This window comes from Triticum dicoccoides, chromosome 7A (genome assembly GCF_002162155.2).
Source record: "Triticum dicoccoides isolate Atlit2015 ecotype Zavitan chromosome 7A, WEW_v2.0, whole genome shotgun sequence".
Classification (NCBI taxonomy): Eukaryota; Viridiplantae; Streptophyta; class Magnoliopsida; order Poales; family Poaceae; genus Triticum; species Triticum dicoccoides.
In genome coordinates, this window is record NC_041392.1 from 483,087,951 (window position 1) to 483,155,629 (window position 67,679).

The 67,679-nt window shown below is 47.0% G+C and overlaps 4 protein-coding genes across 5 annotated transcripts; 3 read left to right on the forward strand and 1 right to left on the reverse strand.

Moving 5' to 3' along the window:
- Positions 1-27,241: 27,241 nt before the first annotated feature.
- On the forward strand, positions 27,242-30,820 carry LOC119328051 (BTB/POZ domain-containing protein At1g21780-like). Its single transcript, XM_037601097.1, has 4 exons — positions 27,242-27,459; positions 27,620-27,765; positions 29,553-29,668; positions 29,883-30,820. Exons 1-4 carry the CDS (start codon positions 27,320-27,322, stop codon positions 30,489-30,491), a joined length of 1,011 nt encoding a protein of 336 aa, XP_037456994.1. The 5' UTR covers positions 27,242-27,319; the 3' UTR covers positions 30,492-30,820.
- A 754-nt stretch (positions 30,821-31,574) lies between these two features.
- Positions 31,575-36,159, forward strand: LOC119328048 (PI-PLC X domain-containing protein At5g67130-like). Its single transcript, XM_037601095.1, has 7 exons — positions 31,575-31,867; positions 32,010-32,147; positions 34,540-34,638; positions 34,731-35,031; positions 35,133-35,356; positions 35,442-35,528; positions 35,726-36,159. Exons 1-7 carry the CDS (start codon positions 31,667-31,669, stop codon positions 35,903-35,905), a joined length of 1,230 nt encoding a protein of 409 aa, XP_037456992.1. The 5' UTR covers positions 31,575-31,666; the 3' UTR covers positions 35,906-36,159.
- Positions 36,160-37,547: 1,388 nt separating this feature from the next.
- Positions 37,548-41,673, forward strand: LOC119328050 (protein S-acyltransferase 8-like). Its single transcript, XM_037601096.1, has 5 exons — positions 37,548-37,973; positions 38,650-38,835; positions 39,694-39,975; positions 40,100-40,330; positions 40,811-41,673. The coding sequence occupies exons 1-5, from the start codon at positions 37,929-37,931 to the stop codon at positions 41,285-41,287; spliced, it is 1,221 nt and encodes a 406-aa protein (XP_037456993.1). The 5' UTR covers positions 37,548-37,928; the 3' UTR covers positions 41,288-41,673.
- A 136-nt stretch (positions 41,674-41,809) lies between these two features.
- On the reverse strand, positions 41,810-45,131 carry LOC119328047 (tubby-like F-box protein 12). 2 transcript variants are annotated; one of them, XM_037601094.1, is made up of 5 exons: positions 44,830-45,131; positions 43,517-43,966; positions 43,080-43,167; positions 42,824-42,956; positions 41,810-42,745 (listed from the first exon to the last, which is right to left on the reverse strand). In XM_037601094.1, exons 2-5 carry the CDS (start codon positions 43,883-43,885, stop codon positions 41,965-41,967), a joined length of 1,371 nt encoding a protein of 456 aa, XP_037456991.1. In that variant the 5' UTR covers positions 43,886-43,966; positions 44,830-45,131; the 3' UTR covers positions 41,810-41,964. The 2 variants fall into 2 exon arrangements, with proteins under 2 accessions (XP_037456991.1, XP_037456990.1); XM_037601093.1 differs by having other exon boundaries at positions 44,668-45,131.
- Between the last annotated feature and the right edge of the window lie 22,548 nt (positions 45,132-67,679).

Consider the following 67,679-nt stretch of genomic DNA (forward strand, 5'->3'; position numbering starts at 1 on the left):
GGGTCTACCAAATATAATGGGACAAAAGCTATCTCGTGGGGAACCAAGAACAAGAAAATCAGCAGGATATTTAGTTTTCCCACACAAGACTTCAACATCTCTAACAATTCCAATTGGTGAAATAGTATCTCTATTGGCAAGTTTAATTGTGACATCAATATCTTCTAACTCAGCAGGTGCAATATCATGCATAATTTCTCTGTATAAGTCAATGGGTATTGCACTAGCACTAGCACCCATATCACATAAGCCATGATAACAATGATCTCCTATTTTAACAGAAATAACAGGCAGGCCTACAACAGGTCTATGTTTATCTTTAGCACAAGGTTTGGCAATTCTAGCAGTCTCATCACAGAAATAAATAACATGCCCATCAATATTATCAGCCAAGAGATCCTTAACAATAGCAATATTAGGTTCAACTTTAACTTGCTCAGGAGGTGTATAAGTTCTAATATTGCTTTTACGAACCATAGTTGAAGCTTTAGCATGATCTTTTATCCTAACAGGAAAATGTGGTTTCTCAACATAAGCAGTAGGAACAATAGGATCATTATAAGTGACAGTCTTTTCTTCAACTTTAATAGGTGCAGCTACTTTTACTTCTATGGGAGGATGATATTTAAACCACTTCTCCCTAGGGAGATCAACATGAGTAGCAAAAGATTCACACAAAGAAGCTACTATTTCAGAGTCAAGTCCATATTTAGTGCTAAATTTACGAAAAACATCGGTATCCATAAAAGATTTAACACAATCAAACCTAGGTGTCATACCTGACTCCTTACCTTTGTCGAGGTCCCAATCTTCAGAGTTGCGTCTAATTCTTTCCAATAAATCCCATTTGAATTCAATAGTCTTCATCATAAAAGAGCCAGCACAAGAAGTATCGAGCATGGTGCGATCGCTATCAGAAAGCCGAGCATAAAATTCTGAATAAGTATTTCTCTTGAGAGCTCATGATTGGGGCATGAATATAATATTGATTTAAGCCACCCCCAAGCTTGAGCGATGCTTTCTCCTTCGCGAGGCCAAAAATTATATATATAATTACGATCACGATGAACAAGATGCATAGGATAAAACTTCTGATGAAATTCCAATTTCAATCTTTTGTAGTTCCATGATCCCATATCATCACATAGCCTATACCATGTCAATGCATCTCCCTTCAAAGATAAAGGGAATACCTTCTTCTTAATAACATCATCGGGCACACCTGCAAGCTTAAATAATCCACAAACTTCATCTACATATATTAGGTGCTCATCAGGATGCATTGTTCCGTCTCCTGCAAAAGGATTAGCTAGCAGTTTTTCTATCATACCCGAAGGATCTCAAAGTAGAAATTTTCATTTTCATTTTCAGTAGGTTCAGTAGGTTGAGGAGCAACTCTTTGCTCTACTGGTCGGGGTGAAGATACCCTGAACAAGCTCCTCAAAGGATTACTTTCCATAGTAACAAGTGACAGTAAATTTCAGCACACTGTATAATTTTTTCCTTACCAAATTCCACCTACCAAAGGCGCTTCACTCCCCGGCAACGGCGCCAGAAAAGAGTCTTGATGACCCACAAGTATAGGGGATCTATCATAGTCCTTTCGATAAGTAAGAGTGTCGAACCCAACGAGGAGCAGAAGGAAATGATAAGTGGTTTTCAGCAAGGTATTCTCTGCAAGCACTGAAATTATAGGTAACAAATAGTTTTGTGATAAGATAATTGGTAACGAGCAACAAGTAACAAAAGTAAATAAAGTGCAGCAAGGTGGCCCAATCCTTTTTGTAGCAAAGGACAAGCCTGGACAAACTCTTATATAGAGAAAAGCGCTCCTGAGGACACATGGGAATTATTGTCAAGCTAGGCTTCATCACGATCATATGATTCGTGTTTGGTACTTTGATAATTTGGTATGTGGGTGGACCGGTGCTTGGGTATTGTCCTTACTTGTACAAGCATCCCACTTATGATTAACCTCTATTGCAAGCATCCGCAACTACAACAAAAGTATTAAGGTAAACCTAACCATAGCATGAAACATATGGATCCAAATCAGCCCCTTACGAAGCAACGCATAGATTAGGGTTTAAGCTTCTGTCACTCTAGCAACCCATCATCTACTTATTACTTCCCAATGCCTTCCTCTAGGCCCAAATAATGGTGAAGTGTCATGTAGTCGACGTTCACATAACACCACTAGAGGAGAGACAACATACATCTCATCAAAATATCGAACGAATACCAAATTCACATGACTACTAATAGCAAGACTTCTCCCATGTCCTCAGGAACAAACGTAACTACTCACAAAGCATATTCATGTTCATAATCTTAATATGCATATAGGATCTGAACATATGATCTTCCACCAAATAAACCAACTAGCATCAATTACAAGGAGTAATCAACACTACTAGCACCCCACAGGTACCAATCCCAGACTTGGAGACAAGAATTGGATACAAGAGATGAACTAGGGTTTGAGAGGAGATGGTGTTGGTGAAGATGTTGATGGAGATTGGCCCCTCCCGATGAGAGGAGCGTTGGTGATGACGATGGCGATGATTTCCCCCTCCCGGAGGGAAGTTTCCCCGGCAAAACAGCTCCGCCGGAGCCCTAGATTGGTTCCGCCAAGGTTCCGCCTCGTGGCGGCGGAGTCTCGTCCGAAAAGATGGCTTGATTTTTTCCTCATCGAAAGAATCCATATAGCAAAAGATGGGCATCGGAGGGCCACCAGGGGACCCATGAGGTAGGGGGTGCCCAGGGGGGTAGGGCGCACCCCCCACCCTCGTGGGCAGGGTGTGGCCCCCCTCTGGAACTTCTTGCTCATTATTTATTATATATTCTGAAAATAACTTTCGTGAAGTTTCAGGACTTTTGGAGCTGTGCAGAATAGGTCTCTAATATTTGCTCCTTTTCCAGCCCAGAATCCCAGCTGCCGGCATTCTCCCTCTTTATGTAAACCTTGTAAAATAAGAGAGAATAGGCATAAGTATTGTGACATAATGTGTAATAACAGCCCATAATGCAATAAATATCGATATAAAAGCATGATGCAAAATGGTCGTATCAGATGCCACGTGTCGGTCACCCTTGACGAAAGCACTTCTGTGACGCGCGATTTATCGTCATGGAAGTGGACACTTCCGTGATGATAATTTTGGTAATATCATGGAACACTTGTACGACAGCACAGGTATGACTATCTTGATTCTGTCATAAATTTGTCATGGATGTAAATGCATGACAGAAAACGTGACCTACTGTGACAAACACGTATCATCACGGAAGTATATTTTTTGTAGTGTGAATGGCCTTTCTTGAAGGAGATTATGTTGAGACTGGGTTTTCATCAAAACTGGGTGAACTTTATCATGCAATGCGTCTCAACTGTTGAATATAGAGTGAGAATTAATGCGGAGGAAAGTGAGAAATTTAAGCCTACAAGGGGACTAAGGCAAGGAGACCCGTTGTCACCGTATCTTTTCATGTTGTGTACAGAGGGACTGAATGCCCTTCTTACATATGCAGAAGAGAATATAAATATTACAGGAGTTAAAGTCTGTATAGATGCACCGCCAATTGCTAATCTCCTATTTGCGGATGATTATTTGATTCTTACGAAAGCAACCCAACAGAATGCGAAAGCTCTAAAATCAACGCTAGATTTATACTCGGTGGCATCGGGACAATTGGGAAGTGTCAAAAAATCAAGCATTTTCTTTAGCCCTAACACGAAGGTGGAGATTAGAGAACAATTGTGTATAATGCTAAATATAATGACGGAGGCACTGAACGACAAATATTTGGGCTTGCCAGCAAATGTTGGGGTAGATAAAACAGATTGCTTTCAATTTTTAAGTGAACAAATTGTTAAGAAGATTAGTGGTTGGAAGGAAAAAATACTATTTGCAGGGGGAAGGAGATCCTGCTCAAGGTTGTGATCCAAGCCATACCTACCTATGCAATGTCAGTCTTTAAAATTCCTAAAAAAATTGCGAAGGAATCATTGAAGCGATAGCGCATTTCTGGTGGGGAGACAAGGAGAACCAGAGGAGGATGCATTGGATGGCCTGGTGGAAAATGTGCATACCAAAAAACCAAGGAGGAATGGGATTCCATGATATCCATTGTTTCAATTTGGCGTTTCTCGCCAAACAGGCATGGCATCTTCTTGATAATCTTGATTCATTGTGTGCTACTATTCTAAGGGCCAAGTACTATTGTCAGTGTCAAAACCGGCGGATCTCGGGTAGGGGGTCCCGAACTGTGCGTCTAAGGCGGATGGTAACAGGAGGCACGGGACACGATGTTTTACCCAGGTTCGAGCCCTCTTGATGGAGGTAAAACCCTACGTCCTACTTGATTAATATTGATGATATGGGTAGTACAGGAGTTGATCTACCACGAGATCGGAGAGGCTAAACCCTAGAAGCTAGCCTATGGTCTGATTGTCTGTTATTCTACGGACTAAAACCCTCCAGTTTATATAGACACTGGAGAGGGTTAGGGTTACACAAGGTCGGTTACAAAGGAGGAGATATACATATCCGTATTGCCTAGCTTGCCTTCCACGCCAAGTAGAGTCCTATCCGGACACGAGACGAAGTCTTCAATCTTGTATCTTCATAGTCCAACAGTCCGGCCAAAGGATATAGTCCGGTTGTCCGGAGACCCCCTAATCCCGGACTCCCTCAGTAGCCCCTAAACCAGGCTTCAATGACGATGAGTCCAGCACGCAGTGTTGTCTTCGGCATTGCAAGGCGGGTTCCTCCTCCGGACACAGCACAGAAGAGTTTGAACACCAGGATAGTGTCCGACCCTGCAAAATAAATTCCACATACCACCGTAGAGAGAATAATATTTCCACAAATCTTAATCTGCTGACACGCTTTGGCAACATGACATCAGGCCATGGCTCGGTGTTTATTTGAACCGTTTTTCTTCAACCAGCTCCACACATAATGCGAGGCGGTTTCTTGACATGTCTTGTCAAAGCAGATATCGTGTTCCCCTAATTACGGGATTCTCATCAATCCGGTCGTGGGTAACCCAACCGCGCCTAGGACTCCTAGATTTTAGGCAAGTCCCAAACGACCACTAGGAGGACGCTTGATATTCACCCTCTTTATAAAGGGACAAGGCTTTTACTTTTTTCCCTCCCGTGCTCAATCGAATCCTTCCCCCGCCTCGAGTTCTAACACCCAAAGCACAGGTCAGGTGCTTCGGACCTTCAATCATGTCCGGATCTAGCCTTCAAGGTCGGTGGATGCCCTCCTCCGTTACGGAAGAGGATATCAAGAAGTTGAGGGAGGCCAGATACCTGACCGCCGAGGTTTCGCATCGGCTGCCTGCCCGAGGGCAGGTCGTCCCTACTCCCGAACCCAACGAGAACGTTGTGTTCATCTCCCACTTCCTCCGAGGCCTAGGCCTCACCCTGGATCCCTTTGTTAAGGGTTTGATGTTCTATTATGGGCTAGATTTCCATGATCTAGCCCCGGACTCCTTTCTCCACATCTCAGCATTTATTGTCGTATGTGAGGCCTTCCTCCGCATTACCCCTCACTTCGGCCTACGGTTCAAGACCTTTGACGTGAAGCCGAATATGGTCGAGGGGCAGCACGTAGCGTGCGGAGGCGCATTAATAAGTAAAATTGCTGGAGCTCCATGGCCAAAGGGTTCCTTTCCAGAGGTGTCCGGATTATGGCAGCGGGAGTGGTTTTACATCACAGCTCCCAGAAGTGCCAAGTGGGTGGCCGCCCCTGCTTTCCGCTCGGGCCCTCCACCACAACTGATGTCATGGATTAGCAGAGGGCTGAGTTGGGGTCCAGCCAAGGACGTGCCTATACTGCAAAGCCGCATTCAAGATCTCTTCGATGGAGATTTCAGTCAGGTTACGGTGGTGCAAGTCATGCTGGTTCGTCGAGCCCAGCCTTGCAAACGCTGGCCCCTCCACATGTGGGAGTTCAACCCAGAAGGTCCACGCACTATTTAGAATTTCCTCGGCCTGACGCACAAGGAGATGTACAAATCATTCTTCGGACCCCAAATAGAGTGTCCGGATACTACCGAGGACGTGGGCCTGGGCAGCAACCATACCGCCGACCAAGTAAGTAATCCTCTAGCCGAACACACTATCTTTCATTTACCATGACGTCATTCTGAGAAATCGCTCTTTGACCAGGACTGGCTAACAAAGGTGAAGATGATTCGGTGTTCGACCCCCCTTCCTGAGGGTTTGGAGAATCCGGTACTGGAAAAGATGCTCGAGCTAGCACCTTGCCCGGAGCCCTCAAAGGAAGATAAAGGGGGGAATAATGAGGTCGAAAGTAGGCCCCCATCGCTACCAATTCCAACCGAGGGAATGAGCGCCTCCGTGAAGGAGGATAACCAAGGGGAAGAATCTGACCTTCTCTCGCTTCGGGGAAGGAAGAGGACTGCCTCTGAAGACCCGGAAACCAAGGCTTCCAAACGGGAGAAGAAGTCTCCACCAGAGGGTCCTGCCTCGGAGGGTGCTTTTGCCGCACAAAGTCCGCGCAGGAACAGCCCTCTAACGAGCCGTAAGTGATCAAAAAATACTTAATAGTAAAGATATTCTACCTTACTTCCGAGGAAAATAACCGAAGCGTTTATCTCGCAGTTCGGATCTTAGCCCTTCTCAACGGAGCTCGTCTTCAGGGGACCTTCTCCGGAGATGATGGAGAGCAAAATGCCTCCCTCGGACTCCCCCGCTCAAGAAGCGGGCGACCTTGAAGTGTCATCACGGAGGGCCTCTCCGGATCCGGTGAGGCCGGAAAATGATCCTATAGTCACCCGAAGTCCCCAGCATCCAGCTCTTGAAGAGAGCAAACAAAAGAGTCCGGCGCCGTCTGGTATGCAGTCGGACGCACTGAGGGATCTGCTAAGGCGGGCGACCATCTCAGAAGAACACCGTACATTGATGGGTACGGTGATGGAAAGGATTTCATCCGCCGAAAGCGGGTTGCATGACGCATTTATGAGTCTACTGACGGGCTTTGAGGTACGTAAAATGATGTACATTTGTGATGGTACCGCACATTTTTAGGTGTGCCCTGTGTAGATAGTAGCCCCTGAGACTTTGGTTGTCACCGAGAACGGCGGCAAACAGAGGATCGTAGTCCCAGGTAATAACCATACCGCTTTATGTGTAGGTGATGGAAGCTCCGGTGGCTGGCCGGACTAATGAGTTTGCCGAACTAAAGCGGCAACTGGATGTGGCAGATGCCGACATCGAGCTTGTTAACAAGCGGTTTGACGAGGCACATGGTAAGCGATGTTTTTCCGGTCAATGTCACATAGTAAGAGCAGCATGATGCCAGTATCTTTAATATGTTGTGACTGTAGATGGAGCTGCCGCCGTGGAGACCCTTCAGGCGGAACTTGCCCGAGCCAACGAACAAACAAGGATTAGTAATGCGGTCGCTTTAAAGGCGGCCGAAGAGTTAAGAGCCAAGAAGGCCGCGCATTGCGAGAGCAAAGAAAAGATGGCCAAGATGGTTGTAAAGCTAAAAGACACTGCCGACCGTTGCCGGTTCCTTGAAGAAGAAAACCGAGCAAAGGTGACGGACCTCAAAAAGGCCACGATGGTGGCCAAAGACACCCGCTCTGCCATGAGGGCAAAGAAGGAAGAGTTGCGTGAAGCTGGTGATATTGTGGCTGGGAAGCCTTTTTTGCTGCGGAGGAAGTTCGGAGATCCGCGGTATGCCCCTCTAGATCGGCTGTGGAGTTCGGCAGACGCATATCTGGATTTGACGGCGAGTGCTGTCGATGCGGCCGAATACTTCCGAGATCAAACAGACCGTGGAGTGGACACGCTATTCTGGTCGCAGTTTAACATTCCAGAGCATCCTCTTCCACTAACTGATCAACTTGCCGAATGGGCCGAACTCAATAGATTGTCCGGACTCGCCATGAGGTCCGTCGTAGATCATCTGTGGCCGGAAAAGCCGAAGCCGAACAACTATTTCAGCTTAGTACATCAGTTCCTTGGTGCGGTGTCGTGCATCAATGCGATGAAGAGGTCGGCGTGCATAGAAGGCTCGCGGATGGCCCTTGCCCGTGTCAAAGCATACTGGGCGGAGATGGATGCCACCACTGTTGCGGCGCAGGGTTCGGCCATAGGCCGAGTGGCTGTCGAGCACTATTTTGAAGAAGTTCTTGAGGGTGCTCGTTTGATAGAGGCCCAGTGCTCGAAGAATATTATGTTTGAGTGACATGTATTCCCATTGTAAAAAACAATTTTTATCAAATTTATTAAGGTTGTATTTATACTTTTGCCTGAAAGTAATATGATGCCTCATGTGCGGCCGTTTATGTATATATGTATATAACCTGAAAGATTGCAGCCATCGGCTTCAGCCCCCACGCATATAATGCGGGGGTGTTCGCAGAAGACGCATGAGGGAGTCCTGGATTAGGGGGTGTTCGGATAGCCGGACTATACCTTCAGCCGGACTCCTGGACTATGAAGATACAAGATTGAAGACTTCATCCCGTGTTCGGGAGGGACTTTCCTTGGCGTGGAAGGCAAGCTTGGCGATACAGATATGTAGATCTTCTACCATTGTAACCGACTCTATGTAACCCTAACCCTATCCAGTGTCGATATAAACCGAGGGTCTTAGTCCGTAGGACAACGTACACATCAACAATCATACCATAGGCTAGCTTCTAGGGTTTAGCCTCTTCGATCTCATGGTAGATCTACTCTTGTACTACCCATATCATCAATATTAATCAAGCAGGACGTAGGGTTTTACCTCCATCGAGAGGGCCCGAACCTGGGTAAAACTTCGTGTCCCTTGCCTCCTGTTACCATCCGGCCTAGACGCACAGTTCGGGACCCCCTACCCGAGATCTGCCGGTTTTGACACCGACATTGGTGCTTTCATTGAGAGTTCCTTTGTGTCGTCGCCGTCAGGCTCGATGGCTCCTACGATCATCGATAGCGATGCAGTCCAGGGTGAGACCTTCCTCCCTGGACAGATCTTCGTCTTTGGCGGCTTCGCACTGCGGGCCAATTCGCTTGGCCGTCTAGAGCAGATCGAAAGCTACGCCCCTGGTTGTCAGGTCAGATTTGGAAGTTTAAACTACCCGGCTGACATCCGTGGGGACTTGATCTTCGACGGATTCGAGCCACTGCCGAGCGCGCCGCACTATCGCGACGAGCATGATCTAGCTCTGCCGCCGAACAGTGCCCTGGAGGCCGCACCCGCATCAGCTCCGACCCTTAATTCGGAGCCAACTGCGCCGATCGAGGATGGGTGGTTGGACGCTGCCTCGGGGGCTGCGATCCCAACGGCGATTGAGCCAAACACCAGCCCCGTACTCTGCGAGACTCGTGAATCCAAGGAGCCGGACTCCTCTCCGGACCCCGAACCCTCCGCGCCCCTACCGATCGAATCCGATTGGGCGCCGACCATGGAGTTCACTGCCGCGGACATCTTTCAGCACTCGCCTTTCGGCGATATCCTGAAGTCACTGAAGTCTCTCTCTTTATCAAGAGAGCCCTGGCCGGACTACGGTCAGCAAGGTTGGGGTACGGACGATGAAGAAATTCAAAGCCCACCCACCACCCACTTTGTAGCCACTGTCGACAACTTAACCGACATGCTCGACTTCGACTCCGAAGACATCGACGGTATGGACGCCGATGAAGGAGATGATGAAGAACCAGCGCCTACTAGGCCCTGGAAAGCCACCTCGTCATATGACATATACATGGTGGACACCCCAAAAGAGGGAGATGGCGATGGAACAGCGGAGGATGACCCCTCCAAGAAACAGCCTAAGCGCCGGCGTCAGCGGTGCCGCTCAAAATCCCGCCAAAACAAATACGGTGATTCCAGCACGGGAGATAATAATACTCCGGAAAGTGCCGAAGAAAACCCCCTCCAGCAAGACTTAGCACAGGAGGATGGAGAAACCAGCCCTCATGAGAGAGCGGCGGACAGAGAGATCGAGGACGATAATTATATGCCTCCCTCCGAAGACGAGGCAAGCCTCGACAATGACGAATTCGTCGTGCCAGAGGATCCCGTCGAGCAAGAGCGTTTTCAACGCAGGCTTATGGCCATGGCAAGAAGCCTCAAGAAAAAACAGCAACAGCTTAGAGCTGATCAAGATTTGCTAGTCGACAGATGGACTGAAGTCCTTGCGGCCGAAGAGCATAAACTCGAATGCCCCTTCAAGAGCTACCCAAAGCGTAGGTTGCTACCCTGATTAGAGGAGGAAGCACTTGATGCGGCCGACCGGTCACCTCGTGGACGCGACAGAGAGGCCTCTCGGCCCTCCACTCAAGCCGCACCCCGTACCAAGGCACAGGAATATGTGCCGGACTTACGAGACATGTTGGAGGACAAGGCAAGGCAAACAAGATCGATCTACAGATTGCGTGGGTGCCCCATGGATCGAGACGGTAACCGTCACGCCGGCCACAAATTCGGCAGGGCCAACACAGTAGACAAAGCTCATCGGAGCTATGTCATGATATAGCCCAGTACAGAGGCGCCGCACACCCACTATGCTTTACAGACGAAATAATGGATCATCAAATCCCCGAGGGTTTCAAACCCGTAAACATCGAATCATATGATGGCACAATAGATCCTACGGTATGGATCGAGGATTATCTCCTTCATATCCACATGGCCCGCAGCGATGATTTCCACGCCATCAAATACCTCCCACTCAAGCTTAAAGGACCAGCTCGGCATTGGCTTAACAGCTTGCCAACAGGATCAATCAGTTGTTGGGAGGACCTGGAAGCCGCATTCCTCGATAATTTCCAGGGCACTTATGTGTGACCCCCAGACGCCGATGACCTAAGTCACGTAATTCAGCAGCCAGAGGAATCGGCCAGGCAATTCTGGACATGATTCCTAACAAAGAAAAATCAAATAGTCAACTGTTCGGATGCTGAGGCCCTAGCAGCCTTCAAGCACAATATCCGTGACGAGTGGCTGGCCCGGCACCTTGGACAGGAAAAGCCGAAATCTATGGCAGCACTCACGACACTCATGACACGCTTTTGCACGGGAGAAGACAGCTGGCTTGCTCGTAGCAACAATATGACCAAGAACCCTGGTAATTCGGACACCAGGGACAGTAGTGGCAGGTCGCGTCGCAACAAGCAGAAGCGCCGCATTAACGGCGACAATGCTGAGGATACGGCAGTTAATGCCGGATTCATAGGCTCTAAATCCGGTCAGCGGAAAAAGCCATTCAAAAGGAATCCTAGGGGCCCGTCCTGTTTGGACCGAATACTCGACCGCTTGTGCTAGATACATGGCACCCCCGAAAAGCCGGCCAATCACACCAACAGGGATTGTTGGGTGTTCAAGCAGGCAGGCAAGTTAAACGCCGAAAATGAAGACAAGGGGCTGCATAGCGATGATGACGAGGAGCCCCGGCCGCCAAACAACCATGGACAGAAGGGTTTTCCCCCACAAGTGCGGACGGTGAACATGATATACGCAACCCACGTCCCCAAAAGGGAGCGGAATCACGCGTTAAGGGACGTATACGCGGTAGATCCAGTCGCCCCAAAGTTCAACCCATGGTCCTCCTGCCTGATCACCTTTGATCGAAGGGACCATCCCACTAGCATCCGTCATGGCGGATTCGCCGCATTCGTCCTAGACCCAATTATTGACGGATTTCATCTCACTAGAGTCCTTATGGACGGCGGCAACAGCCTGAACCTGCTTTACCAGGATATAGTGCGGAAAATGGGCATAGATCCCTCGAGGATTAAGCCGACCAAAACGACCTTTAAAGGCGTAATACAAGGTGTAGAGGCCAACTGTACAGGCTCAGTCACACTTGAAGTGGTCTTCGGATCTCCGGATAATTTCCGAAGCGAGGAGTTAATCTTCGACATAGTCCCGTTTCGCAGTGGTTATCACGCACTGCTCGGGCGAACCGCATTCACTAAGTTCAATGCGGTACCGCACTATGCATACCTTAAGCTCAAGATGCCAGGCCCTCGAGGAGTAATTACGGTCAATGGAAACACCGAACGCTCCCTCCGAACGGAGGAGCACACGGCGGCCCTTGCAGCGGAAGTACAAAGCAGCCTCTCCAGGCAGTTCTCTAGTCCGGCCACTAAACGATCGGACACCGTCAAGCGCGCCCGGAGTAACCTACAATAAGACCGCCTGGCACGATCCGAGCAGGCATAGCAATGCGGCCCCAACCCCAACCCTCGCAAAAAGGCGACGCCAGTACTTCGCGTCCATAACTACGCTCTAGAGATACCATGGGTACAGGGGGAGGGGCACCATCACGGCACGCCCAAAAATACGGCTTAAACCGTACCAGGGGCTCCCGATTTTTTTTAATTTTCTCTTACTTTCAGGACTCCATCCTTTGGAAGGCCTGTTCGGCAGTTCAATTGCCGCACAAACGATGCAAGAACCAGGGAAGCAGACAAGCCACGCCGCAGTACGGAACTCCCAGGTGGTCTCTATCACGAGCAGTATACCTGTTCCGCATACTATTCCGCAGCTTGCCCCTGGAACGGACATGTTAACTAGTCCAACCTTCCACTTATCGCATTATTTGTATCGTTCTGCTTTGATCACAGCCCCTTTTTAATAAACAATGCATAGCTTTCGTCTATTTTTGCATTACCTTTTTTCTTTTTATATATGTTCCTTAAACGACATGTTGCACCCGTACACATTGGTACGGCCAAAATACGCCAGGGGCTTTAGTACCCCTCAATATGGTGTGAGAAGTCCGAACACTTTAACAAGTGCGGCACCCCGAACTTATAGCATTATATGCATCGGCTCTGAATCATGTCTTGGGTCAATAGTTGGGTTTGCCCGGCTCCTATGTTTTGGTGCCTTACATTCTGCTATATCGGCTAAGGTAGCACTAGGAGAACCACTGCGATTGTGCCCCAGTTGAGCTGGGTTGAGCACCTCAGTGGAGAAAGCTAAAACTGACTGTCATGATGAAGCGAGAGTTGGTCGCTGTTCGAGAGGTTTTTCAAGTCCCTAAAGACTTATGCCGCTTAGGGCGAGGAGCCGGCTCTGTCCGGCCAAGGCGTGGATAGCGCCCCGAACTCGGTCTTCCAAATACCAGGGGCTTCACCGAAATTTAAAATTATAGAATTCTATGGCTAAGTGAGAGTGTTCACGCATTATAGTCCGATTGCCTTGTTCGTTGGGCTGAGCGCCTCCCTTGAAGGACCCAAACATGGGAAAAAGAGCGCTCAGGTTTATCCCCGAACACCCCAGCACTAGCGGCACGGGGGCAGAAGCCGACGACTCGCCATCTCTCAGAATTGATAAACAGCCGCACAGAAGGTAATATTTTAAATTCCAACAGCATTGCTTAGCGCATATAGACAAGTTTTCAGCGCACAGGACAAAACGAGCAAGTTTCACTCAAAAATTACATCCCTAGAACATTCATCCGCCACAAGGCAGGCACCCTTCAGAACATCCTTATAGTAATTCTCGGGCTTGCGATGCTCTTTCCCCAGCGGTGGACCGTCCTTCACCAGCTTCTCAGCATCCAGCTTGCCCCAGTGCACCTTAGCACGGGCAAGGGCCCTACGGGCACCTTCACTATGGACAAGGGCCCTACGGGCACGGGCAACATTATGGCGCTTGATGACTTCGAGCCTTGGACAGGCCTCCACCAACCGCCGCACCAGCCCGAAATAGCTCCCAGACAGAGCCCCTCTAGGCCACAGCCGAACAATGAGGCCCTTCATGGCCTGTTCGGCCGCCTTGTGGAGCTCGACCAGTTGCTTCAGCTGGTCGCTCAGGGGCACGGGGTGTCCGGCCTCAGCATACTGAGACCAGAACACCTTCTCTGCCGAGCTGCCCTCCTCAGCTCGATAGAATGCGGCGGCATCGGACACACTCCGAGGAAGATCTACGAACGCTCCTGGAGAGCTCCGGATTTGGGTAAGTAACAAGTAACTCACGTTTATGTGTTTGCTTTGCATAAAGAATGCCTTACCCGCCGCTATCTTCTTCACCTCATCCAACTCCTGGAGGGTCTTCTGGGATTCGGCCTTGGCAGACTTGGCATTTTCAATAGACACCGCGAGCTCGGACGCTCGCGTCTTTGAGTCAAGCTCCAAACTCTCATGTTTTTCCATGAGAGCCTGGAGCTCTTGTCGCACCTTGCCAACCTCGGCCTCATACTTCTCCCGCTCGGTGCGCTCCGAGGCCGCCCTCTTCTCGGCCTCGACCAACGCTTGCTTAAGGGTCGCCACTTCAAACGTGGCCCCTAAAATAGCCACGATAATCCTGTCATTCTTTGCAATTGCACCTTTTTATATATATTTAAAAACAAGGTATTTCTTGCCTTCATTGTCCTCGAGCTGCTTCTTGGCACGCCCGAGCTCTTGCTCGGACCGCTCGAGGTTCTGCTTTAGCGTGTCCACTTCCGCAGTCAGTGCGGCGGACGCAAGCAGGGAAGTCTGCATATGCATATTGACTCATTTTTTGTTAGACTCCTGCGAATTCTATTTGATCCTCTATTCGGCTTTTCTTCCCGAACGCCAAACAGAGCATCAGGGGCTACTGTCTATGCGATACTATTATTTACACATTCTTTACTTACCTCAAAGCCTGTCAAAAGGCTAGCACAAGCTTCAGTCAGTCCGCTCTTGGCGGACTGAACCTTCTGGACCACCGCACTCATAATAGTACGGTGCTCCTCGTCGATGGAGGCGCCTTGGAGCGCCTCCAACATATTGTCCGGCGCCTCTGGTTGGACAGGGGCCGCCGGCACGATGGACTTGCTCCTCTTGGAAGGAGGTCCCCCGCCGGACTCTGGAACCTTTGAAGGTTCCGGAGCGGTGTCCGGCCTAGAGCCGGACTTGGAGCCCTGGGGGGTTTCATCCCCTTTACTCCTGGAGTCCGGGAGGTCGCCTTGCGACGCCTCCAGGACCACCTCCTCCCGGCTTGGAACCTGTTGGGACAACACTTCGGTGTCGTCCATAGGGCGGGGGGAGGAAGCCGTCGGAAGCGAGTTCACATCCGACGAGTCCAGTGAGCCGCTCGACGACGCGTCAAGCCGGTCTTTGGGTGGGCTGCATAAACATATTCGACGTAAGGGAAAGCTGTGCAATAAACGAATACTATGAATTACTCTGGTATCCGGATACTTACGATTTTGCCAGGGGCTTGGCCCTGGGCTGCCACTCCTCTCCGCCGTCGGCATCGGTGGAATAGTCCGGAGGAAGGGTTTTCCCCTTCTTGGACCCTCCGGCCTCCCCAGAGAGGGCGGCCTTCCTTTTCTTCTCTCCTCTCGCTGGAGGGGGGAGAGTTCTCCTCTTCTTCCTCCTCGTCTTCACGGGAGGAATGCGCCTCGGAACCATCAGATGATGGATCCGACACCTCCTGGCGCCGGGCACTCTTTCGAGTCCCCGCGGCCTTTTTCACGACCTTCTTCTCCGGCACCACATAGGGTGCCGGAACCAGCAGCTTCGCCAAGTGAGCGTCCGCTGGGCCTTCGGGCAAAGGAGTCGGACAGTTGATTTGTCCGGACGTCACCTACCAATCCTGTCAAAGGTAAGGGAGCTTAGATCCCGCATGGAGTCAAACTATGAAAAACTGATACCCTGTAAAAGGAAAAACAGCTTACCGCGAGAGCATGACGCTGTGCACTGAATCCGCGATCCTCGGTAGCGGATGCGGGAGCCTCGACGCCTTTGAAAAGCACCTTCCAGGCATCTTCGTATGTCGTGTCGAAGAGCCTGCTCAGAGTTTGGTGCCGCGCCGGGTCGAACTCCCACAGGTTGAAAGCCCGTTGTTGACACGGGAGGATCAGGCGGATGAGCATAACCTGGACTATGTTGACAAGTTTGAGCTTCTTGTCTGCCAGGGTTTGGATGCATGTTTGGAGTCCGGTCAGCTCTCCTTTTTTACCCCAAGACAGGCCCGTCTCCTTCCAGGAGGTGAGCCGCGTAGGGGGTCCGGATCGGAACTCGGGGGTGCGACCCATTCGGTGTCGCACGGCTCGGTGATGTAAAACCACCCCGATTGCCACCCCTTCAGGGTCTCCACAAAGGAGCCCTCGAGCCATAGGACGTTGGCCATCTTGCTCACTATGGCGCCTCCGCACTCCGCCTGGTTGCCGCGCACCACCTTCAGCTTGACGTTGAAAGTCTTGAGCCATAGGCCGAAATGGGGGCGGATGCGGAGGAAGGCCTCGCACACGACGATAAATGCCGAGATGTTGAGGACGAAGTTCGGGGCCAGATCATGGAAATCCAGGCCATAGTAGAACATGAGCCCCCGGACAAATGGGTGGAGAGGGAAGCCCAGTCCGCGGAGGAAATGGGGGAGGAACACCACCCTCTCATGGGGCCTAGGGGTGGGGATGAGCTGCCCCTTTTCGGGGAGCCGGTACGCGATGTTGTTAGACAGGTATCCGGCCTTCCTCGGCTTTTTGATATGTCCCTCCATGACGGAGGAGACCATCCACTTGCCTCCCGCTCCGGACATGGCTGGTGGAGGTTGAGGTGGGGAGTGCGGACTTGGGCGCTGGAGCTCGAGTGCGCAAGAATGGATATGCGAAGGAGGAAGAAGGCGTAGGTGAAAAGGTGGATCCTTATCCCCTTATATGGGTGGACACAACTACATGTCCCCACCAGCCTGGTAAAACTCACTTATCTCCAAGCGCCATAATCAATGGCGCGGTTGGGTTACCCACGCCCGTATTGATGAGAATCCCGGGATAAGGGGACACGATCTCTGCTTTAACAAGATGTGCCAAGGAAACCGCCTAGCATAACGCGCTGAGGTGGGATAATGAAACGACTCGGATAAAGGCTTGGCCGTGGTGTGTCACGCTACGGAATACGCCAGCAGATTAGATTGGTGTAAATATTATTCTCTCTATGGCAATATGTGGAAACTTATTTTGCAGAGCCGGACACTATATGTGTGTTCAAAATCTTCTACGAAGTACTTGGAGGAGGAACCCGCCTTGCAATACCGAAGACAATCTGCGCGCCGGACTCGTCGTCATTGAAGCCTGGTTCAGGGGCTACTGAGGGAGTCCTGGATTAGGGGGTGTTCGGATAGCCGGACTATACCTTCAGCCGGACTCCTGGACTATGAAGATACAAGATTGAAGACTTCGTCTCGTGTCCGGGAGGGACTTTCCTTGGCGTGGAAGGCAAGCTTGGCGATGTGGATATGTAGATCTCCTACCATTGTAACCGACTCTATGTAACCCTAACCCTATCCGGTGTCTATATAAACCGGAGGGTTTTAGTCCGTAGGACAACGTACACATCAACAATCATACCATAGGCTAGCTTCTAGGGTTTAGCCTCTTCGATCTCGTGGTAGATCTACTCTTGTACTACCCATATCATCAATATTAATCAAGCAGGATGTAGGGTTTTACCTCCATCGAGAGGGCCCGAACCTGGGTAAAACTTCGTGTCCCTTGCCTCCTATTATCATCCGGCCTAGACGCACAGTTCAGGACCCCCTACCCGAGATCCGCCGGTTTTGACACCGACAACGCGTGTTCACACTTAATTCAGCGTCTTGGTCCTAATAAGGAGGTGATAGCATAGCGAACGAGGCAACCGGACTATAATGCTTTAACACTTTCACTTAGCCATAGGAGTTTGACGGTGGGGCTACTATATAGCCCCTGGTGGCTCCGCACTCTCCCAAATTCGGGGTGCGTACATGCCTGGCCGGGAAATGGGCCTTCATTAAGGCGGAGGAATTCTAACATTCCGATGGGTCATCGAGTGGTTGACCAGTCTCACGCTATATCATGACAGTCAGTTTTTGGCTTTCTCTACTGAGGTGCTTGTCCGGATGAACCGGGGCACAATCGCAGTAGTTCTCCTGGTGCCGCCTTAGCCGATAGAGCGAAACATAAGGCATCAAAACACAGGAGCCGGGCAAACCCAACATTTGACCAAAGACATGATTCAGAGCTGATGCATATAAGGCCAAACTCACGACGCCGAACACTCCCTAAGGTATTCGGTCTTTTATGGTATAAACCTGGCCTAAACAGTGCCCTTTGTAAGAAGCCCCTGGTGTCCAGGTACGTGCATTATTCTGACGTGGCCACATGCCAAGACGTCAGCATCCTTCTCAATGGTACTGAGAATCTGAGGGATGTGTATCAACAAGAGACAGTAAGAAAGGTTTACGCAGGGTCTTAATCTAAAAATAATCCTTGGAACGGGTCCCTGCTGCACATCTGCGTCTGTGTCTCCGTTGTGCCGTATCCTGGACGGGTGTAGCACGATGGTCATCTGTAAAAGAGAGGAAATTAGGTGAAAAGTTGTCATGCGAAAAGGTAGGTTATATTAAAGAAACCATGTACAGTTCAAGATGAGTAAAAATTGCCACTTGTCTGCGCGTGTTGAGCCCCTTGTATTTGTAATAGGGGTGTGGCCATCAAACATGTATGAATTACATATAGCTGCGTCGGACTCGTCTAACCATGTTCGTAGTCTTGACGACCTATCGAATGCTTTAGCTGGTGAGGCCGTTTTAGTGTGCAGCTGCCAAGGCAGCCGTACTCTCTTCGGCGCGCAGGGATTGCTCAATATTTCCATTTACTGTAATGATGCCACGTGGACCGGGCATCTTAAGCGTGAGGGAAGCGTAATGCAGTATTGCATTAAAGCGAGCGAAAGCTTCGCGTCCAAGTAGTGCTTGATAGCCACTTTGGAACGGAGCAATGTGGAAGGTTAAATTTTCGCTACGGAAGTTATCGGGGAAGCCGAATATAACCTCTAGTAGCAGGGAGCCCGTGCAATGAGCCCCTGGGCCGGGCGTTACTCCTTTAAAGGTAGTATTGATGTGGCAAATTTTTGTTGGGTCTATCCCCATTTTGCGGATTGTATCATGATATATCAGGTTTAGACTGCTGCCACCATCCATCATGACTCGTGTGAAGTGGTATCCATCAATTATTGGATCTAATACCAAGGCAGCCCATCTTGCACGTCGGATACTTGCTGAGTAATCCCGATGGTCGAAAGTGATTGGTTGGGATGGCCAGTGGCAGGACTCCGCGGTGATAGGCCCTTGGGCATATTTCTCTGGGAGTGCCACTTTGTTTCTCCCCTTGATCACGTGTAACACGTGTACTGTTTTGACTTCTGGTGGAAATTTCTTTTGTTCCCCAGTGTCTTGCTTGAGAGGCTCATCCTCGTCTTCGCTTGGTGTATCCTCCCCCTTGTGTACGGCGTTGAGCTTGCCGGACTGCTTGAAGACCCAACATTATCTGTGGGTATGATTTGCAGGTTTATCGGGGGTGCTATGGATCTGACATATTTGGTCCAGAATTTTGTTTAGGCTGGACAGTTCATCTCTGGCGCCTTTAGAGGGCGGCTTTTGCTGACCCGGCCAAGAGCTTTTGAATCCGGCATTTACCGTCGTGCTCTTCGGGCTGTCTTCTTTATTCTGGCGCTTATTATTTTTGTTGCGTCATGATTTCCCCTTTCCATCTCTAACTTCGGATGTACTTGGGTCGCTGGTGCTGCATCAGGCTAGCCAGCTGTCCTCGCCCGCGCAAAAGCGGGTCATGAGGCTTGTTAATGCTACCATTGTTCTCGGCTTTTCTTGGCCGGGGTGTCTGGCAAGCCATTCGTCTCGGACGCTGTGTTTAAACGCTGCCAAGGCTTCAGCGTCCGGACAGTCGACTATTTGGTTCTTTTTAGTAAGAAACTTGTTCCAAAGCTTTCAGGCTGACTCTCCGGGCTGTTGAGTTATATGACTTAAATCGTCCGCATCCGGATGTCGGACATAAGTCCCTTGAAAATTTGCCCGAAAAGCGTCTTCGAGCTCTTCCCAGCTTCCAATGGAGCTTTCTGGGAGGCTTTTGAGCCAGTGCCGAGCTGGCCCTTTGAGCTTGAGGGGTAAGTACTTGATGGCATGGAGATCATCTCCTCGAGCCATATGGATATGGAGGATATAGTCCTCAATCCAGACCCCAGGGTCTGTTGTTCCGTCGTATGCCTCTATGTTTACGGGTTTGAATCCCTCTGGAAATTCATGGTCCAGCACCTCATCGGTGAAACATAGGGGGTGTGCGGCACCCCTGTATTTGGGTGTACCATGATGTTCGGATGTTTGTTGTGTTGCATTGTATGCTGGAGCGCACTTGCTGGTCCATAGATGGATCTGGTTGCACCATCCCTTTGATGCGAGCCCTCGCGTGGATCGCGTATTGGCTTATCTGTGGCGTTGTTTGCCGCTCTATGTTGGCCGTGAGGTCGTCTATCCGGCCAGATGGCCGTTTTAATTTTTGGTTGCGGGGGATCTAAGGCCTCCTCATCGAATTCAGGTAGCAACTTCTGCTTCGGATAGCTCTTGGTGGGGCGATTACCGCCGTACTTCGCTGCTGTGTTGAGTACTTTACTCCATCTGATTCTGAGTGTGTCTTGCGCAGCCTTGAGCCTTCGTTTCTGCTTTTTTAGGCTCCTTGCGGTGGCAACAAGCCTTTGACGGGCATTCTGTTGCTTCGGGTGTCCGTCCGGTGTGATGTCGTCCGGACTATTATCTTTGACAGAGTCGGGTTGTTCGGTTTGATTCTCCGTGTTGCCGTGGTCCGGCGATTGTTCACCCTGCTCTAAGGCTGGGTCTATATGATCGTTATTTCTGCCGAGGCGGGATATGGGGTGGCGCTTACGCCGCCGCTTTGACTGCTTCTCGAGGGGACAACCCTCTGTTGCGTCCTTCCGTTCCTCGTCGTCGTCTTCTTTTGGTGTGTCCACCATGTATACGTCATGTGATGAAGTGGGCGTCCAGTGCCCTGTGGGCAGTAGTTTCTGTTCGCCTCCTGCATCGTCGTCCATATCGTCGATGTCTTCGAAGTCGAAGTCGAGCATGTCGGTTAAGTCATCGACAGTGGCTACTAAGTGGGTGGTGGGTGGGCAGCGAATTTCTTCGTCATCCGCATCCCAATCCTGCCGGACATAGTTCGGCCAGGATCCTCCTGATAAGGAGAGAGACCTTAATGAGTTCAGTATGTTGCCAAAGGGCGAGTGCTGAAAAATATCCGCGGAGGTGAACTCCATGATCAGCGCCCAATCGGATTCGCTAGGAACGGGCGTAGGCGGTTCGGAGTCCGTGGCCGGAGAAGGATCCGGCAGTTTGACAATACGGCTCTCATGAAGGGTAAGGTCGATATCCGGCTCGATCGCCGCTGAGGGTAAGGCCTCCGTGGCAGGGTCTATCCACCCGTCCATGGACGGTGCAACTGGCTCCGAATTGAGGGTCGGAGCGGCTGCCGGTGCGATCTCTTGAACGTTGTCTGATGGTAGAGCTAAATCGTACTCATCGTGACCGCGTGACGCACAGGGCAGAGGCTCGAATCCGTCGAAGATCAAGTCTCCGTGAATATCATCCGTGTAGTTTAAGCTTTCAAACCTGACCTGGTGGCCAGGGGCGTAACTTTCGATTTGCTCCAGATGGCCAAGCGGGTTGGCCCGCAGTGCGAAGCCGCCGAATACAAAAATCTGTCCGGGGAGGAAAGTCTCACCCTGGACTCCATTGCTAACGATGATCGAAGGAGCCATCAAGCCTAACGGTGATGACACAGAGGAACTCTCAATGAAAGCACCAATGTCGGTGTCAAAACCGGCGGATCTCGGGTAGGGGGTCCCGCGTCTAAGGCGGATGGTAACAGGAGGCAGGGGACACGATGTTTTACCCAGGTTCGGGCCCTCTTGATGGAGGTAAAACCCTACGTCCTGCTTGATTAATATTGATGATATGGGTAGTACAGGAGTTGATCTACCACGAGATCGGAGAGGCTAAACCCTAGAAGCTAGCCTATGGTCTGATTGTCTGTTATTCTACGGACTAAAACCCTCCAGTTTATATAGACACCGGAGAGGGTTAGGGTTACACAAGGTCGGTTACAAAGGAGGAGATATGCATATCCGTGTTGCCTAGCTTGCCTTCCACGCCAAGTAGAGTCCTATCCGGACACGAGACGAAGTCTTCAATCTTGTATCTTCATAGTCCAACAGTCCGGCCAAAGGATATAGTCCGGCTGTCCGGAGACCCCCTAATCCCGGACTCCCTCAACTATCCTGACAGTGATCTGTTGAATTCCAAGCCAAAGAATGGTGCTTCCTTCACCTGGCAAAGCATTATGGAAGGCATAAACTCTTTGAAACGTGGCTATATTTGGCGAGTGGGGAATGGACAAAACATCAATATTTTGGAAGATGCCTGGATCCCAAATGGCGCCACCAGGAAGATTGTGACACCAGGGGAGGGGGGCAACTGTTATTGAAGGTGACTGACCTGATTGACCCTGTTTCGAATAATTGGGATGAAGACCTGATTAGACAAACTATGTGTTTTTTGGAAAAGGAGGCTTACCCCCAGCCTCTACATCCGAAGAATGCATGCGGCCATCTTTATTAAAAACAAAGTTCAAAACAAACATAGTCTTATCTCCATTATAGCTCGCAAGAGGAGCGAAAATAAAAAAGAGTTCTCAAAGCCACAACCGGCATGTGTAAAACAATAGAACACTAAACGCCTATTCTATTAAGAGACCGCCATCCAAACCGGTTGAATATATCCCGTGCTACCGTCTCCCATTGGATGCACCCAGTAACCAAAGGCTTCCTCGACTCCATAGGAGTGAGTAGGGACCACGTACGGATCCAAAGCAGTAGCTCTGAATATGACCTACAAGAATGTTAAGGAATATTGTCTGTTAAAGATCATATCATTTCTGCAGTTCCATGTAGCCCAAAGAAGCGCACATGTTCCAATCCGAATACGAGACGCAGTAAGCAAATCTATACCAGCTAGCCAGGTCCCAAACAGACCTTCAATGCTAGTTGGTGGATTAATGTTAAAGGCTACATGAATCGATCTCCAGAGTAATCTCGTGAGGGGGCATTCTATAAATAAGTGTTGTATTGTCTCATCATGCACACAAAAACAACATCGTGGACTACCCACCCACCTTCGCTTTATGAAGTTGTCCTTGGTAAGGATCACTTTCTTGTGTACAAACCACATAAAGATTTTAATACGCAAGGGGACCTTCACCTTCCAAATATGTAGGGATCTTGGGATTGGGCCAGAGTTAATGAGATCCATATAAAACGATTTAACCATGAACACACTGTTGCTTGTTAGTTTCCAAATAAAAGAACCAGGTTGGTCAGATAATTGAACATCCATTAACCGTCTAACCAAGTGTAGCCAGGAATTCCAACGTTCCCCGACTAGAGATCTCCTAAACTGTATATTTAAGGGTACCTCTTGTAAGATATTGGCCACGTAATCTTCTTGACGTTGAACAATATTATATAAGGTGGGGTATTGCAGTGCTAGAGGCCCGTCCCCTAGCCACGTATCTTCCCAAAATCTTGTTGCCAACCCATTGCCGACACAGAATTTGGCCCTTCGAAAGAACAAATCTTTCGTTCTCATGAGTCCCTTCCAGAAAGGAGAATCTGTAGGTCTTGCGGTAACTAGGGCTAATGTTTTTGAGTGTAAATATTTGTTTCGTAGTATCTCATCCCACATACCATCATGTTATACTAACAACTGATATAACCATTTACTCATTAAGCATTTATTCTTAATCTCTAGGTTTTCAATGCCAAGACCACCCTGGTCCTTGGGTCTGCAAATGATATCCCACCTAGCCAATCGGTATTTCTTCTTAATGTCATCTGACTACCAGAAGAATCTAGATCGATAGAAATCAAGTCTCTTCTGTATCCCCTTAGGTACTTCAAAGAAAGATAACAGGAACATCGGCATACTAGTTAATACTGAATTAATTAGAACTAACCGGCCTCCATACGACATTAGCTTGCCCTTCTAGCAGCTAAGTTTTTTTTTTCAAATCGATCTTCGATACATTTCCATTCTTTATTAGTCAGCTTTCGATGATGAATGGGAATGTCTAGATAACTAAAAGGCATAGATCCCAATTCACATCCGAACAATTGTTTATATGTCTCTTGTTCTTCTTTGGCTCTCCCAAAACAGAACAATTCGCTCTTATGGAAATTAATTTTTAATCCCGACAATTGTTCAAAAAGACATAGCACTAGTTTCATGTTTCTGGCCTTTGTGAGATCATGTTCCATGAAAAGGATAGTATCGTCGGCATACTGTAAGATGGAAACTCCCCCATCAACGAGATGCGGTACTAGTCCACCTACGTGACCTTTCTCTTTGGCCCTTCCAATGAGAATGTCTAACATATCTGCTACTGTATTGAATAGGAGCGGAGACATCGAATCACCTTGTCTCAAACCCTTATGAGTCTGAAAGTAGTGACCTATATCATCGTTAACCCTAACTCCGACACTACCTTTTTGGACTAGGGAATCCACCTGATTCCTCCACATGTCGTTGAAACCCTTCATGCGCATTGCCTGCTGAAGGAACGACCACTTGACTTTATCGTATGCCTTTTCAAAATCAACTTTGAAGATAACCCCATCTAGTTTCTTCGAGTGGATTTCATGGAGGGTTTCGTGTAAGACAACCACCCCTTCTAGGATATGTCGTCCTGGCATGAAAGCCGTCTGACTTGGTTGCACCACCAAGTGTGCAATCCATGTCAATCTATTTGTCCCCACTTTGGTGAAAATTTTGAAACTCACATTTAATAGGCATATCGGTTTGAACTGCTCAATGTGAACTGCTTCTGCTTTCTTCGGTAAGAGCGTAATCATACCAAAGTTAAGGTGGAAAAGCTCAAGCTGCCCATTAAAGAAATCTTGAAACATCGGCATAAGATCTTTCTTTATAATATGCCAACATTTCTTATAGAACTCCGCAGGGAACCCATCTAGTCTCGATGCTTTATTCGGTTTCATTTGGGCGATAGCATCGAAAACCTCATTTTCCGTAAACAGTGCAGATAAGATCTCATTCTCATCTGATCGTAGTTGAGGAATATCCTCTATAACCCACTCATCTAGGGTAACCGCGTTAGCTACTGGAGACCCAAAGAGTTGTTTATAGTAGTTGGAAATATATGCCTTGAGGTTCTCGTGCCCTACAATAGTTCCTTCATCCTGCTCAAGCTGGATTATCTTCTTCTTCCTATGTTTGCCATTTGCAATCATATGGAAAAATTGAGTGTTGTCACCCCCGTGGATGACTTTAAGCACTTTAGCACGCAAGGCCCATTTCATCTCTTCTTCTCTAAGAAGACTACGTAAGCTCTGTTCAGCTTCAGCTTTAGCAGCCTGCTCAGATGCATCAAGCAAGATCGATTCAGCTTTAAGATCTAAAGCCTCGATCAACTATATCAGTAGTTCTTTCTCTTGTTTGTAAAACCCACTTTCATTTCTGGCCCAACCCCTTAGAAATTGTCTGAGATGTCTGATCTTATTTTGCCATCTTTCTAAATGTGATCGCCCTTGAACGGCTTTCGCCCATTCTCTTGCTACAATGTCAAGAAAGTTTTCTTTTTCAAACCAACTTAGTTCGAAAGAGAAGTTATTTTTGTTCCCAATGTGTGTCACATCCCCTGAATCTAAAAGCAAGGGAGTGTGATCAGAAATCGCTCTCTACGTCGTGTGTACCGACATTAGTGGGTACTTCTGCTCCCATTCCACACCAGCGAGTACTCTGTCCAGCTTCTCGTATGTTGGAGTAGGCAACGAGTTGGCCCATGTGAATTGTCTACCCGTTAGTTCAATCTCCCTCAGATTGAGACTCTCAATTATCATGTTGAACATTAAGGACCAACGGCTATCGAAGTTGTCATTATTCTTCTCTTCTCTTCTTTGGATAATATTAAAATCTCCTCCGACTAGAATTGGGAGTCTTTCATCCCCGCAGATCCTCACCAGATCAGCTAGGAAGTCAGTCTTAAGCTCAGGTTGGTCTGCTCCATATACAACTACCAGAGACCAGCGAGAACCATCCACTTTTGACCTCCCCAAAATTTGACCACAAATTCCCCTTGAACCACATTAATCACCTCTAAAGTTTCAGACTTAACCCCCAACAAAATCCCACCGGATCTTTCTCTAGGAGGCAAAACATGCCAATCAAAATCAACTCCACCAGTCAAATTTTGGAGGAACTATGTGGCCTATCGATGTACATCAGATTCTTTCAATTCCACTTTCCCAACATGATACGCCAGATTTTATTGCTTGGATTTATACGAAAAATGGTAAGTTCTCGGTGCGGTCTGCTTACTCTATAGAGCGGGGTGATCAACATGGAAGTAAACTAAAACATTCTAATGGGATGGGGCGAGCCTTTAGCTAACCCTATTTGGAGTCAGATATGGAAATTATCTTGTCCGGCAAAAGTCAAAACTTTTATATGACGTACGTTACATGGCACATTTCCATGTTGAGTCACGCTCGCTAATAGACATATGAAGGTCTCGCCCATTTGCCCTACTTGCTCTCTCAGGGTTTAGAAGACATGAAACACGTGCTTTTCCACTGCAATAAAGCAAAGGAGGTTTGGAAGAGGCTAGGGTTGGATGAGATTATTGATACAACTTGCGAGGTTGATCATGCTGGAGAGAGGCGGTGTTGGAGTATCTTCTACTTCTTCTAGAACAAGATTTGTGTATTATGGGGTTCCAAAATGTGTGTGAAATGGTAGCTATTTTAGCTTGGTATCTATGGTGGGAAAGACAGAAATTTATGCAAAATGAATTAACTCAGAATGCATCTTGGATTTCAACGAGGATTATAGCCCTCAGGTCTAACTTCGTAAATGCATCATCTCCCAAGGCTTCCATAAAAGAGATGGTTGGTATTGCCCTCCTAGGGGTTTTGTGAAATTTAATGTTGATGTTTTTTTATCATGACATGATGAAGGGTATGATGGGGGCGGTTCCGAGAGACGACAAAGGTAGGTTTATCGCTGGAGGAAATGGAAAGATCGAGTATTGTGCGGATGTTCTCACGACAGAAGTCTTACCTCTCAAATTTGGCCTAATACTGATGCAAGAAGGAGGACAGTCGGCGGGTGCTGCGGCAGCAATTTTGGATGATTGTTTTCACTATGTTGTGATTTTATTACGATTAGATTCAAACATTGTAATAGAGGCAAATAAATTAACTCATGAACTCACTAGAATAGCTAGATTTTCTTCTACTTTGAATTGGTTCGGGGAGCCTTTAAATGAAATTGTAACGATCCTCACGAACAATTTACTGATTATTTCTAATAATCTCGTTTTATTTAAAAGAAAAAGAAAAATGCAGTAATCACTCGAAAGCAAAGCAGTCGGTCGTCAACACTGAAACCCTCGGCCACTCACGCGACACCGCACCCGCGCCCCCATCTCCGGCGACGGGGCCATCATGAGCGGCGGCAGCGGCAGCCCGAGCGGGCCGGACTCCCGCGTGGAGACCATCTCCCGCCTCGCCCAGTGGCGCATCGACACCTTCGGCCCCTGCTCCTACCGCCGGTCCGACCCTTTCAAGCTCGGCATCTGGAACTGGTATCGCTCCTCCTTCCTACCACTCCCAAACTACCACCGTTCCCCAATCCTCTACGCCCCCAAATCCAAGAAACTCGTGAATTCGACCGAAACACGGCGCGATTAGATGTCGTTTTCGCCGAGGCTGGCCGCCGGCTGATGTCATGAATCCCCAAATCAGGTACCTGTCAGTGGAGAAGAGCAGGTCGGTGTACGTGCGGCTCTTCCCGGAGCCCGGCCGGCTGGCCAAGGAGCAGCCGCCGCTCGCCCGCTTCGTGCTCCGCGTCTCCTGGGTTGGCCCGCCGCGCCGCTCCAGCGTCTCCCCAGGTTTGCTTCTTCAAGTGCTCTGCCACACATCTCCAATTGGTAAATGATAAAGCTTTGTGCATTTCTAGCATATCCATGTGGTCATCGCATTTTATTTACTACTCCTTTCGTTCCATAATTCGTATCGTGGTTTTACTTCAAATTGGAACTAAAACCACGACAAGAATTATGGAACGGAGGTTACACATCTCCAATCGGTAAATGATAAAGCTTTGGTGCATTTCTAGCACATCCATGTGGTTATTGCATTTTATTTACTACTCCTTTCGTTCCATAATTCATATTGTGGTTTTAGTTACGGAGGGAGTAGTAGTTGTCTGTGTGGTTGCATAGGAAATTCCAATGATCACCAACTACTCGTATTAGGCTAATACAGTGAGTGCCTGCTCGGTGCGCAGCTTTCACGCTCCAATGTGAACGCATGGCCAGATCATCTTGATGCCAACCGTGAACTGAGAACTTTGCCCACATACCAGCTAAATTACTACTACCATTTGGAGGCAAAGACCTAGATATAATAAAGAGAAAGGTCCACTTCTGGTCCCTCAGTTAATCGACTTGTCTGGTTTTCGTCCCTCAATTCCTAAACCAGACCTTCTGCATCTTGAACTTTCAAAACCGGCCAAATTTCATCCCTGTCCCCAATCAAAGCGGTTTTGTTCATGACGTGGAATGGATTTTGACCGAAGCGCACATGTGGCATTCTAATTTTGCCAGTTCACCTTCTTCCCCCCATCTCTACTGGACATTTCTTCGAACAGTTGGCGTGCGCCATGTCTATCTCGTCACAGCCACCGACCAGCGGCTACTGGGCAGCCGCCGGCGAGCGTGGGCACGTCGAGCCAGCCGTGCCTATCACCGCTCTTGTGCACGGCACTGCTGCGAGTGACCCGCGCATGCACCCCACACCGCACATGGCTTCTGACTGACGCCCCATGCGCCGGGACCACCTCCGCGCCGCTCTAGGCCGCCGTCTGGGGGCATGGATGACGGGTTTCTCTTCCCGTGCTTTCCCTATTCCGGTTTCGCTGTTGTATTTCTAGCTCTCTCTTGTCGAGCTCGAGCACACCACCATGTCGGGGGATGACCTGGCCTTTTGCAAGAGGTTGAGCTCCTCCTGTGGGATGGGGGATGAGGCATGGTGGTCTGTCTTGCTGCCTACCATGTCGGTTGTAAAGTGCAGGGGAGAGAGGTTGAAGAAAGATCTTCCACGTGGGGCCAACTCATATGAGAGACATAGACTATGGGTAGAAAATCACTAGGACACACCAGCATAGACAAGTGTCAGTCAAGACCCAAAACCACTCCACGTCATTGGAGAAACCGCTTTAGTTCGAAAGAGGGACAATACTTGTCTGGTTTTGGAAGTGCAAGGTGCAGAATGTCTGGTTTAGGAGTTGAGGGACGAAAAGCAAACAAGCTGGTTAGTTGAGGGACCAAAAGTGAACTTTTCTCTATAATAAATAGCCTTGAAGAGAATTTTTTCTGAAGTATCTAACATATATTAACATTGTATTCTGAATCTAAAGAAGCGTATAAATAAGGAGAAGCTCAAACTAGGGCCACAAGCCCACAATAACAAATGTGCTTTGCAATTGTAAATGGAATCTTGAGCAGCTGCTTGGCGATAATCTCAACATAATGCAGTATTTTTTAAATGAACATTTGATTGCTCATCTGTCATTCATTTCTTGTTTAATTCCCTAGTCATATTGTCTCTGTGATGACTACTGATATGATGGTATCAGGCTCACTGAACTTAATAACTTTTTATCGCTTTGTGATAGTTTTCGAGCAGCTTCTCCGAAGCAGCGATGATTTTGTGTGGCAAGTTGATGTGATGTCCCACGGGCGTTTTACGATTGACGTTGAGTTCTTGGACCTGAAGATAGCCACGAACAATGCAAGTGTCCTCTGTCCTTTTCCCCTCGAATCAGCTTCAAACGGTTCCTTCTTCTTTGTAGGATATACTCCCTCCATCCCCAAATACATGGCATATAAACTTACTGCCATGTATTTGGAGACGGAGGGAGTATATATTTTATAGGCATGTGTAAGTAGTAACCTCTGTCAGGATTTTCTAAAATGTGATCCAGTTTTAATTAATGTGCGGACAGGGCACTGAATCGTCGTCGTCGATCTGGCCGAATGAAGGCATGGTGCAGGGCGTGGCCAGCAAGAGCACCCTGGGCTGCCTCTCGCGCATGCTCACGGAGTCCATCCACGCGGACGTGACCATAAACACGACGGACGGCGTGCTGAAGGCGCACAAGTCGGTGCTGGCGGCCTGCTCGCCCGTGTTCGAGAGCATGTTCGTCCACGACCTCAAGGAGAAGTCATCGTCGACGATCGACATCGGGGACATGTGCGTGGAGTCGTGCTCGGCCCTGCTGGGGTTCGTGTACGGGACGATCCGGCAGGAGCAGTTCTGGAAGCACCGGCTGGCGCTGCTGGCGGCGGCCAACAAGTACGGGCTGGGCGAGGTGAAGGCGTGCTGCGAGGAGAGCCTGCTGGAGGACATCAGCTCGGGCAACGTGCTGGAGCGGCTCCATGTGGCGTGGCTGTACCAGCTGGAGCGGCTCAAGAAGGGGTGCCTGGCGTACCTGTTTGTGTTCGGGAAGATCTACGACGTGCGGGACGAGATCAGCGGGTTCTTCCAGCACGCGGACCGCGAACTCACCCTGGAGATGTTCCAGGAGGTGCTCAGCGTGTGGAAGCCCATCTGAAGCTTGTGTGTACATAGGGTTTGTGGAACCACAAAGATCAAAGGGAAGAAGCTACTGGAAAGAGTGGAAAGAATAGCCCCAAAAGTATACAAGGTACGTAGGGTTTATGAAAAGGTGTACAGTATAAAATACGTACATACATAGTGCAAACTGAGAATTTACACCAATGTAATTATGCAAATGTGACTCGCTACCGGTGTGTGCCGGGTGTGTAAGAAGTTTGTGAGCAAGTGGTGTAATTAACAGTATTATACCTTTGCTCTGTTGTCCAGCATGAACCCTGGTACAGTACGTATATGTGACTCATCTAGATTGGATTATGGAGTTGATCTGGCTGGCGTGCCGTGTCTCGTCTGCTCTAGAATTGGTCCTGGTAGTACTAGTAGAGATTGGTTAACTACGAGGTTTGCTGATAGGTTACGGATGATGAGTTAGACTTGGCAAGGCGCGCGGTAGGTCTGGTCTGGGTTTCGCCGCCCCAATCTGGATTACACAGCTTGACTTTGTACCACATTGAAGAGTACGTCAATGGTGTATCATATTTTTATAGAAGGCAGCACATTGATAAAATTGGAGTTGTTCCTATTGGAAGAAATCAAGTCGCCATGTATTTTGCAACCACCTGGTCTGGTGTGTACGAGAAGAGCCGGTCGCTTGTGAGCGCAGCGAAGGTTGCCACGGCAGACTGAATCTTCTTCGGATAGACAGATGGAAGGAACGTGTGAAGAAGAAGAAGAAGAAGAAGAGCACGGCGAAGCGAAAACGGTTTCCGTTCCCTTCCCTTGAGAACTGAACTGACACAAGGTTTCTCGGGGGGAGAGGAGAGATCGTGGGCGGGGTTGACGGTTACCATGTCAAACTGGAAGACGCGTTCGTGGGCTGGGAGGACAGACACACCGACGCAGTGAGACGTGTTGAACGGTTGATTATTTCAGTTTAGTACTACGCCGCGTCGATCACCAATCGCCTCCGTTATTTTTTTGATTGATCCACCCATCTTTCAGCCATTAGCCACGTCCCGGTACACATAAGACCCGAGAGACTGATTGACACCGAAAGAGTAACGGGTACTCCTAACTGCGTCCCATAACCCCATTTCCAACAACGCCCACCGAGGAGCTTTCCTGCCGCGCTCCCGTTCCCGCACGGCTGCCACCGCCCACCGCGGCGACGCCATGCCCGCCGCCGGCCTCCGCCCGCTCGCCGTCGCCCCCCTCCTCCTCCTCGTATTCATCTCCACCGCGGCCGCCAACGCCAGGGTGGGCGACGAGTGCTCCGCCGGCGCAGGCTGCGGCTCGGGGCTGCACTGCGCCGCCTGCGGCGACGGCGGGGCCGGCGTCTGCGCGCGCGCCACCCCCGTCGACCCCCTCACGCACGTAAGCCGCCGCCCCTCCTCCTGCTCGCAATGGCGCCTCATTTCGTTCCTTCCTTCATTTAAAGAAGAACCGCTGCTTCATTTTTGGATTTGGTTTGATCGATGCTGACGCGCGCTTAATCCGCTCCTGCTTCTCGTCGCAGGGCACCGGCCTCCCCTTCAACAACTACTCCTGGCTCACCACGCACAACTCCTTCGCCCTCGCCGGCGCCCCCTCCGCCACCGGCGCCGCCATCATCGCCCCCACCAACCAGGAGGACTCCGTCACCGCGCAGCTCAAGGTAACAACAAACTCTTACCACCAACTCGCCGTCGCAACCGCCTCCCCCTACTACTCTGTTACCATTTCCAGTTTCTCCGTCCGCCTCGCCCATGGCAGCCTGTGTCTCCGTGGAGTCGCCCCGTTTCCAATGTCCATGTGCTCGTGCCTGCCACCACCTACCATTACCAAATCTCACCGCACCGCCATTTTCTATCTCATCTTTTTACCTGCTCGGTCAATGCCTACCCCTACCCCTAATAAAATTAACTAATTACTGAAAATGCTATTGGTAGACTCAGTGCACATTAGATGTTGGTATTTCTTTGCAAATCCAACACATAGCTATGCCAAAATGCCCTAAGACTGCCCTTGTTCACTGATCCAACTAAAATTGCCACCACCTTCTAAAATTAACCACTACAGTACAGTACTGAGTTCAGTCTTGCAGTTACGCACCGAGGCTTTAATTATGCATCTTGCCGTGTCAACTGAATCATTTCATTTCTCTACTGGCGATGGGTAATGTAATGTGCCTTCCTCCTTAAGTTTCCACCTGCCCCTCCTCCCCTTTGATCAGACAAAGTAGGGCCTCTTTACTCCAAAACTCAGAGCAGGCACAAGGTCTCACTGTCCTACCCGCCCGACCTTTTCCCTTTCGGAGGAATATATATCAGCCAAATCCACGAAAGCTTGCTGCGCAGCACACATAAGAACGCCTTCTTTTTACACTTGACACATGCTCTACTGCTGCTCCACTATTTTCTGTCCTTTTTCCCCTTGCTTTTGTTTGAATTCAGTCCAGGTATGGGCATCTGTTTTCCTTTTCCATAAAGACTCGGATGTCTGCCCCTTGCCCAAAGGCTCGTTCATCCTAGAGCCTGGAAAGACAAATACACGTTAATTAATTGCAAGTATACATGTGTATAAAATGAATCCTTTTTTGTCTCAAATAGGATAGAGCATGGAAAAAAAGAGTACCAGGTATAAATAGTTTTTTAGTTTTCTTTGCGTACCACCACCATGTGTCCATGTGTACTGCTGCCCCATCACACCGTGGATTATGCTACTATGAATAATGCACCCTTGTTGCCATATTTGTTTAAATATGTAAGCACAACTGCCAACCACTAGTATTTAGGTACAACTAATGGCACCACCTCAAATCTGAAGATGTTTCATACTTGCCTTTGGTTGGTCTAGTTGCCACCTCACATAGATTCTTGTAAGTATGGCCACTGGCCTCGGTACCCAAATTTAGTAAACTCATGCGGTGGCTGGCTACGCTTATTGGGTGATTAGTCACAAAGATGCTCAAAGCATAATCATCAGGACTAACTTTGTTACACTTCCATTTTTAACAAAAAAATTGTTTTTCAGAAGTAGTAGAATAAATGTGCCGAAACCCTCAACGACACTGGTGTTCCCCTTCCAGCCATGGGGATGACTTGTTGCAATTTGGACTTGGTTCATTCGTTTATTTTCTTTTGCCTCTTTAGGTGGTTTAGGGCTCAATAAAAAAAAAAGGCAACCTGGTGCATGTAGATCCCGCTTGCGCAGGGTCCAGGGAAGGGTCCGACCACTTTGGGTCTATAGTACGCAGCCTTTCCCTACATTTCTGTAAGAGGCTGTTTCCAGGACTTGAACCCATGACCTCATGGTCACAAGGCAGCAGCTTTACCACTGCGCCAAGGCTCCTGGTTTAGGGCTCAATGCATTGAGAAAATAAAAGAAGGATTCTTGAAGTCTCTGATTGCGAAACAAGCCTTGTTGTAATCATGTCTAGTTCTTGGTATTATGCTGCGAAGGTGTCGATTGCTTTGGTCTTAAGGAAAGGGAAGGGCCACACTCACTTAGCTTATCATGCCCGTCCCGTCCTCTTTCTTTTTTTGAATCACTATTCTGAAAGTAGAACCTTTTCATATAAAAAGAATCTTACAATACAGTGTTCGTGTTGGAGACTTGGAGCATGTTTTTTGAGTAATTATTTCTGGCCACGCTTCACAAGTAGGCTAACATTGCGTTGCAGTTATGAAACAAGCCAGTGTTCCTAAAGTATTCTGCTTGCCCTATATCTCGTATACACTTCTGAAGTTGTTTTTTTTACTGAAAGAAAGAAAACTAAAGGAACAAAGGATAAGCCAACCCAACACAATTTAGCAGGCTGCTACTCTATTTTCTGTTGGTGTGCAGATATTATAAATTTCCTTCTTCAAAATGCCATTGGTTCCAAACTACTACATTCTACTAGGGTAGTTACTGATTATACAGATAACTGTCTAATTTTCAGTTACCGTTTCTTCTGCAAACCACCAAGCTGTATCTTGTTGTGGTTCATTCATACTCTGAATTGCGGACCGTCAGATGCTAATTGAAAAATATTAACCATGTGAATCTTTATCTGATTTGGGAAGAATGGTGTTAGGGGCTTGATGCTTGACACTTACGATTTCAACAATGATGTCTGGCTGTGCCACTCATTCGGTGGGAAATGCTACAATATTACAGCATTTGTAAGATTATCTCATTATCAGTTGAATACTTTCCATGCTGTCGTCAGAGCATCGTGTTATTGTATATCTAATCTTAAATTGGGTCTGTTCAGCAACCTGCCATCAATGTCTTCAAAGAAATCCAGACGTTCCTTGAAGCAAACCCTTCAGCGGTAATCACGGTTTTCCTGGAAGACTACACTGTTGCAGGTTCCCTGCCAAAAGTATTCAATGCTTCCGGCCTCATGAAGTATTGGTTCCCGGTGGCAAAAATGCCCAAGACCGGTGGCAACTGGCCTTTGCTCAAGGACATGATCAGCCAGAATGAGCGTCTGCTCGTCTTCGCATCGAAGAAAGCAAAAGAAGCAAGCGAGGGGATTCCGTATGAGTGGAATTACGTTGTGGAAAGCCAATGTAGGATTCCAACACAAGAAGAAAATACAATCAGAAAGTGAAGTTTTTTATCTAGTCTTTATGACATTCTTTGTTGATATGTTTTTGCTTTATCTGTGCAGATGGCAATGAGGGTATGGTGGAGGGCAAGTGCCCGAATCGCGGAGAGTCCCCTGCCATGGATTCCAAGAGCCAGTCGCTTGTTCTGATGAACTTCTTCACAACGGACCCGAACCCCACCGGGGTTTGCGGGAACAATTCCGCACCACTTGCTAGCATGCTAAAAACCTGCCATGATCTGTCGGGCAATCGGTGGCCCAACTACATCGCCGTTGATTACTACATGGTATGCCAACATGCTAAAGATTCTATCTAAATGAAGCTTATTTAGTCGTCGATCAGATCGGTTTCTTATTATTTGAATCACGCAGAGGAGCGACGGCGGAGGCGCTTCCTTGGCTACCGATGGGGCTAATGGCCATCTAGTATGTGGCTGTGACAACATTGCTTACTGCAAGGTAAGGACGTATCTGTCTTACAGTGTTCGGTCCTGTTACATTTTCTCCCACTTGAGCAGAGCTTGCATCCCTTGGGATTCTATCAATATCAACTACTTTTTGGCTAACTTTGATTTCCTTTTGCAACAACTTATTTAAGATAATGTTGTGTTTCTTGCAACTGCATGCTGATGTTGTGACCACTGACTGAGCTGCAGGCCAACTCGACATTCGGGACCTGCGTGATACCCCCGCCCCCACCGCCGTCGCCGCCCAGGGCGCCGGTGAAGGGTACGAGCCCAGGCGGCGATCCCAGTGCGGCGGTGGCTCGGCTTCCGGCCTTCCAGTGGAGCTGCTTCCTGGGACTGACGTCCCTGGCTCTGCTCTTCCTCTCGTAAGGGCGCTCCGCTTCAGTTAGCGGGGTGTGGCACTTGTGCTGCTTCTGCCATCCTGAGCAGAAATTTTCTACTTCAGTTTCATTTGTTGATCACGAGATTGCTCGAGCTGTAAATCATCCCCTAGCTTGCAGAGAAGTTCCACCCGATCAGTTAGTTGTAAATCAAATGTTTCATTTTTGTTATCTAGGGCAGATCCTGCCTCGATGTTTCAGTGAGTTCTGATGTAGTATCTCCACATGGCCAGTTAGTTTTTATATATGTTTTCTCTAAGAAATCAAATTACTACATCCCAGCTAGGAGAATTGGTTGAAAAACTCTTAATAACTCAACAAAAGGATGATTAGAAAGAAAGGAAAAAAAAACTCAACAAAAAGATAAGAGATTCCAAAAAAAACACTACCTTCGTTTTTTAGGCTAGTTTAGCCTAAAAAAAGCCTGAAAAACGTCTTATGTTTTCAGACGTAGGTAGTACATTCATATGGATGGATCTGAATGAGTGCTGGGGAAGAAAGAGAGGAGGACCCATGGTCCGAGTGACTGACTGACTGACAGGTGAAATCGCTGGTCCAAATCCAGAACAGCATCCAATCAAGCAGACAGCATCCTGCAGTGAGCAGTGCCAACTATTTACATCGCATCACATGGGATTGATTGATTAATTTCGCTTATTTTTCTCTCACGCAAGAACAACGCCCACTTTATCCTCCGAGAAATCCCGGTTTTCCGCTGGTCACTGATCATCTGGTCTGAGATGAGCTTCACACGCATGCCAGATTATTCTAGTAGATCACTAGGTAGGGAGAGAATAGCATCAAATTGAGAGCATATATTCCCTCCCAGGTAGCAAGAATAACTTTTATTGGCATCGTGAACGTGTTGTTGAAGTTTTGATTTAAATAGGTTACTTTTTGCTGATATTCTTTCCAGCGTCAAGGATCGTGTATGATCCACGCACGCATGGGAAATTTTCTGAAGGCAGTGCAAACTGTGGAGGTGAATAAGCATTTTGCCAGATAGGCAAAACTTGTCATCGCTCAACGTTTCCAATATAACTAATAAATTTCATCATAGTAATAATAATTAAAAAAACATACCCAGTATGAAGAAAAGCTTCCACGTTAGGTGGGCGTGGGGAAGGATTAAACGAGGTTGCGTCGAACCCAGGACCTCTTGGCACAAGTGGGGAGTACTTCACCACTATGCCATTCCTGCCCTTTCTAACAAACTAGAAATAAAAAAAAAATCAGGCACATAGAATTTCGTCCATATTCATGATGTGAGTCATGAATAATTGAAACACGGATCGTAATCAAGAGAGATATCATCATGAACAGTTGACACATGGATCTTAATCAAGGGATCTAAAATGTGATCCTTATGCTATGCCGTATCCCCACTCCAATATGCAGAAACTGCTATTTTTAGGGGCCTGATAAATTGCCATTTTACTCCAGCACCGGATGATCGATCGAACGAATATTTAGACATTAATAATACCATTCGGTGTTAGTATGAACAGAAGAAAATATTATGGCACTTATTATACTGTATGTAGTATATTATTATCAGAAAGAGAAAGAAAAAGAGAGAGGCAGAAGAGAGAAAAGTGTCCCAGGGAACAAAGAACAGATTCTTTGGTACTCCGGCGTAACGACGTTGCCTCCTCCCCTCCCCTCGTCTAGAGTCTAGACCCACGGGCATAGCCCATCCAAAGATCAAATCTTTTAGTTTTGCCAGCCAGATATCTCGTCTCGTCTCATCTCTGTCACACCGAGGAAGAAGACCCGGCGCCAGCGCCAGCGGCGATTGATGGCATCTCGCTCCCGTGCCCCCCTGGCCGTGGCCCTGTCCCCTCACCCTCTCTAGACCAAATCTACGAGAGAGGGATAAGAGTTCCTCCCAGTGGAGAGAGGGAGAGGTCGGAGGAGTACACGGGCTGATTGCGGCTGCGGCTGCGACTGCGACTGGTGGATTCCATTTCTCCCCTTCTTGCTCCGGGGTGGCGGCGGCGGGCGGCGCGGCCATGGCCAAGCAGCTGCGGGTCTACCAAGTCTGGAGAGGCAACAACGTACGTGAGATTAGATTACTCCCTTTATTCTTGCCCCCCTTCTTCCTTCTTGGATAGTTGGATTCAGAAAATCCTTGTGCTCTGGATCCATCGGCGGTGGCCGCCGCCGCCGCAGTGCCATCTCCGCTACTCCTTCTGATTCGTTGTGTTCTTTCTGTCTAACCTGGCGAGGCGACGAAGAAGTGGGAGCGGGGTAACTGCTCCTGGATAATGCCCGTATCTTTATCTGGTTAGCTGGTTACTCGATTGATTTGCGGGTGATTTCTATATTAAACTGCATACACTGCTGACGAGACGGATGAATAAACTATTGTGGATCGGTTTGGAGCTTGGGTGCCGCAGCGAATGGCGACCGTCCTCTCCCCAATAAGATAATCCAGTTGGGTGGCCCAAGTTCTTGTCTTTGTACACACCCTGTTGCTGCTAATCCAACCAGGGCTCAGGTTGCTCTGAAAATCATGCACAGGGCTTGCAAACATTGCGTTGCATTGCAACTACTCCATCAGTTCAAGGGTTTAGAGAAAGGGAAGGGCAATTTAGAGGGTCAAATGGGGAAGGGGGTTTGTATGAGAAAAACTTTGTTGACATCTTTCACTCTGCTCATGATGTTGTTTGTTGTATTATTTTGTAGCGTGAAGCTATCGAATGTTTCAATGACGTCTCTCATTTTCTTCAGATAATCTGGTGTGGTGGGAGACTGATCTTTGGACCAGATGCCAAGGCTACTCTGCTATCTTTCTCGCTGATCGTGGCCCCCGTTGTTGTCTTCTGCATCTTTGTGGGCAAAAATCTCATACACATCTTTCCTGCATATAACGCAGGGTATGCAATTCTGGTTGTCACCGTAGCCCTGACAATTCATGTGAGTAAGCATTCTTCACCTATCTACTACAGAGTTATGCTGAGGGTTTTGGATAGGTTGGTAGGATTTGTGTTCACCACAGTTCATGTGTTTGCTTCGTCCAGTTGGAGAAAGTCCTGAATGGCGACGTATTTTCTGAGAGCTTCATCGTAAAAGTAATTTGCAAGATGCAAGATATCATGTAATTAATAAAAGTTAAGCACACTTGCATATCAACATGTTTGGCAGGGTGTAGTTTTGTGGTTAGCAGTTAGTTCGAGACCATTATGATCATACAGCAGCAGTTAATGGTTAAAGTGCACTAAGCCATCACTATCTTCTGTCCATGATTGCATTTAAGACTTTGTGATGTGGATATAGTTAGTTGCGAACATGCTAAGAACCTAGTTTCTCTTATCAAGGGAACCTTGGATGATACCTTTTCGCTTAGTTACAAAGTAGTGTAGATCAACCTTGGCATAGATGATACATCATTTGAATTTTGTTTGTAATAACTGCATAATATATGTGAAACTGTAATTTCTCTCACCAGCCAATAAAACACTGTACTTGGCTCTACTGGTCAAAGCATTTTGTGATCTTTTGATCTTCCTTTTTCACCTACACATGTTTCATGCATGGTTCTATATTTATTTCCTGAGTTGGAAAACCCACGCTTCAATTTTGTTGTTGGTTTGGTCTATTCACTAGTAGTTTTATCTATATTCTGCTCTTGCATACTAATTTATCTGTTTACGATACCGTTCTCCATGAGTTATGTTCTCTCAACAGTAGAAGTTATTTTGTGAATTTTACTTCATGCTACTTTGTAAACAACTGCCAAATTATAGTATCCTCTCTGCAAAATCTGATTGTTAGGTACTGTTACTGCTCTTCTTGACCTCATCTCAAGATCCAGGTATTGTACCAAGGAATTCAAATCCACCTGTGGAGGAGTTTTCTCATGATTCTTCAGCCCCTCATACTCTCCAGTTCCCTCGGATAAAAGAGATCATGGTCAATGGTGTGCCCGTGAGAGTAAAATATTGTGAAACTTGCATGCTATATCGGCCTCCTCGTTGCTCCCACTGTTCCAAATGTGATAATTGTGTCGAGCGATTTGATCACCACTGCCCTTGGGTTGGTCAATGTATTGGACAGGTTTGTTGTGCTGATTTATTTATCCTTCTCAAAGAGTCAAACTAGTTATTTAACCATTGACTACCTGACAGCCCTTACTGTCAAAACAATCTCAGCTTATCTGCATTTATGTTCACCTTTGCAGCGCAATTACCGCTACTTCTTCTGGTTTGTTTGTTCGGCAGCAATCCTGTGTTTCTATGTGTTTACAATGTCTGCATTGTACATCAGTCTACTCATGAAGGATCACCGTTCAGTGGTGGAGGCAATTAAAGCATCTCCAGCATCAGTGGCAGTCATGGGATACTGTTTCATTTGTTTCTGGTTTGTTGGTGGTCTCACCGGATTCCACTCTTACCTCATTGCAACAAATAAGGTTAGTCCCCTAAACCTATGTAGTCAATGTGAAGGCATACCTCACATGAAAACATTGGTACACGGACTGCCTTGAGATACAATGTAGGAAGTTCCTATGTTCATTAGTGAGCTATCTACTCTCAAATAAAGATATAATGCTTACACTGGCTAATCTGAAATGTAGTGATCACTTGAAATCTCATTGGATGATTTTTCCATGGCAGATATTTTTTATGCATTGCTGGGTAGTACATCCTTGTACTCCCTCCGTTCCTAAATACAAGTATTTCTAGAGATTCCAAGAGAGACTACATACGGAGCAAAATGATTGACTACACACTCTAAACTATGTCTATATACATCCGTATGCAGTCCATATTAGAATCTCTACAAGGACCTATATTTAGGAACGGAGGGAGTAGAAATAATAAGAACTTTATGTTTATTTCAATACCAACTTTATTGAACTTGATTAAATTTTCACTTCCTTTTTCTCAAGACAACATATGAGAACATCAAGTACAAGTACAGCAACCAACCCAATGCGTTCGACCGTGGTTGCATACACAATTGCTTCGAGGTCCTGTGCACGAAAAGGAAGCCGTCTAGGATCAACCTGCGAGCCATCGTTCAAGAGGAACATGTTGCGTCCCTGCCACGAATCAGCCGTTCCAGTGTGCCCGAAGATGAGACGCCCCACCGTCCACGAGCCAAAGTGGAGGATGACCTTGAGATGGGCCTCGACATCCTGAAGACCTCACGGCGCCGGTCAGATGACCTGAGTGACTTAGAGTTGGGCACTACAAGCAATGGCGCAAGATATCGCAGAAGTGATTCAGACACTGAGATCCCAGTTATGACCAGAACCATTACTGAGAGCTCCGATCAAACTAGGGATCTGGACTTCTATTCAGTGACCAACGCTGCACATCCCTCGTCTCCTGAGCAGAGGCAGCTCCCCGATGAACTCCGCTGATTGTATATGAGCGCCCCCTTGCAGTGAGAAATAGTTTTCAGGGCGCAAACCAACAAGTTGCTCGTCAGTGAGGGCCGTGGGATGTTTGAAATTTGGATGAATATGGCATATGCTCTCTGCTGCCTTCTTTTTGTAGGATTTGGGGAATGTTGGTTGATTGGTGATAGGTCTCTTTCTGTAAACATCTCAGTTATGCATTTTATTGTGAAGGTTTTAAGAGATTGTAGTTTTCTTTTTTCTTTTTAGCAAGATTCCAGGAAGAGTATCTGAAGATAGTCAACTGTGGATTGTTAATTGTACATAATTTGCATAGGTGTAGACCATTGAACTGTATAATTATTTCCACCGGCCATCTGATGATCCCAGAAAGCCATTTGCTGGTTTGACATGCAGAATTTCAATCCCTATTTGACTGTTTGCAGCATGATTTACTACATATGACTTCATGTGAGTACACGCCATTGGCCAGGGGAGGAAAAATGCACGCATAATTCAAAGATTATTTATCATGAAAAGTTCAGAGGCATGAAAAACATAGCAGCGACCAAACCTTTATATTTCTTGCCATTCTTGACACTCGGGGAAATAAACAAGTAAATCAACAACAGCAATAGAAAAAGCAAAAGATCTTGATGGACTTGTCACACATAAATACTTGTGCCACTGCACTGGTCTATTCATTCACAGGCCAGTTTGGTGTCGAAGCTGGTCAAGCAGATGGCGAACGCCTGGAACGCCGAGAGCGGGTACCGGTAGTCCATGGTGAACATGTCCTTGGTAACCTTACCAAACTGCAGGATCACCTTCTCGTGATCGGACGTCGATGACGACAATGAACTTGAAGGCTGGAGCTGCTGCTGCTGGGGCGGCTGCGAAGGTTCCGACGGCGGCACGGCGGCCACCTGTGGCGCGGCTGCCGTCAGCTGGAAGTTCTTCACGGAGGCCACCGTCACCCTGCCTCGGAAGTTGAGGCACCAGCACTGCAGCTGCTCGTGCCATCTCGGCACCTTGTTGCGTAGAACCAATGGCCTCTCCTTGGCATCCCCATCTTCCTCCTCTCGCCGCAACCCACCACTTACATCTGAGAATCGGGAGCTTGAGAAGCGAGAACTGCTGAAGTCTGCCATGGAGAACCTGGAGGAGGCGTTCGTGCTGCGGAAGGACTCGTCAAACGGACCAGGGAGCAGCTGCTGGGGTTGCCCAGGCACCACGCCATCCGGGTCGACTGCAGAGGCCGGGATGGAATGCATCGTGCACTGCATACGCCTCGGGCCCCTGGTGCCCAGCACGTTGAGCTCGTAATTCACCTGGGCGATGGGGTAGCTACCGGTGGGCACCTTTGGGGAGACCCTCCTGGAAGAGATGCGGCGGCTGCCACGCTGGCATGGGATGAGGCTCCCGGCATTGTATGGTGGCTGAGTGTCGTAGACGATGAACTTCGTGCCGAGGAAATTCGACCTGTTGGTGTACATACAATGTCAGATCTAAATCACTGAAGGTTAGATAGTAAGAACGTTGTGAAGGAAGGTACATCACCTCATTTTTCCAACATAGCCGTTGCTTGACCGCGAGATGTTCTTAGAATCCACAGAAATTACGTATTCGGTATATGTTGTCCGTCGATTTCTCTTAGCTGCTAGCAGGAACTTTCCGTTCTCACTAAGCACAGCTACATGTCACATAACATATAATCAGCACAGCATCCAGCAACGTTGACTACCACGTTACTAAAGCAATGCACACAGCAATTGTTCAGTATGAGATTAATGAGAGAAGCAGCACATATGCTTACCAGGGCTAAGGCAGAGGTAGAGATAATAGGTTAGTGTTGATTTGTCCCTTCTAATGAAGCACTGGATTAATCCATCTCGAGGTCCTGGCTGTAGATAAAACATCAAATCAGAGTCAGACAGGTGCAAACTTTCATATGTACTGTCTCTGTAAAGAGGGAGTACTATGTAGGCATGTCTTTCTCACTTAAGAAGCCTCTATCTGCTACTTTTCAGTAGGCGGACTTTTCTAAGCAGGCATATCTTACTTTTCAATTGCCTACGAGAAAATTGCTACAAATTACTAGGTGAGCATACCAAATACTATTATGTCGATTTCTTAATATTCACGCGACCACTGTTTCCCAGTTTCAATATTTTATTTAGGCTGTAACATGAGAAAAAAAATACAAGCTACCCATCATGAACAACAGCACAGCTACTTCACTTGGATGTTTACCTGTTTAAGCGACACCGGAAAAGTGAGTTTCCCACAGAACTCCGGGCTCTGAACTATATCTTTACAGATCTCTCTCCACGCGCTGCAGACGGCCGCACAAGCGACGACATCTTTGCGCGAGGGCCAAGTGCTCTCGCCTTCCTCCAGCCTTTTCATCACATCACGAAGTAATTCAGGAGGAAGACCAACCCAGCCATTCTGATCAGCCACCACAGCCCCGCCGTGTGGCTCAACCGGTGGCCCAAAAGACTTCCCCCGGTGATGATGGCCGGAAAGACCAGGGAGGCCTGAAATCCTCACGTCAAAGCCCCGCCTTGATAAGCTTCCGAAGCTCTCTCTAACATCGCGGACTATGCTGCGGAAAGACATATCTGCCGGAGACCCTGCGATGACAACCAGAACTTCACCGATCTCCTAGCGGTCAAGGTCTTCGGAATGAGCTTTCCGGCACTGCATATACACAAGGAAATCAAATAGGAGGAAGATTAGCGTCTAGTGGTGCTGTAAAATAATCATCCACTAGGAAAAGCAATCAGCGCGTGTAGACTAACGAATCGCGGACTAGAGATTAGTAATACAGCTTCGTTACTAATACCATTCTGGTTTGAATAGTCTCGAGTCAGTGGGCTACCGGTTCTAGTCGCGCACTGAATGCAGGAAAGATGATGGGAAATTGGCTACACAGACAGCCAACTCTCCGATGGCGATGGGTGGATGGAAAAAACAAAGCCCTCTGATGGCGAGAGGCTAACAGCAGGCGCCATTTTACTGGTATAAACCTAATGGTGCCACACGGCAGGCATGGCACCACAATTTTGACCCACTGTTCTCAGAGGAACAAAGTTTGACCTTTTTATCCTTCCTTTTATCCTTTATGACCTGCAGTGCAGTTGCATGGACTGTGGCAGGTACAAGATCTACAGAAACTTCAGAGAAAACTGTACTTGTATGCTGTGAAATGGAAGGGAAAAAGAATTTACAATTCATCTAAGCATGAACAGAAGAAAATAAACATGGAATGAAACAATCAGAGCGCTGCAAACTGCTAGTTTTTTTAAGTCCGCGGCGAAAAGTGGATGAATCGGATGCCAGCAATGGAGGCGTTGGTGGATGCGAAGGAGGAAGAAGTGAAGGAGGAGCGGCCATCTCACCGGCCCCAAATCGAGCTCTACCCAAACTTGAAAGAGATTCTTCCGCGGAGAGGAGATCCCAACCCTTTGTGGCCAGCAGCGAGCGATCTCTCCTCCTCTTTCCCCAAAGCCCCCGGAAGCCAAAGAAGACGGACAGGGGAGCAAAAGCGACGAGCTTTCCACCTGTGATCGAACCCGCGACCTTTCTCCTACAGCGAGAAAAAGGCTTTCCGGCGCGAACTTTGCTCCAAAAGATGCGCAGGAAAAGGTGGAACGGCACACGGGGACGGAGGAGGAGCCCGGTCCGGTGTATCGGCCGATCTTCTGCAGCCGCTGCGGCGGAGGTGAGGCCGGAGGCGAGAGGGGATTCGGGAGGCGGGGCGAGGGGATTTATGGGTGGGATTGAGATGGGGAAATGGGACTTGGTTTGGAGGTCGGTAGGGGAGGGGGGAGAAGAGGAAGACCGGAGGGAGGAGGGGAGCGAATCGTGAGAGGATCCCTTTTTTTCTTAACTTGGATGCGAAAAAAAGGTTTTGTTTCACATGACCACCTCACCAACCAGCCCAGCACATTGACCGGCGGGCCGTCGTGTACTTTTGTGGTACTCCGATTATACAAATGTGCACATCTGCTGACTGCTAAATGAGTTATACGGATATGACCAAACTGAAATACACTTTTTTTTTACAAAGTACAGACGCATGCGTATATGTTCATATACACGCGCATACACTCACCTCTATGAACGCACACATGCACAACCTACCCCTATGAACACCTTCGAAAGACTGATCTAGCATATCATCTTGAAATTTACGAAGTCATCATTAGGATTTGAACTCCGGTGGGCTGGGATAGCACGGTTTCTCTAACCATAATTCGCTACGTGACTTGTATTTTGATCTTTATATTATATTATATGAGACACGTATCACCGTGCAAGAAAAAAAAAGAGTTATACGGATTCACAATGCCAAATCCATATTTTATATTGGTTTGCTGGATTTGCCGGAAAAGCCTGATGTTGTGTTTGATTGTAGATGACCGAAATCACAAAGGAGATTGAAGAAAGTCCAGTCCAGTGCCTGATTAGTCTGCACTGCAGACAGGCAGGGAAGCCAATTCAGCCCCCCTCTCTCTGCATGATGGGACTAGGGGTGGAGTAAGACGTTTTCAAAATAAGACTAGAGTGATTTTAAATAACAAGAGGAGAGTATTGATTGGTGCCTTCGGCATCGGTGAACAGTACATATATGTTAGCAGTAACTAGATAAGCCACGTATGACTTTCTGGATCTCCATCTGGCAAAGGTACCTGTCTATCTATCTTCGCTAACTACTCCGTCCAAGTACTTTCTCCAGTCTGCATATTAGATTTGTGTCAAGTCAAATTTAACAAAGTTTGATCAAATTTATATTAAAAAGTATCAACATCCACGACACTAAATATATATACTATGAAACTACATTTCATAATGAATCTAACAATATGGATTTGGCATTGTGAATGTTGATATTTTTTTCTATAAGTTTGGTCAAAATAGAGATATACTTTGACTTTAAACAAAACTTATATGCAAACTAAAAAAGACTGAGGGAGTAATATAAAATTTACATATGTATTTGTGGTCGTTGTTAGCTGTTTCATTGACCTGTTTATAATTTTTGTTACTTACGCTGTTGTCTTTTACTGCAGTGATATGCATAAATTGAAAGTTTCTTTCACAATATAATAATAATTGATTTGGGCATTGGTTTCCTGCACTCCAGATTGACTTTAGAGATGCCGTGAGATGGATTGTCCACACATGATCTTTGGCTCTTTGCAGCGTGTATGACATTCTTGTCAATGCTATGCTGCTATATTCGTAACGACCATGCGTATGGAGCAGAAGCATCTAGTGCCTGGCCGTGGATGACCCTCACCCGTGTGCCACGCAAACAAACTGCTACTGCTTGTCTGGCAACGTACATAGCTAAATCTCTCTTTTTTAAGCCACGTGCGTAGCATTGTCGACACATGTGACTATGCGAGTCAAGAGAAAGAAATAACAATGTCGACACCACGTTATTCTTCGTTGGCTAGTTCAAAAATACTCACCACAGATGCCGGTGCGAGTGCCTCGGTGACTTTCTTCTGCACCGGGTCTTCTGCGGGCCTCCTTCGGCAGGAGGGGGTTTGTTGCACGCGGGATTGGCGAGACACATACTGTGGACCGTCGATTTGTAGCAGGGCTTGTAAAATTAATTGTGTATATTGTATGTTTTTTCTCGTATAGCACCTTCTATATGTGTGTAATGCACTCGTAAATGGGAAGCGATATAGTATCTTTTTGTGTGGGGCAGCATGATACGTCTTCAATGTATCTATAATTTTTGATTATTTCATGCTATTATATTATCTGTTTTAAATGTTTTATATGCATTGATATGCTATTTTATATTATTTCTGGGACTAACTTATTAACCTAGAGCCCAGTGTTAGTTTATGTTTTTCCTTATTTTTGAGCTTTGCAGAAAAGGAATACCAAACGGAATAAAACATTCGCGATGATTTTTCTTGGACTAGAAGACACCCCAGAGACTTGGAGACCAAGTCAGAAGAGCCCGAGGCGGCGGCAAGGGGGGAGGGCGCGCCCTGGGGGGGGGGGGGCTGCCTTGCCGCCTCCTCGGGACTCATTTGACCTAACCCCTGGGCCTATATATTCACATATGTTCCCAAACCACCAGAGGCATCCACGAAAACACTTTTCCACCGCCGCAACCTGCTGCTCCCATGAGATACCATCTTAGGGTCTTTTTCGGCATCCTGCCGGAGGGGGATTCGATCACGAAGGGCTTCTACATCAAATCTATTTCCCTTTCGATGAAGCGTGAGTAGTTTACCATAGACCTACGGGTCCATAGCTAGTAGCTAGATGACTTCTTCTCTCTTTCTCTTTGATTCTCAATACCATGTCCTCCTCGATATTCTTGGAGATCTATCCGATGTAATCTTTTTTCACGATGTGTTTGTCAAGATCCGATGAATTGTAGATTTATGATCAGCTTATCTATGAATATTATTTAAATCTTCTCTGAATTCTTTTATGCATGATTTGATATCTTTGTAATTCTCTTCGAACTATCGGTTTAGTTTGGCCAACTAGATTGGTTTTTCTTACAATGTGAGAAGTGCTTAGCTTTGGGTTCAATCTTGCGGTGTCCTCCCCCAGTGACAATAGGGGTAGCGAGACACGTATTGTATTATTGCCATCGAGGATAAAAAGATGGGTTTACATCATATTGCTTGAGTTTATTCCTCTACATCATGTCATCTTACTTAAAGCGTTACTCTATTTTTCATGAACTTAACACTCTAGATGCAGGCAGGAGTCGGTCGATGTGTGGAGTAATAGTAGTAGATGCAGGCAGGAGTCGGTCTACTTGACACGGACGTGATGCCTATATTTCATAATCATTGCCTTAGATATCGTCATAACTTTGCGCTTTTCTATCAATCGCTCGACAATAATTTGTTCACCCTGTAACGCCCCGAGACCGATGTGCCAGGTGTCTTCCAGTTATTCCCTATTGTTGCCTTGTCATTTGCTTGCGTGTCATGCATTTCATATCATGTCATCATGTGCATCGTATTTGCATACATGTTCGTCTCATGCATCCGAGCCTTTTCCCTGTAGACCTTTTTGCAATCCGGCGCTCCTACGTCGTCCGGCGTCCTCTTTCTACCTTTTTCGTATGCGGGTATTAAACATGCTCGGATTGGACCGAGACTTGCCAAGCGGCCTTGGTTTACTACCGGTAGACTGCCTGTCAAGTTTCGTGCCATTTGTACTTCGTTTGATACTCCAACGATTAACTGAGGACTTAGAAATATTCTAAGTCCTTGCCCTGTTAATATTTTAATGCCATGTATTCTTGTTGCTACAGAGTGATCCATGCACCTTTTGAGCATGATCAGTTAGGATGTTTTGTAGATATTGTGGTGCTCTATCTATCCATGTCTTTGTTTGCAATTATGGAGGACCCTAGCTTGAGTCAATCGAGCTCTACTTTTGCTATAAACTGTTCCTGGTAGAATGTTTACGTGTTAAGCATTTTTGCCGAGGTTGTTGTAGTTGATCCATGCATGCTATGAGGTTGTTCTTGCCATGTTTAGCTTCTATGCCATGTCTACTTGCTGGGTGTATGCTTAGTTTGTCATGCAATGCTTTGTGGTGAGTGCATCGAGCTCGCAAACATGCCTACTTAATATCTGTTTTGCCATGTTCCAGTTTTCTGCTAAGTCCGTATCTGTTAACGATAATTGCAATGTTTCACATGGTTGCCATTGTATTTTCTGATCCCTTTTGGCTTATGGTCAGTAAGGGACTTTTGTTGTATACTTTGAGTAGCTTCATGCCATGCCTTGCTTTGCCATGATATGTTCCTGTAGCATGTTGTTATCTTGCTCTAAACATTGCTTCCTGATGTTAAATTCCTGACATGTTGTTTATTTCACTAAGTCTGTAACCTGATTTCTTTTGCGCTTTTGCCATGCTTGTTTGAACCTGCTAATGAGTGAATTAGCCGTAGCTCAGTGTTCATCTTTTGTCAAGCATCTTGAGTGGATCCCTGCCATGTATTTTGTTGCTATGTTAGAGTGCAGTAGCTTGTTGTTCTTGATGCATTTAGATGGTCTCGTGCTGTTAATCGCAGATCGGTGCCATATTTGTTTTGCTTGTCATTTCCAAACCGTGCATCCGATTCCGGTGATCTTTATATCGATTTCGACCGAAATCAACTCCTCTTTCCAGTGGCACTCTTGGTTTTCCAATTTGAGGCCAGGTTCAATCTTTCCTTTCCGAAGCATGCATATGCATTGCATATCACATCCCGCATATCATGCCATGTTTTGCATCATGTTGCTTGTGCTTTGCACGTGGTTGATTGTGTCTCCCTTTGCTTGTTGTTCTTGCTTGGGTAGAGCCGGGAGACGAGTACGTGATCGAGGAGCCCATTGAGTACGCTTACGAGGTTCAAGCTTTCGTCTTCTCGAAGAAATTTGCAGGCAAGATGACCATACCCTCGAAATCACTTTTATCTTTGCTTGCTAGATGCTTGCTCTTTTGCTATGCCTATGCTATGATGCCTACCACTTGCTTATCATGCCTCCCATATTGCCATGTCAAACCTCTAACCCACCTTGTCCTAGCAAACCGTTGTTTGGCTATGTTACCGCTTTGCTCAGCCCCTCTTATAGCGTTGTTAGTTGCAGGTGAAGATTGGAGTTTGTTCCTTGTTGGAACATGGATATTTTGTTGGGATATCACAATATCTCTTATTTAATTAATGCACCTATATACTTGGTAAAGCGTGGAAGGCTCGGCCTTATGCCTGGTGTTTTGTTCCACTCTTGCCGCCCTAGTTTCCATCATACCAGTGTTATGTTCCTTGATTTTGCGTTCCTTACACGGTTGGGTTATAATGGGAACCCCTTGACAGTTCGCCTTGAATAAAACTCCTCCAGCAAGGCCCAACATTGTTTTTACCATTTGCCACCTAGCCTTTTTTTCCCTTGGGTCGGCCAACCAAGGGTCATCTTTATTTTAACCCCCCGGGCCAGTGCTCCTCTGAGTGTTGGTCCAACTTGTCAGCCACCGGTGGCCACCAGGGGCAACTCTGGGCTGGCCTACCGGAAGTTTGGACAACCCGATGTGCCCTGAGAACGAGATATGTGCAGCTCCTATCGGGATTTGTTGGCACATTCGGGTGGCTTTGCTGGTCTTGTTTTACCATTGTCGAAATGTCTTGTAATCGGGATTCCGAGCCTGATCGGGTCTTCCTGGGAGAAGGAATATCCTTCGTTGACCGTGAGAGCTTGTGATGGGCTAAGTTGAGACACCCCTGCAGGGTTTTGAACTTTCGAAAGCCGTGCCCGCGGTTATGGGCAGATGGGAATTTGTTAATGTCCGGTTGTAGAAAACTTGAGACTTATCTTAATTAAAATACATCAACCGCATGTGTAGCCATGATGGTCTCTTTCCGGCGGAGTCCGTGAAGTGAACACGATGTTGAAGTTATGCTTGAACGTAAGTAGTCTCAGGATCACTTCTTGATCATAGATTTCTCGAACGTGCTTTGCCTTCTCTTCTCGCTCTCATTTGCTTATGATAGCCACCATATATGCTAGTGCTTGCTGCAGCTCCACCTCATACCCCTTTACCTACCTATAAGCTTAAATAGTCTTGATCGCGAGGGTGTGAGATTGCTGAGTCCCCGTGACTCACAAATACTTCCAAAACCAGTTTGCAGGTGCCGATGATACCGTGCAGGTGTTGCAATCGAGCTCAAGGAGGAGCTGGATGAAGATCATGTTTGTTGTGTTGTTTCATTTCAGTTGATCAGTAGTGGAGCCCAGTTGGTGCGATTGGGGATCTGTAGCATTAGGGGTAGTCTTCTTTTATTTGGTTCCGTAGTCGGACCTTGATTGTATCTGGATGATGTAATGCTTTATTCATGTATTGTGTGAAGTGGCGATTGTAAGCCAACCCTATATCTCTTTATTATTCAGTACATGGGATGTGTAAAGATTACCCCTCTTGCGACGTTGCCTTCAATGCGGTTATGCCTCTAAGTCGTGCTCCGACATGTGGGAGATATAGCCGCATCGAGGGTGTTACAAGTTGGTATCAGAGCCTTCCCCGACTTAGGAGCCCCTTGCTTGATCGAATCGCTAACGTTGTTGAGTCTAGAAAAATGTTTTGAGTCATTTAGGATTATATATATCGGAGAGTAGGATTCTTTTTACTCCTCGGTCCCTTCGTCGCTCTGGTGAGGCATCCTGACGTAGAGTTTTGACTCTTCTCTTCTCAAATTTCTCAAAATAAATTTAGGATCACGCGGGTATCTTGGAATCGTTCCGATGGATTTGTGACGAGAACATTGTTCTTGGTGCCTCCTGATATTTAGGGGTTGTGGCAGTGTCCCGGGGACTTGAGCTCCGAGGTGTTGTCGTCACAATTTTATCGTTGCAATTCTGGAATACCTGAGTTTCGCCGACATCGAAAATCTCTTTTATGCATTTGTTGGTGAGATAACCTCGACGCTACCCAATACTGGGGCGGGAGTTCGGGAGTATTGCCATAACTCGTATAACGAATGCTTTTCGAAGGTTGAGGTAAATGATTTCCGAAGGTTTCTTGGTTATGTGTTGAAGGATGGATATAGCTGGATGTAGGATTTGTGTAGTTTTGGGTGAGATATTATGCTTCCCCTGTATCCCCAACACCTAATTGCATAACCGGAAAGTTTCGGGAGTTTATAAGTGGGAATTCAAGTAGCTCCTAGGATATCTTTCCGATAGATGTATGATATGAAATTGGGGTCCGACGTCTAGTGGTCCGCCTATCCACGGTTGGTTTTACAGTGGTCTCGTTGTGTCTTAAAGAGTCCTTGGCTATGCTGACTTGGGGACGCTTCGTATGTCATGTGCACTGCCTTGTACATGATGGTGCTGTACGATCGAGCCCATGTAGGCCCCACCACGAAAACTTTGGAAAAATCTCTATCATATGTTTGTTCCGGCTTATTTTGCAAGCCAATCCTTTGCTTTGTTTTTTAGTTGTGGTATTCGAGTTGCTTCGATGTCAAGTGTTGATTCCATACTTTCCCTAAGTGGTGTTCTCATACTTCTATGTGAATACTAATCCTTCATGATAATCGAGATTGTCATGCCAATACTTTTCAACCGGCGTGTTCTCTTCAAGTGGATCCGATCATTTTCGACATCCGCAAGATCAATTATCAGTTCTTCTCAACGGTGTTTGTTTCATCCGTACCAAGTTGTCTTTGTTTTCCCCGCCCTCCCACCCTTTTTCTTCAAGGATTCAGATTTCTTAATCAACTATCATGTTATTGATGTGAGGTTTCCTCATTCTTTTTCGTCAATATTCTTATCCGGTGATCCTCAGGAAGATTCTAACGGAGCTTCAAGTTCGTCACTCGTCACTCATTTTCTTCTCCGGTGGATCCAATTCAAGCTTTGTTGATCATATCCTTTCCTCGTTTCAAATACCTTCTCATACCGGTGCACCTCTTATTCATCCACCTCTCGCTATTCAATTATTCCGGTGTGCTGAAGATATCTCAGAAGACTCAAGTTTCCATTCTCAATTCGCTCAAGTCCTTTTGAGGATGTTATCTCATTCAAGCCATTTAATTCAACCGGTGCAATCTCTCTTTTTGAACAATCTTCTCAACGGTGTTTCTTTTGAGTGGGCCCTAACCCACAGGTCTTTTCTAGGATCTTACCTGACTCTTCTAATTTTCCCGGAGCTATCCTAAATTCTTTTCCAAGTTTGACGTAAGAATGAGTTATCATCAGTCAAATGCTTTCTCCAAGATCTTTCAAATTCTTTTTATTGTTGGCTCTACCTCTTTGCTTTTCATTATTCTGGAGTACCTTAATAATTCTTGGTGGTGCTTCTCATCATCATTATCAACATTTGAAGACTAAAGAAGAAGAGTTTCTCTGCAATCTTATCCGTTCTCTCAAAGATTCATGGTTCTAGCTTCATACCATCCTCTCATAATTGTTTGTGATTGTGAAAATTCTTTTCACCTATCCGGAGCAATTCAAGGTTCTTTCCAATTTGTTTCTCCGAAGCCCATCATCTCAGATTTATTCATTCCAGCTTTCAACTCTCTTTCTCTAAAATCTTACCGGTGCATCGATCAAGTATTCTCTAATCAGCTCGTGATCTCTTCGTTCTCTTGCATCTAAATTCCCTCAAGTATCTTCATTCATTTCCCAATTCTACCCGGTGTTCTTTATCTTTTCTTCGTTCATTTTCAATTCTTACCGGTGGTTCGTTCAAGACTCTCTCGAGTTTACGCTATATCTCGCTTAATCCTTTCTACGAGAATAAGTAGTGTGCCAAATCCATTGTTTGTCATCAATTGAATTGGTGAAGGATAAGCACAATGTAATTCTTATTCTTGTTTCATCGAGTGAATTCAATTCCTTATTCCGGAGGTTCATCATATCACATTCTCGATTCGAGAGGCTTTATCTTTTCTTTTCCAAGAGTTCCAAGCTCTTGCTATTATATCACCATGGAGATTCATCTAAATCATCGCACGGCTTCACCTTGTGTTTTCAACTTCTCTTTCTTTTTATCATCCTTTTGTTACCAGAGTTTCTTCATGTAGGCTCTACATGATGGTTCTTCAAGGATTTAATTTCTTCTCGAAGTTTTCATCGAGATTCTTTTCAGAGGAGCTCAAGTATTCTTCATCTTGCAATCCGGAGTGCAATTCTTTCTACCGTATCATTTGAGGTGGTGCTATGTCATTCTTCATAATTTGAGTTCATGTTTCTGTTGGAAATATGCCCTAGAGGCAATAATAAATTAGTTATTATTATATTTCCTTGTTCATGATAATCGTTTATTATCCATGCTAGAATTGTATTGATAGGAAACTCAGATACATGTGTGGATACATAGACAACACCATGTCCCTAGTAAGCCTCTAGTTGACTAGCTCGTTGATCAATAGATGGTTACGGTTTCCTGACCATGGACATTGGATGTCGTTGATAACGGGATCACATCATTTGGAGAATGATGTGATGGACAAGACCCAATCCTAAGCCTAGCACAAAGATCGTGTAGTTCGTATGCTAAAGCTTTTCTAATGTCAAGTATCATTTCCTTAGACCATGAGATTGTGCAACTCCCGGATACCATAGGAGTGCTTTGGGTGTGCCAAACGTCACAACGTAACTGGGTGGCTATAAAGGTATGCTACAGGTATCTCCGAAAGTGTCTGTTGGGTTGGCACGAATCGAGACTGGGATTTGTCACTCCGTGTAAATGGAGAGGTATCTCTGGGCCCACTCGGTAGGACATCATCATAATGTGCACAATGTGATCAAGGAGTTTGATCACGGGATGATGTGTTACGGAACGAGTAAAGAGACTTGCCTGTAACGAGATTGAACAAGGTATCGGGATACCGACGATCGAATCTCGGGCAAGTGTCGTACCGATAGACAAAGGGAATTGTATACGGGATTGATTAAGTCCTTGACATCGTGGTTCATCCGATGAGATCATCGTGGAACATGTGGGAGCCAACATGGGTATCCAGATCCCGCTGATGGTTATTGACCGGAGAGTCATCTCGGTCATGTCTGCATGTCTCCCGAACCCGTAGGGTCTACACACTTAAGGTTCGGTGACGCTAGGGTTATAGAGATATAAGTATGCGGTAACTCGAAAGTTGTTCGGAGTCTCGGATGAGATCCCGGACGTCACGAGGAGTTCTGGAATGGTCCGGAGGTAAAGAAATATATATAGGAAGTGCTATTTCGGCCATCGGGACAAGTTTCGGGGTCACCGGTATTGTACCGGGACCACCGGAAGGGTCCCGGGGGTCCACCGGGTGGGGCCACCTGCCCCCGGGGGCCACATGGGCTGTAGGGGGTGCGCCTTGGCCTACATGGGCCAAGGGCACCAGCCCCTAGAGGCCCGTGCGCCAAAGGGACAAGAGGAGGGGAGAGTCCTAAAGGGTGAAGGCACCTCCGAGGTGCCTTGGGGAGGATGGACTCCTCCCCCCCCTGGCCGCACCCTTCCTTGGAGGAAGGGGCAAGGCTGCGCCCTCCCTCTCTCCCTTGGCCCTATATATAGTGGGGGGGAAGGGAGGGCAGCCATACCTAAGCCCTGGCGCCTCCCTCTCCCTCCCGTGACACATCTCCCTCCTCCCGCAGCGCTTGACGAAGCCCTGTTGGAATCCCGCTACTTCCACCACCACGCCGTCGTGCTGCTGGATCTCCATTAACCTCTCCTCCCCCCTTGCTGGATCAAGAAGGAGAAGACGTCGCTGCTCCGTATGTGTGTTGAACACAGAGGTGCCGTCCGTTCGGCGCTAGGATCATCGGTGATTTGGATCACGACGAGTACGACTCCATCAACCCCGTTCTCTTGAACGCTTCCGCGCGCGATCTACAAGGGTATGTAGATCCACTCCTCCCTCGTTGCTAGATGACTCCATAGATTGATCTTGGTGATACGTAGAAAATTTTGAATTATTGCTACGTTCCCCAACAGTTTCATGATTCACATGTTGTCAAGAATGAGATATCTTAAATCCATCAATCGCGTCATTTGAGTTATCTTGGGTTATATTTCACCTAAAGCCTTCCCTAAGGATTGTTGCTATTTATGGTGCTTACAATGATCCAAGTTCTTCATTCATCCTCCCGGTGAGATAAGTTTCTCGTCTCCTTGTTCTTATCAATCCAATATTTTTCCGGGAGTGGCAGGTTGTCACCTCATAATGTTGAGATGTATTCCATAAGACCATATCAAGTTTATGCTTTTCATTGTTGTTAATCCAACAACTCAATTCTAGCATTTGTTGTTATCATGCTCTCCCAAGATCTTGGTTTCCCTCCGTTCATTCCATTTCCATTCTATTCCTTTCTTCCGGAGGCATTGTGATGTTGATCTCTTCAACCCTTCTTCTTGTTCTTGTCAGGACCTTGTTCTTTTCATGCTTATCCATTTAACCGGAGTGTTGTGCCCTTTTGCTCAACTTCTTTTCGCCTTAGCAAGCCTTGCATCTCTTTTCAACCGGAGTGCTGTCCGAATTTGTTCTTCCTTGTTACTCTTCCCTACCGAAGTACTTTCAACTTTGTTCTTCTTCGTTGCATTCTTTCTTTCAATTTGTTCTGGTTTTCACTCATTGGTCAAAGAAGCAACTTAGCTTTACCACTTATCTTCCTCTTCTGTTTTCCCTCCGGTGCCATTCTAGATCTCGGGACGAGATCCTCTCGTAGTGGTGGAGTGTTGTAACGCCCCGAGACCGATGTGCCAGGTGTCTTCCAGTTATTCCCTGTTGTTGCCTTGTCATTTGCTTGCGTGTCATGCATTTCATATCATGTTATCATGTGCATCACATTTGCATACATGTTCGTCTCATGCATCCGAGCCTTTTCCCCGTTGTCCGTTTTGCAATCCGGCGCTCCTACGTCCTCCGACGTCCTCTTTCTACCTTTTTTCGTGTGCGGGTATTAAACGTTCTCGGATTGGACTGAGACTTGCCAAGCGGCCTTAGTTTACTATCGGTAGACCGCCTGTCAAGTTTCGTGCCATTTGGACTTCTTTTGATACTCCAACGGTTAACCGAGGAATCGAAAAGGCCTCGTGTGTGTTGCAGCCCAACACCCCTCCAAAGTGGCCCAAAACCCACCTAAACCTCCTCCATCATCTAGGCCGTTCGATCACGACCGCGTGGCCGAAAACCGTGCTCAATTTGGAGCCTCCCAGCTCCCTCTACCTAAATAAAGGTCCCTCTTCCCCAAAAATACGGACAAAACCCTAGCCCTCCACCTCCTCGCGCCGCCGGACGAAAACCCGGCCAGCCGGACACGTCCGACCGCTCTGCTGGACGAATCAGCAGTCGACACGTGGCACCGCGGGAGCCCCACTTCGCCGCCTCACCCACGCTGGCCCCCGAGGGCCCGGGGTCGCACGCCCGTCTCCTTCGCCCGCCGCCGCCCGCACCGGCCAGGCGCCGCCGCCCGCGCCTCCGCCGCCATTCACTGCACCGCCGCGGCCTACCCTCGCCGGCGACCGCGCCAGGGAGCCACCGCCTCCTCTGACGTCCCCCGCCTCACCGCTCCTCCGCCGCCTCGTCGCCCGCACTGCCCGCGCCTCCTCGTCGCCGCCTACCTCGTCCCGGAGCTCCGGCGAGCTCTGCCATCTCCGGCCGCCTACAGCGACTCCGGCCATCTTCGTTTCCCGTGCCGCTACAGTGCCTCGGATCCAGATCTGGATCGGTTGACTTTTTGACCTAATCCCCGTATTTTTAGCATTATTCATCGCATCATAACTTTGCATCCGTGGCTCCGTTCTGGACGTGTAGCATATCAAATTGTTCGTCTCGACGAGTACTTCATTTCATCTCATTGCACCATGTTCATTTGAGCTTATCTTGATGCCCTAAATTCTATTGCAAGAGTGCTAGTTTATATTAGTTTCAGATTCTTATCAGTAATTGGACATTTGTCATTTTTGCCATGATTGATGTGTGCCTCCTATGATCTTGAGCCCTACATGAGTTTTGAAGTATGCCATGCCATCTTTACAGGGGTGTATGCCATGTATTTTTGTGATCTCTGTGGTGACTAGCACAAGCATGCAAAGTAGCTCTTGTAATGTTGCTGATTTCAGGGACTTAGAAACATTCTAAGTCCTTGCCCTGTTAATATTTTAATGCCATGTATTCTTGTTGCTACAGAGTGATCCATGCATCTTTTGAGCATGATCAGTTAGGATGTTTTGTAGATATTATGGTGCTCTATCCATCCATGTCTTTGTTTGCAATTATGGAGCACCCTAGCTTGAGTCAATCGAGCTCTACTTTTGCTATAAAATGTTCCTGGCAGAATGTTTACGTGTTAAGCATTTTTGCCGAGGTTGTTATAGTTGATCCATGCATGCTATGAGGTTGTTCTTGCCATGTTTAGCTTCTATGCCATGTCTACTTTCTGGGTGTATGCTTAGTTTGTCATGCAATGCTTTGTGGTGAGTGCATCGAGCTCGCAAACATGCCTACTTAATATCTGTTTTGCCATGTTCCAGTTTTCTGCTAAGTCTGAATCTGTTAATGATAATTGCTATGTTCACATGGTTGCCATTGTATTTTCTGATCCCTTTTGGCTTATGGTCAGTAAGGGACTTTTCTTGTATACTTTGACTAGCTTCATGCCATGCCTTGCTTTGCCATGATATGTTCCTGTAGCATGTTGTTATCTTGCTCTAAACATTGCTTCCTGATGTTAAATTCCTGACATGTTTATTTCACTAAGTCTGTAACCTGATTTCTTTTGCGCTTTTGCCATGCTTGTTTGAACCTGCTAATGAGTAAATTAGCCGTAGCTCAGTGTTCATCTTTTGTCAAGAATCTTGAGTGGTTCCCTGCCATGTATTTTGTTGCTATGTTAGAGTGTAGTAGCTTGTTGTTCTTGATGCATTTAGATGGCCTCGTGCTGTTAATCGCAGATCGGTGCCATATTTGTTTTGCTTGTCATTTCCAAACCGTGCATCCGATTCCGGTGATCTTTATATCGATTTCGACCGAAATCAACTCCTCTTTCCAGTGGCACTCTTGGTTTTCCAATTTGAGGCCAGGTTCAATCTTTCCTTTCCGAAGCATGCATATGCATTGCATATCACATCCCGCATATCATGCCATGTTTTGCATCATGTTGCTTGTGCTTTGCACGTGGTTGATTGTGTCTCCCTTTGCTTGCTGTTCTTGCTTGGGTAGAGCTGGGAGACGAGTACGTGATCGAGGAGCCCGTTGAGTACGCTTACGAGGTTCAAGCTTTCGTCTTCTCGAAGAAATTTGCAGGCAAGATGACCATACCATCGAAATCACTTCTATCTTTGCTTGCTAGATGCTCGCTCTTTTGCCATGCCTATGCTATGATACCTACCACTTGCTTATCATGCCTCCCATATTGCCATGTCAAACCTCTAACCCACCTTGTCCTAGCAAACCGTTGTTTGGCTATGTTACTACTTTGCTCAGCCCCTCTTATAGCGTTGTTAGTTGCAAGTGAAGATTGGAGTTTGTTCCTTGTCGGAACATGGATATTTTGTTGGGATATCACAATATCTCTTATTTAATTAATGCACCTATATACTTGGTAAAGGGTGGAAGGCTCGGCCTTATGCCTGGTGTTTTGTTCCACTCTTGCCGCCCTAGTTTCCGTCATACCGGTGTTATGTTCCTTGATTTTGCGTTCCTTACACGGTTGGGTTATAATGGGAACCCCTTGACAGTTCGCCTTGAATAAAACTCCTCCAGCAAGGCCCAACATTGGTTTTTGCCACCTAGCCTTTTTTCCCTTGGGTCGGCCAACCAAGGGTCATCTTTATTTTAACCCCCCCGGGCCAGTGCTCCTCTGAGTGTTGGTCCAACTTGTCAGCCGCCGGTGGCCACCAAGGGCAACTCTGGGCTGGCCTACCAGAAGTTTGGACAATCTGGTGTGCCTTGAGAACGAGATATGTGCATCTCCTATCGGGATTTGTTGGCACATTCGGGTGGCTTTGCTGGTCTTTTTTGACCATTGTTGAAATGTCTTGTAACCGGGATTCCGAGCCTGATCGGGTCTTCCTGGGAGAAGGAATATCCCTCGTTGACCGTGAGAGCTTGTGATGGGCTAAGTTGAGACACCCCTGCAGGGTTTTGAACTTTCGAAAGCCATGCTCGCGGTTATGGGCAGATGGGAATTTGTTAATGTCCGGTTGTAGAAAACTTGAGACTTATCTTAATTAAAATACATCAACCGCGTGTGGAGCCGTGATGGTCTCTTTTCGGCGGAGTCCGGGAAGTAAACACGGTGTTGGAGTTATGCTTGAACGTAAGTAGTCTCAGGATCACTTCTTGATCATAGATTTCTCGAACGTGCTTTGCCTTCTCTTCTCACTCTCATTTGCGTATGATAGCCACCATATATGCTAGTGCTTGCTGCAGCTCCACCTCATACCCATTTACCTACCTATAAGCTTAAATAGTCTTGATCGCGAGGGTGTGAGATTGCTGAGTCCCCGTGACTCACAAATACTTCCAAAACCAGTTTGCAGGTGCCGATGATACTGTGCAGGTGACGCAACCGAGCTCAAGGAGGAGCTCGATGAAGATCGTGTTCGTTGTGTTGTTTCGTTTCAGTTGATCAGTAGTGGAGCCCAGTGGGGGCGATCGAGGATCTGTAGCATTAGGGGTAGTCTTCTTTTATTTGGTTCTGTAGTCGGACCTTGATTGTATCTGGATGATGTAATGCTTTATTCATGTATTGTGTGAAGTGGCGATTGTAAGCCAACCCTGTATCTCTTTATTATTCAGTACATGGGATGTGTAAATATTACCCCTCTTGCGACATTGCCTTCAATGCGGTTATGCCTTTAAGCCGTGCTCCGACACGTGGGAGATATAGCCGCATCGAGGGTGTTACACACCCACCCTATTATTTGCTATCTTGAGAGAAGCCTCTAGTGAAACCTATGGCCCCGGTGTCTATTTTCCATCATATAAGTTTTTGATCTACTATTTTGCAATCTTTTACTTTCCGATCTATAAACCAAAACCCCCAAAAATATTTACTTTATCTTTTGTTTAGTTTTATCTATCTCTATCAGATCTCACTTTTGCAAGTGACCGTGAAGGGATTGACAACCCCTTTATCGCGTTGGGTGCAAGTGTTTTATTGTCTATGCAGGTATTGGTGATTTGTGCGTTGTCTTCTACTGGATTGATACCTTGGTTCTCTAACTGAGGGAAATAATTTTTTGAACATTAAAACAACAGGAGAGGCTCCTACTATTGCTTTAATAAATGAAAGGGCAATTACAATTTACTTTTTGTACGAGCCAAAGGGCTAACCAGTAAAAGGAAGAGAAGGCTGCATTTTATACAGAGGTGTTTTATACTGAGGGAAATACTTATCTCTACTTTGCTCATCACCCTTTCCTCTTGAAGGAAAAAACCAACGCAAGCTCAAGAAATAGCACAACGTAACAATGGATGAAGAGGGACTAATGTAGAGAAATATCGGCGTTGTGCAAAAACAATTCATTGTGCTTTTCTTCTTGATTGTTGTCTATTCTTGTACTACCCTATTCTCCTCCAAAAACACTTGTCTTGGACGAGCAATTGTGTAGAAGAAAAGGCAGAGAACCTTTGCTTTTCTCAGTGATTGAAATATATCAACGACATTAACAACAAGAGCATAGATATATCTGGAGCTTTTGCTCAAAAAGTTGGTTCTTGTTGTATATTTGATCTACATTGATGTTTCTTGTTGCTAGACCCCTTGAAGTTGTTTATTATGTGATTATTCAGATTGTTTTGTTGCTAGACCTCTTGAATCTGTTTGCTACGTGCTAAATCACACTGTTGACGGTTATGTTGCTAGCTGTTTGTTCTTCTACCCGCTTGTTCTTTTCGAAGAACTCTCACTTGGACGTATTCAATTTGCCTAGTATCAAATATTCTCATCTGGGATCTAACAACAAATAAAAAGGTGACACTAGCTTTACTTATCAAAAAAGTTTTGTGTTAAGTTGCACGGAGATAGGAACTTAATATTGTGAGACTGTACTAGTAAGTTAATATGATTGAAACTTAAGTAATTCATCAGTTTGATCTATTTATTCATTGTAGTTCGTACCCACTAATATTAAAAATACCCTGATGTACAATCACTACTAGGAAAGTGATTATATATATGTGGTGACTGTGTTAGAGCATCTACAGCCGGACTTGACAAATCCGACCCCTCAAACGTCCGCGGACGCGCCCGGTCGTGTTCGTGAACAGTGATCGGGCACGCCTCAAAAAATGCATTCCATATCAGGATACCACAAATTAAAAACCTCAAATCCATATTATTACATGCAACGTGAAACCTAATCTAAATGGAGCTCGCCTGGTGCCGCTCCCCGCTCGCCCTGGCCATGTCCAGTAACACTATGTAACACCCCCAGTATATTTTGTATAGATCGTTACTAGGGGGTGTAGAATAAGTTATTCTACATTCACGCTTAGTTTAGCGTTACTCTATACATATATATATATATATACATACATAGATATATTGACAGTTTAAATTGAGTGGACCATGCCTATACCACAATTATGGGACCCAGAAAGCTCAACACTCTACAAGGGAATGCCAGCTCAACGAACAACTTATCAGGAAGAAGGGGAACAACCCTGGCAGAGGTGATGTCGTAGTCAACGATGCAACACTTCCAGCCCCTGTGGTTCACTAAGACTAGCAGCCGCGCAACACAGGGCAGCGAGCCTTCCCAAAGGACGTATGAAGAGTCAATATGACCACAGAAGAATAAAGGCCGCAAAGGCACATATGCTGATATCACCACACACACGCCAGGTGACACAGTCGATTCCTGGAGTGGCCGGAACAAACAATCTCCTTTCGAAGAGAAGACCATCTCATCGGCAACCCGGCAGACTACGTCTCAAAGCAAAAAGTCATGCGGGGACATGCGAGGGGAGGTCGAACCGACAAATCGCCCTTTTTTTAGAATCACCGGGGGAGGAGTCCCTTCACCTGAATATATTGTTCAAAGTGGCCATAATGCCAGGAGAGTGATCCAGTTTATAAGAAAAACCGGATCGAAAACCTTAACAAATTGACCCCGTTTATGAGGAAACCGAGCCGAAAACCAGACAAGTAACAAGTGCTACAAGAAAAGGAGAGGAACATGACGCCCAACATAAGGCAAGACCTAGCTAGCAACTAACAGGACCAGGTAGATGAGGGGTACATCGAGGGATCACAATACCAGGACTCTACAAACAGCCTAACGCACCGCACCGGCGTGCGTATCAAACCCCACGGCACAACACAGGAGCATCCACAATCAACAAGTGCCAACGCTTAACACGAACCTTGACTGAGAGCTCTGCCATGGAAGTTCAAGAGGATTAGCAAGTCGGGGAGGCGTCATTGCGTCGTCATTGAGCAAAGATGAGCCAAGACTAGACCAAGAGCCCGAGGCTCGCCTCAACAGAACAGGGTCTTGAGCATGCATAATAGCAGGCCGGAGACCACACGTAGGACAGCCGAAGAGAAACACCTGAAGAAGAAACACCACCCTCAGTCCTGAGCAGGCCACACCACCACCACGCGAACCACCCTCAACCAGACGCAGCAACTGAAGCCGTCGTTTGGGTCTCCAAGATGACGCCTCCAAGGAGGTAGTGTTGTCGAGGACACAACATCTCCATTCGATCCGGCAAGCCCGATCTTAGGTTTTCATCCGGAGACCACAAAGCAAAGTATTGTAGGTGCTAGAGCTCCACAACGGCACCTACTGCAAGGAAAACGACGTCCATAGACATTGTTGCCGCTGGCATCGACTTAGTCGATGTAGGGTTCTCACCTGGAGTTTGAGCACATCCCTACAATAAGACGACAGCCGACCACTACCACCATCGAACCCTTCAAAAGACGAAGAAGCACGACAAGCCGCCGGAGCCAACCGCACCTTGCGGAGACCACCGACAACCAAATGTCAGCACTAGGCGCCAGATCCATCAACGGCCGCCCGAGCGCAGGCCACCATGCCCTTCCGAGCACCATGCCGGCAAGGAGCAGAGGAGCACTGCCCGAGGCCAGGAACCACCATGGTCCAGGTTGCAGCCATACATCAGGTGTGCCAACACGCCCCACGCGCGCCACTGCACACCCGTCAGGGACCAAAACCGAAGCGCCGCCACGTTAACAGAAAGCAGTGAGATCAAGACCGGCTGCAGCGGAATCGCCACCACCCCCACCACCTCCACAAGCGCCACCATCCATCTCTGCCCCAAGCCGGACGACCATGGGCCGATTGAAGCATCACATTAGCACATCCGCAGGTCAGCCCCGCCATAGTGCTAAAACACCACACCACCGCCACCACTAGCCGGAATGACCGCAGTCCCCCAACCACCACCCTCGCCGGCCGGAGACCCGCACGGTCCAGATCTTGTTGCCTGAGCAGCCGCCACATGGAGCCAGGAGCACTCACGATCACCATGCGAGGGGAGGCAATGCGGGAGCAGCCGGGAGGTGCTGCGCCCATGCACGGGCGTCGGCCAATGAGCCGCGCCGTCACCCGCACGCGCTGGCCCAGATCGGGCCTGCACCATCGCCGTGCAGATGCAGCCCACCCGCGCAGCCCCAGCTCCACCTCGCGCCAAGGCTGATGCCCCGAGCCGCCCCTCCGCGCTCGAGGGGAAGCCGCCGCCACCGCCCGCCTCCGAGCGGCCAGATCTAGCACGGCCCGTCGCCCTCCTCTGGCAACGAGACGGCCGTGAGGATCAGCAGATGCGCCCCGCCACCACCTGATACGTCTCTGTCGTATCTACTTTTCCAAACACTTTTGCCCTTATTTTGGACTCTAACTTGCATGATTTGAATGGAACTAACCCGGACTGACGCTGTTTTCAGCAGAATTACCATAGTGTTATTTATGTGCAGAAACAAAAGTTCTCGGAATGACCTGAAACTTCACGGAGCAAATTTTTGGAAAATATAAAAAATACCTGCAAAAGATGAAGGTCAGGGGGCCCACCACCTGTCCACGAGGGTGGGGCCTAGGGCACGCCCCCTACCTCGTGGGCCCCCTGGAGCTCCTCCGACTACAACTCCAACTCTATATATTGTGTTTTCGGGAGAAAAAACAGAGAGAAAAATTCATCGCGTTTTACGATACGGAGCCGCTGCCAAGCCCTAAAACCTCTCGGGAGGGCTGATCTGGAGTCCGTTCGGGGCTCCGGAGAGGGGAATCCGTCGCCATCGTCATCATCAACCATCCTCCATCACCATTTTCATGATGCTCACCGCCGTGCGTGAGTAATTCCATCGTAGGCTTGCTGGATGGTGATGGGTTGGATGGGATCTATCATGTAATCGAGTTAGTTTTGTTAGGGTTTGATCCCTAGTATCCACTATGTTCTGAGATTGATGTTGCTATGACTTTGCTATGCTTAATGCTTGTCACTAGGGACCCGAGTGCCATGATTTCAGATCTGAACCTATTGTGTTTTCATCAATATATGAGTGTTCTTGATCCTATCTTGCAAGTCTATAGTCACCTATTATGTGTTATGATCCGTTAACCCCGAAGTGACAATAATCGGGATACTTACCGGTGATGACCGTAGTTTGAGGAGTTCATGTATTCACTATGTGTTAATGCTTTGTTCCGGTTCTCTATTAAAAGGAGGCCTTAATATCCCTTAGTTTCCGTAAGGACCCCGCTGCCACGGGAGGGTAGGACATAAGATGTCATGCAAGTTCTTTTCCATAAGCACGTATGACTATATTCAGAATACATGCCTACATTATATCAATGAACTGGAGCTAGTTCTGTGTCACCCTAGGTTATGACTGTTACATGATGAATCGCATCCGGCATAATTCTCCATCGCTGATCCATTGCCTACGAGCTTTCCATATATTGTTCTCTGCTTATTTACTTTCCCGTTGCTATTGCTATCATCACTACAAAATACCAAAAACATTACTTTCACTACTGTTACCTTTTGTTACCGTTACCACTACTATCATATTACTTTGCTCCAGATACTAAGTTTCCAGGTGTGGTTGAATTGACAACTCAGCTGCTAATACTTGAGAATATTCTTTGGCTACCCTTGTGTCGAATCAATAAATTTCGGTTGAATACTCTACCCTCGAAAACTGTTGTGATCCCCTATACTTGTGGGTTATCAAGACTATTTTTTGGCGCCGTTGCCAGGGAGCATAGCTCTATACTTTGAGTCACTTGGGATTTATATCTGCTTATCATTATGAAGAACTTGAGAGATCCAAAAACCAAGATTTATCCCTCAACTACGAGGGGAGCTAAGGAACTGCCATCTAGCTCTGCACTTGATTCACCTTCTGTTTTGAGTAAGCTTGCGACACCTAAACCTGCTACTGCTATTCGTTCTGATATGTCACATGTTATTGATGATGCTACTTCTACTATGCATGATACTTATGATGAAACTACTTCTATGCTTGATACTACTGTGCCACTTGGTGAATTTCTTGATGAACAACTTGCTAGGGCTAGAGAGATTGAAAATATTGAATCTGATAATACTGATGAAAGTGATGATGAAGAATCACTTGTTATTCCTGAGGGTTATGTTTTTGATCAAGAAGCTTCTTTAGCTATTTTAGCTTGCAAAGATACATACAAACTTAAGAGGTTATCAGCTGAATGGAACAAGCAATCTCTAAATGCTAGAATGAAACCTGACCCTGCTTTTGCTACTTCACCTATCTGTGTTACTAATAAGGATTATGAATTCTCTATTGAACCTAATATAATTACTTTAGTTGAATCTGATCCTTTTCATGGCTATGAATCTGAAACTATTGTGGCACATCTTATTAAATTAAATGATATAGCCACCCTGTTCAGTACTGATGAGAGAACTCGTTACTTTTATATCCTTAAAATATTTCCTTTCTCATTAAAGGGTGATGCTAAGATATGATTTAATTCTCTTGATCCTGGTTGTGTGCGTAGTCCCCAGGATATGATTTATTATTTCTCTGCTAAATATTTCCCTGCTCATAAGAAACAAGCTGCTTTAAGGGATATATATAATTTTGTGCAAATTGAAGAAGAGAGTCTCCCACAAGCTTGGAGGAGGCTTCTCCAATTACTTAATGCTTTGCCTGATCATCCTCTTAAGAAAAATGAAATACTTGATATCTTTTATAATGGACTAACCGATGCCTCGAGAGATTACCTGGATAGTTGTGCTGGTTCTGTTTTCAGGGAAATAACACCGGATGAAGCTGAAATTCTATTGAATAATATGTTGACAAATGAAAATAATTGGACACCTCCGGAGCCAACTCCTGAGCCTATTCCTAAACCAACTCCGAAGAAGAGGGGTATTCTATTTCTCAGTCCTGAAGATATGCAAGAGGCAAAGAAATCTATGAAAGAAAAAGTGTAACACCCTGATAATCATGCTACAGTAATCCCACACTAATGGTGCCATGTCACCATGGATACTGTTGTTAACCTCGCGATGATTCAAAACCGATTCAAACTCAAATTTGAAATTAAGTCAAACGATAAAAGTTTTCAAATGTTAAAATAGAAATGTTCGGTTTGTGCATAATATTACATAGTTAATTATGGTGAAGAAAACACATGTTTAGAAAATGCATAAATATTTTAAATTGAATTAAAACAGAAAAGGAAAAATGAATAAAAGAAAAGGAATAAAACAAAAAAACAAAAGACCAAAAAAGAAAAAGGAAAAGAAGAGAAACCCCCCTGGGCCGTGGCCCAACTGGGCCAACCCACGAGGCCCAGCCGGCCACCCACCCACCCCCACTCCCCCCAGAAGCCCGAACCGCCACCGACACCCCAACTCCTCCCCCCGCAAAATATCTTCCTCCCCCTCTCTCCCGATTGGATCGGGAGGAGACCG

What these genes read in the sequence shown, in the direction of transcription:
- LOC119328048 (XM_037601095.1), top strand. Translation starts at nt 31,667, where the DNA reads ATGCCCGCCGCCGGCCTCCGCCCGCTCGCCGTCGCCCCCCTCCTCCTC. An exon ending in CCGTCGACCCCCTCACGCAC is followed by an intron (nt 31,868 to 32,009) that starts GTAAGCCGCCGC and finishes TTCTCGTCGCAG; the next exon opens with GGCACCGGCCTCCCCTTCAA. An exon ending in GCTACAATATTACAGCATTT is followed by an intron (nt 34,639 to 34,730) that starts GTAAGATTATCT and finishes GGGTCTGTTCAG; the next exon opens with CAACCTGCCATCAATGTCTT.
- LOC119328051 (XM_037601097.1), top strand. Translation starts at nt 27,320, where the DNA reads ATGAGCGGCGGCAGCGGCAGCCCGAGCGGGCCGGACTCCCGCGTGGAG. An exon ending in AAGCTCGGCATCTGGAACTG is followed by an intron (nt 27,460 to 27,619) that starts GTATCGCTCCTC and finishes TCCCCAAATCAG; the next exon opens with GTACCTGTCAGTGGAGAAGA. An exon ending in TGAAGATAGCCACGAACAAT is followed by an intron (nt 29,669 to 29,882) that starts GCAAGTGTCCTC and finishes ATGTGCGGACAG; the next exon opens with GGCACTGAATCGTCGTCGTC.
- LOC119328047 (XM_037601094.1), bottom strand. Translation starts at nt 43,885, where the DNA reads ATGTCTTTCCGCAGCATAGTCCGCGATGTTAGAGAGAGCTTCGGAAGC. An exon ending in CTACCTCTGCCTTAGCCCTG is followed by an intron (nt 42,957 to 43,079) that starts GTAAGCATATGT and finishes TGTGACATGTAG; the next exon opens with CTGTGCTTAGTGAGAACGGA. An exon ending in GGCTATGTTGGAAAAATGAG is followed by an intron (nt 42,746 to 42,823) that starts GTGATGTACCTT and finishes GTACACCAACAG; the next exon opens with GTCGAATTTCCTCGGCACGA.
- LOC119328050 (XM_037601096.1), top strand. Translation starts at nt 37,929, where the DNA reads ATGGCCAAGCAGCTGCGGGTCTACCAAGTCTGGAGAGGCAACAAC. An exon ending in CCGTAGCCCTGACAATTCAT is followed by an intron (nt 38,836 to 39,693) that starts GTGAGTAAGCAT and finishes TCTGATTGTTAG; the next exon opens with GTACTGTTACTGCTCTTCTT. An exon ending in ACCTCATTGCAACAAATAAG is followed by an intron (nt 40,331 to 40,810) that starts GTTAGTCCCCTA and finishes CTTTTTCTCAAG; the next exon opens with ACAACATATGAGAACATCAA.